General features: G+C 35.4%; 3 protein-coding genes across 5 annotated transcripts; 2 read left to right on the forward strand and 1 right to left on the reverse strand.

Moving 5' to 3' along the window:
- Positions 1-14,085: 14,085 nt before the first annotated feature.
- LOC115988963 (transcription factor bHLH162) lies at positions 14,086-19,757 on the forward strand. 3 transcript variants are annotated; one of them, XM_031112603.1, is made up of 4 exons: positions 14,086-14,365; positions 14,484-14,822; positions 14,916-15,036; positions 17,253-17,508. In XM_031112603.1, the coding sequence occupies exons 1-3, from the start codon at positions 14,246-14,248 to the stop codon at positions 14,997-14,999; spliced, it is 543 nt and encodes a 180-aa protein (XP_030968463.1). In that variant the 5' UTR covers positions 14,086-14,245; the 3' UTR covers positions 15,000-15,036; positions 17,253-17,508. The 3 variants fall into 3 exon arrangements, with proteins under 3 accessions (XP_030968463.1, XP_030968462.1, XP_030968461.1); XM_031112602.1 differs by lacking the exon at positions 17,253-17,508 and adding an exon at positions 19,369-19,757 and having other exon boundaries at positions 14,087-14,365; positions 14,475-14,822; XM_031112601.1 differs by having other exon boundaries at positions 14,088-14,365; positions 14,475-14,822.
- A 7,492-nt stretch (positions 19,758-27,249) lies between these two features.
- Positions 27,250-30,697, reverse strand: LOC115990473 (60S ribosomal protein L12-3-like). Its single transcript, XM_031114303.1, has 2 exons — positions 30,557-30,697; positions 27,250-27,642 (listed from the first exon to the last, which is right to left on the reverse strand). Exons 1-2 carry the CDS (start codon positions 30,695-30,697, stop codon positions 27,250-27,252), a joined length of 534 nt encoding a protein of 177 aa, XP_030970163.1.
- Positions 30,698-39,571: 8,874 nt separating this feature from the next.
- LOC115989734 (26S proteasome non-ATPase regulatory subunit 6) lies at positions 39,572-52,616 on the forward strand. The gene is made up of 8 exons (XM_031113567.1): positions 39,572-39,898; positions 39,987-40,101; positions 44,435-44,525; positions 44,623-44,768; positions 44,870-45,089; positions 45,237-45,345; positions 45,599-45,767; positions 52,172-52,616. The coding sequence occupies exons 1-8, from the start codon at positions 39,763-39,765 to the stop codon at positions 52,344-52,346; spliced, it is 1,161 nt and encodes a 386-aa protein (XP_030969427.1). The 5' UTR covers positions 39,572-39,762; the 3' UTR covers positions 52,347-52,616.
- The last annotated feature ends 19,473 nt before the right edge of the window (positions 52,617-72,089 follow it).

Consider the following 72,089-nt stretch of genomic DNA (forward strand, 5'->3'; position numbering starts at 1 on the left):
ACTATAAAAGGAACCCTTTGCTTCAGTCTTTAGCAGGCTTAGTAGGACTCACCTTTCACAAGGCTTAGTTTCACTACCTCAGAGTCCCAATTTTACTTTGTAATAGAAATACTTTGTAAACCAAAATGGCTCTCTTCTCCTCCCTAGTTTACACTTATACCAAAACTACATTTGTAACCTATTTATGCTTCCGCACCCAGGCTGCCCCCTCCCTAGTTTACACTTATACCAAAACTACATTTGTAACCTATTTATGCTTCCGCACCCAGGCTGCCCATAACGGCACCCTCCCTCTCCCCCCATTGCCTATATATATATATTTATTTATTTATTTATTTATTTATAAATATGAAAAATAGCGGTAAACCTGAAACGGTATACCGGTATTGATCGGTATCCGAAATATATCGTACCGCTAGCTAAACCAATACAGCCTCCGGTACGGTATTGATTCCCTTGGTACATTGACCCCCAACCGAGCTTTTATAAGGGAATAAAGAATAGAAAAATGTTTATATTTTGGTTGAATTGTAATCAATGAGTCACAATTAGAATTCATACAATCATGAATAATAAGTTTATTGTATTGAGCTTTCTGAACCCTCTGCACTATTCATATTGAAAATATATTTTATTAAATTCATTAACTTTTTAAATCATTTCAAATTTGTCCTCAATTAGTTACAGTTAAAAAAAAGAGTAACAGAACTTCACATGATGTAATTAGAACCTATCTAGACACCAAAAATCCTTTCATGGGAATTACATATAATATATTTTGACCAAAAAGTACAAAACTTAAACATTTTGATAAATAAATACAATTTCATGCCAACAATATTGCGATAGGTTTGTTTGTTTGTTTTTTCTTTTGTACTGCTAAAAATAGTGCATGGAATTCATATGATGGGTCTTTTAATGGCTAAAGAAGTATTATGTGAAATTTACTTGATTTTTTTTTTTTTAACTTTTAGCTAAGAGTGACTCTTTGTGAAGAAAATTGAAAAAAATCAATTGATTGATTTTTTTTTATATATAAGATTTAATTTGAAATTACTCCAAACTATAGAGATAATTATGTAATTTTCTCTAAATTTATTACTTTTCCATTACAAATGGATATGGTTATTTATCGATGGTGTTAAGCTGTGGTAATTAACATGATTGTGTATTATTTTACAACTTAGCAAAGAGCGCAACGCAAGCTTACAGGTACATCATGCCCCCATGATGACTTTCTCATGAATTTTTTGGTTAAGCATCTTACAATGAAATATATATTATGATCCTTCGCATTTCAATCTAGCAATGTACAAAATGTCAAATCATTTAAATAAATAATATAGTACTGGATATACATTTAGATTTATAAAATTTAATTTAAACTATATAATATATCCATTTTAAATGAAAAGTGATGATAATTTTATCTGATCATGACCATAGTAGGTTCTCACAAGGAGTGATAGCCTAAAATCTACCAAAAAATAGAGACAAAAATTTGTAATTTTATTAATTTGAAAACTATATTGCCGTGAAGACTATAATGTGTTTAAATACAAAAGTAGTCATAGGGCTACTAAAGCAGCGTTTGGATTTAGATGAAAGCAATGTGTTTTGTGTCTGCGTTTTTATTTTATTTTTTTATTTATTTATTTATTTTACTAGAAGCACATGAACATAGACTTGCCAGTGGGTCCCATGCACTGTTCACGAGACCCACTACCACTTTGAACTTCCACACGTTGCACTGGAATGACACTGTTCAGTGGGTCCCGTGCACTGTTCACGGGACCCACAAACCTCTTTTTTCAACAACTTTTTGATTAAAAATGGGTCCTACGATATTATTCACACATTTAAAAATTATTTTGCTACAGTGTTTTCAGTTTTCAATAAAATAAACTGTATCCAAACTGACCCTAAGAGATGCTTAGAAAACCCTAAGGCACTTCTAGCACAGCTTGAAAAAGTCCTAAAACCCTAATTTGACTTAAAAAGCATTAATTGCACATAAAATCAAGGAAATAATAGCCCAAAACCTAACATTATGAAAATTACATATGAAAATATCAAAATTAATAAATAACAAAAATTTAATTTCATATTTAGTCCTACATCAAACCCCCTCCACTTGGAAAAATCTTGTCCTTGAGTTAATATTCGAGATCTGAAAACTTGTCCTCAAAGTGAACAAATATTTTGTATATTTCAATCTCTTTTTTTTTCTACTTTCCAAACTTGCAAGTTATCAATCGAGAAATTTGAAATTTTTTTTCCTTGATCTTCATACAATTTACAATATTTATCAAATAAGAGTCAATGATTGCATCAAATCTTTCAACCCCAATAAAATCTATAAAATTTGATGTGTTGTCTTCCACTAAAATTATAGCATCTTGACATTGGTAGTCATTTAATTTGATTTCATCAAAATCTTGGACAATTTTCTCTACAATTTCTTCCTCATGATCTTTTGCTTAATCATAGATCTCCCAATTCATAAAACCTTCCTCCAAATCAAGAATCCAGTCAATAAAATCTAACTTATGTACACATCTATATCCATCGAAGAATCTAATTTTTTTTTTGTATTTAGGAGTGCGTCTATGAATAGATTGATTGCTGTTGTTGTGAGAGGATTTCCTATAGCTAGGCTGGTAGCGACTACTTATTATAGTTCGCATAATCCTTGTAGGGTTTCTTATTGAAGTTGAAGGATTTTGTTCGGAAGAACTTGTCCTTTAACATTTTTGTTACTGGAGTTGCTACTCAAGTTTATTAATTATAAGACTAGGGTAATAACAAGGCTTTAATACCAATTGACGTAGGCAGAAAGTTGCAAGAAGCAAAACATATTTACTTCTGAAAAAGAATCTCAAATCTATGAAAGTTTTTCAAATTCAAAAGGAAAGACGGGTTGGAATTCACCAAAAAAAAGAGACTTAAAAAACCATAAAAGCCTCCTAAGGTGGTTAGGAATACGTCATAAAACTCTAATTAAACTTATAAAGCATTATATGCAGTGAAAAATTGCATAAAATTATCAAAAATATAAATAACAAAATTCTAATTCCGTTTTCTGTCGTACATGTCACGCCCTGCCATGTTGAAAGAATAAAGCTCTAGTAAAAGTGAAGACATAATAAAGTATAGCCATGGCCTTGGTATGTAAAGGAATATGGGAAAACCCTAGAAAGTTCCTTCTCTGGCCCTCCAATATATCAAACAGATCCTTACAGAGTACAGATCCTTTTTTATATTGCCATGTTCAGGCAAGGAACGAAAGAATGACACCCACTGTGGATCTTATCCGCTAAACATGCATGTACACCTAACAAGAAACAGCATCCGACTAGATTTGGTCAGTGATGACTGATGATGTACAGCCAGAATACCTATCAGCCAGTATCCCTTTTCCTTTCATGAAAGCAACAACTAACAATGGCCAGGGTGTAAATATGAAAACCTTTTTTTACTTTTGGTGGCTAGTACTGGGTTTTATTGAAATAAAACTTGAAAAGAAGAGCGCGTGTCTAATTTTCATCCCCGTGTAAGACCTCAAATTTCAAAGTGAGGTGGCCCATCTAGTTTCTACCAAAGTTAAGACTGCTCATTTTCCTTAAAGAACACCCATTAAGTTGTGACTGTGCCAATAAGACCCAAAGCAACTTTAGAAAGACTCTTTTTCACTGTTTTTGATATAGTGCTCTTGACGTTTTCTGCAATATAATATTGTTCCTGGAAGCGACAAATAGGACCATTTTGAGTATGTGGACACAAAACTAGCTAGGATTTTACCGACTAATATGCTCTTAATTCAATCATTAACCTTTCACATGCCTAATCTTTGGAATTATGATTGAGTTTAATCTTGCGTCATCTTTGATGATGCTAGAGAATCCTCTTGGCTGACCGTCATCAACCACGTGTCACATGGGATTAGAAATAACCAATCAAAGTTCATGAGCAAGGATAAATTATATTGCTGCTGGTTGGATAAGATTTAAAGCTTATTTATATATCTAATATCTTTTTTTTTTTTTTAATTGCTTCTCTAATCTTACTGATGCTATTAATTTGGACAAAAACCCTACTGATTTAGCATCACTCTCGTAGTTTTGTAGTGCAATCATTCAATTGTTTCACACTTTAAGTTCAAGTTAATATCCAGTCCAAAAGGAAAGAAGATCAAGTAAAATATACGTGGTCCTCTATACTCCTTTTGTTAGATATTTTCAAGAGGAAGAATTGCTCCACATGCACCACTGTCTTTTCTTACTTTTTCATTCTCCTTTTTTTTCGGAAAACATGTTTTTGTTTGTTACTTCACAATATTATTATTATTATTCTTGCAAAATGAATGAAACACTTATTTATATAAATTAAATTATCTTTGGGTGGTGTTCAGGTTTGCATGGCAGACAGTTTAACTATATGGTGTGTGCTGCACCATACGGCAAACCATATTCATTCAAGCAGTTTTCCTTTATTCATTCAAGCAGTTTCAGGCTCTGTCTGGTTGACCCAGCAAATTGCTTTGATGAGTTTGAGACCTCATAGAGGTTACTATATATAGCATTTAATACATTTATTTCCCTAATATAAAACAAAGTTTTGGTTTTTAGGGTTAAATTTGATAGCAAAAATGATCGAGAAAGAGATTTGAACCTTAAACATCATTATTAAAAAAATACCAACAAGTATTAATTGAGTTACAATTATATTTGTAATGCAAAATTTGAGTAAATATCTGAATGATTCAACATTCAAATTTGAACCGCTAAACAACTCCAACTTAATCGCGTATAAATTTTGAGAACCTTTTGTTGATGCTCATTTTGGTAGAAAAGCCCAATAGCAAAAAGGAAGCCCAACAATATGGAAAAAAAAAAAAAAAAAAGAATTAGTAAATTGGGAGAAAAACCATTAAACCCGAATGGCAGGAATAAAGGATCATAAACCCAGAAAATAATAAATGAGCCTCAAAGGAAGCAGGCGGGCCTAAAGGAGCCTAAAGAAAGAAGTAGTAAACTCATAGACAATATGGAAAGCAAGAATGGGCCAAAAAAGGACCGAAGTAATGAAGTAAGTGAGTAAGGAATTGATGGAGAGCCCATGAACCCCTAAAGTAAATGATATGGTAATTGGGCCGGGGAAGCCCTAAAGATTTAGTAAAAACCCATGGGAATGCAAAATTAGAATGAGTTAAGGATGCCCAAGGAAAGGAAATGAGCCAAGGATGCCCAAGAAGGAAGAAATGGGCCAAGGAAGCCTGTAAGTAATGGAATGGGTCAAGAAAGCCCCAAGTAGCATGAATGTGAGCCCAATGACAATACTGGGTCACTGTAATTAAGTGAAAGAAAAGCATGTAGCAGGCTCAAAAGAGGCCCAGCAAGCACGGATCAAATAATACCTCAGCAAGAATAACAAAATGGCATGACAGGCATGCTAGCCAGTCTATGGAAGGGGGAAAAAGTGGGTTAAGGAGAGAAAAGCCTACAATCAAGCAAGGCACAGCCCTTGAAGGAAGCAAGCCATAAAGAATGAAGACTCAAAAACCAGTTCATGCAACAAGAGGTCAAGAATAAGTAGCAAAACACGCAGATGAGCCTTCATGCCATGGCAAACGCATAAGCAGCAAGCAAACTTTGAACACACACGAAAGTGGAGCACATACAAGGCCCATGCACTATCAACCTGTACCCAGCCAATACAGGAGTGGTGGGCCATATGGGTCAAAGGTAAGAGAGGATATAGTTTGGTAGTGGGAGAAGGGGTAAGCCTATTATGGAGTTCCCACTCAAACTATTTTGGGGGAAATGTCCTATTGGGACGACAGACCACCCAAAAAAGAGAATGATGAGTTGGAACCACTAGATGCATACCATGAGGGACAGTGAGAGAGAATGCCCACCTTGTTCCGGATGGAAATGCCACGGTGAATAGACAAAAAAAATAGAATTCTTTGTCTGGTAATGGGATGTGGCACGGCCAGCACAGGTAAGTAGTGGTGGCAGCTGACACACCCAGACAAAAGTGGTTAAAGGGTGAAATGTTAAAAAACCAGTCACGACAGGCAGTATATAGGAGCCTCCGCCGTGCACAGTAGGATCATCATCATAGCAATAATCATAATGAGAGAGTCACAATATCACAACACAACCATCACCACAACACCGCACGAGCAAGAACTAAAAAAAAAAGAAAAAAGTGGGAAAAGCAGAGTAACAAAACCTAGAAAAGGAAAACAGTGAGAAAGAAAAACAGAGAGTAGGCAAGAGTATGATAGCAGACATGCACCAATAGGCTAATCCCTTCTCTCCCTCTAAAAGCCTACCCTCTATCAAGGATTAAGGATTTCTCGGGCATAAGCCATTTAGGCCCATCTTCTCAAAGTAGGTAATTTCTATAGCAGGACCTTCCTATGAGGTTATCCATATTGAGGAAGTAGTTCCCTCTTTGGTCTTAGTTCCGTAATACAACTAAGCACGACAGACTAACATTTTCTCCTTTAATCTTATTGATTAATTATCGGTGTTACCTTTTCTTTTATTATCATTTCTTCTTATAATGCATTTTCTATTGTTGTGCTGCTTTTTTCTTTAATTGGGAATTATTTGCTTGCTTTGACTAATAGTAAGCTTTTCCTTTATTGTTGTTATATTATACTTGCTTGTCGTAACTCTTTTGTAACAATTTCATCTGCCATGGGCATGTGACCAAAGTTTCAACAAAGGGGTTTTAGTTTGCACACAAGCCGATTCAAGGTGAGTTGCAATTGGACCGGTCCTGACTCTCCTACCCAGAACCTTTAGGCCATAGTGTGGCAGGAGGTAGCCTAACCCACAATCTCAAAAAGGCTCACCACACCTTTCAGTGAAGCTTTAATAGGAAAAAAATGGTTTGAATTGAACTTACTGGAAATTTTAGCCAAAAGAAGAAAGACTACTTGATAAAATTTAAGTCAAAATGAAAATTTATTAGAGTTGAACTCACATTCATATTATAATTAATTTAGTTTGGATTTTCTTAATATAGATGGAATTTATATTTTGTCAAGAAGGGTAATAAAGGGTCACTGTTCACCAAAAAATAGGTATTAAAGTCTTATAAATTCACAATGTTACAAAAAAGTTATGACTTTGGCACAATGTCCTCTAAAATGGGGAGAGATTTCTTTTTTTTGATAAGTAACGAAAATTTTATTAAAAAACTAAAAACAGCCAACCCGAGTACATTGGGAATGTACTATGGGGGCATAAATCAAAAACCAAGATTACAACGATCAAGTAAAACAGGAAGGGAAGAACAAGAAAAATGACAAAAGACCACACTCCAATCAAGGAGAGTGTGTAGAAAAAAAGACTTAATCTCTATCATAGAGCGTTCACATCTCTCAAAGCTTCTAGCATTCCTTTCACGCCAAATACACCACAACAGGCAATGAGGCACTATTCTCCACAACTCTATATTTTTATGTCATCCAAACTTACCCTACCAAGATTCAAACAACCCAATAACCTTCTGAGGCATAACCCAATGAATTCCAAACAAACAAAACACCAACGATCACAACTCACAAGCAATGGGGCAATGAAGAAGAAGATGATCCACTAACTCCCCACAATTCTTGCACATATAACATCAATCCAGAACTAGCACACGTCGTTTGCGAAGGTTATCTGTTGTTAAAATCTTACCTAAGGAAGCAGACCATGAAAAGAAAGCTACCCTTAGAGGAACCTTCGATTTCCAAATCATCTTCCAAGGGAAGGATAAGATGGTAGGAGGGTAGAAGGAAAGATAGAAAAGATAGAATCCTCTAACCTTAAAACCTCTACTCCTTGCTGGCTTCCAACACACTCGATCCGAACCCAAACCCCGTATCGTCGAAGAGTAGACCATATCCATGAACAGATCAAAGGATTCTTGTTCCCAATCTTGTGGAGGACAACAAAATTTGGCATCCCAATGAATTCTCCCACCAGACCAACACATAACCTTCGCCACTGAAGAATCCTTTGTTCTACTAATACAATAAAGTTCCGGGAAAGCCTCTTGGAGAGTAAGATCTCCACACCACACATGCTTCCAAAACTTCACTCTAGTACCATCCCCCACATCATACAGAAGTAGTTTAGAAAAAATCATTCAACCACTCCTAATATGTCTCCACAAACTAACACCATAAGCACTAGTCACCTTTTTCGTGCACCAACCACCCCAATCATTCCCATATTTCACCTCAATAACCCTCCTCCAAAGAGCATCAGTCTCCATGCCATACCTCCATAACCATTTTCCTAACAAAGCAGAATTAAAACTCCTCAATCGTCTAATACCTAATCCTCCAACCTGTAACGGCTTACAAACCTGAGCCCAGCTGACTAGATGTAATTTAGAGTCACCATTAATACCACTCCACAGAAAATCACGTTGTAACTTCTCCATACGATTTGCCACCTTCCCAGGTAAAGGCAGCAGGGAAAGGAAGTATGTAGGTACGGAGGAAAGATTACTTTTGATAAGAGTTACCTTACCCCCCTTAAATAGATACAACCTCTTCCACCCTACTAATCTCCTTTCCATCTTCTCCAAAATAGGATTCCAAATTGATAACTCCTTATATTTAGCTCCTAACGGTAACCCCAAATATCTCAATGGAAGAGATGATTGCCTACACTCCAACATCTCCACCAGAACATCCATATTGTGCACCACCCCTATAGGAACCAACTCAGATTTCCCCAAGTTAATCCTTAAACCTGAGACCTCCTCAAATCTAGCCAGAATTGCTTTCAAACTAGCTATTTGCGTAGGATCAGCATCACAAAAAATAAGAGTGTCATCAGCAAATAAAAGATAAGACACCATCACCGAGTTATCAGCCGTATTACCTACAGAGAAGCCTAAGAACTGACTAGTAGTAGCAGCCACATCCAACATACAACTCAAACCCTCCATAAAAATATCAAATAGCAATGGAGACAAGGGGTCCCTTTGCCGAATCCCCCCTAGAACTACCAAAGAAATCAGAAGGACTACCATTGATTAGAATGGAGAATTTAATAGTAGAGATGCAACACATTATCCATTTTCTCCATTTCTCTGAAAACCCACACTGCTGAAGCATATACATTAAAAAACCCCAACTCACATGGTCATATGCCTTCTCCACATCCAACTTACACAACACTCCAAGAACACCTGACTTCAATCTACTATCAATACATTCTGAAGCAATTAGAAATGAGTCCAAAATTTGTCTCCCTTTCACAAATGCATTCTGTGAATCTGAAATAAGCCCAAGTGCCACCCTTCGAAGACGATTGGCCAACACCTTAAAAATAATCTTATAAATCCCACCAACTAAGCTAATAGGACGAAAATCCTTGATCTCCACAGCATTCACCTTTTTGGGAATAAGAGCAAGGAAAGAAGCATTAAGACTCTTCTCAAACACAGCCTGAGTATGAAAATTTTGAAACATTGCCATAATTTCAACCTTCAAATTACACCAGCAAGACTGAAAGAACGCCATAGAAAAGCCATCCGGGCCAGGAGCCTTATCACCCTTAAAATCACTAATCACCCCAAACACCTCTTCCTCATCAAATGGCCTATCTAGCCAAAGAGCATCTTCCTCCGAGATACAAGAGAACTCCACATCATCTAATAAAAGTCTATGAGCCACAGTTTCAGCATATAGTTGTCTATAAAAATGAGAAATACACCCTGCTATAGCCTTCGGATCTGAAGACAGTTCTCCATTGAGAAATACACCCTGCTATAGCCTTCGGATCTGAAGACAGTTCTCCATCCACCGTAAGCCTATCAATGGAATTAAATCTTCTGTGAGAATTAGCTATACGATGAAAGAATCTGGTATTCCTTTCTCCTTCTCTAATACAAAGGACTCTAGACTTCTGCCTCTAACAAATTTCCTTCATCAAAGTAACTTTTTCTAATTCACCTTGAACTCTCTCCAACTCCAGCCTTTCCTCCTCCAATAAAGCTCGACTATCCTCAATCTTCTCTAAATCACTAAGCTCATGCCACAATTTTCTCACCCGATCTTCAACATTTCCAAAAACCTCCACATTCCATTTCTTCAAGTCATTTTTCAAGAACTTCAACTTATTAGACAAAACAAAACTCGGAGCTCCTAGGACATTATAAGATTCCCACCTAGATCGCACCCTCTCCACAAAACCCTCATCTTTAAGCCACATATTCTCAAATCTGAACGGCCTCCTACCTCTCTGAAAGGCAGCCCCCTCAAGAACAATCGGGAAGTGATCAGATAACAGCCTAGGCAAGCGTTGTTGAGTGACAGATGGAAGCTCATCCTCCCAATCTGTAGAAAACAAAAATCTATCCAGCCTAGCCTTCGAAGCAACTTCACCAGTATTAGACCAAGTGAAAGGTCCCCCTTGAAGTGAAATATCAATGAGGCCTTGCTTAGAAATAAAATTGGAGAACTCTCGCATAGCAGCAGTAAAGGAGGTAAAACCAGAACGCTTGGAAGGAAACCTTACCACATTAAAATCACCACCCACACACCAAGGAACATTCCACCAACTGTTCAAACCAACTAATTCCTCCCATAAGAACATTCTGTCTCTCACAGAGTTAGGAACATAAATGCCAGTAAACACCCAGACAAACTGATCAGTCACATTTGTAAATCTATAAGACACCGAATATCGCCCCACAGCTTCCTCCACTTTATTCACAACCCTTGTATCCCACATCAGTAACACCCCTCCAGAGGCTGCACAAGAGCCTAGATAAGACCAATCAACATGTTGACCCCTCCACAAACTGCGAACCACAGCTCTAGTTATCAACTCCATTTTAGTTTCCTGAAAACAAATAACATCTGGCCCCCATCTCCGGACCATATTAAGAACCTAAAGCCTTTTATCCCTATCATTTAGCCCTCTAACATTCCAGGAAATAATTTTCAAATTCATTGATGAACCACCACAGCCTGCTCCTTACTTGCATTCCTTGATTTCATTGAACCAACCTCAACATTCATAGAGGTCAATAAATTTTTCAACTCTCGCTGACCTTTCTACCCCGACTTGCCATGCTTTATTTGATCATCTACTGCCTTAAGCTTTTTATTCTTTTTCCTGACCTCTATAGCTAGCAGCAATCCCGTAATCTGATCCTCAAAACCTTCCAAAGAAGTGCCCACTGATTTTCTAAAAGCCTTAATCCGATTAGTTACCCATTGTGATAAATTATTACCATCAACGGACTCCTTACACCCAACCCCCAGCTCAGAACTACACTCCAACTCCAAAGGAACTTTTGTGGCCAAAGGTACCACAACTAAAGGCTTGCCACTACAATCCCAAGTCATCGACCTCTCATCAAAATCCCACATCTCCTCCTCTTCCTCATTAACAATAGACAAAGAATCAACTACCCCATCACAGTCCTCTGCCTAGCTAACCATCTAACAGTCATTGATAAAAGAATCATTGCCTGTTACAGTCTCTAGATCAGTGACTGAGTAATCCAATACACTCTCTGGAGATCGATATAGAGATAGCGGAATCACTATTTGTCGACCATCCTGCAATTGTAGCATCCACTCCTTGGAATTACCCCATGATTTGTCCAGCTCACTGACTAATTCCCTAATAATGGGAGAAGCATTAGTTACCACCTTACAGTCAACAGCCTCATGCACCGTCGCCCTTACCTCCGTACCCAAAAATTCTTCAACCACATCTTTCGTCGCCGCCAAAGATGATGACTTCTCCACCAGCTTTTGTACTGAGTCCCCTAAAAGCAACACCTCCATCTCCGTCGGCTCCAGCAAGGGGCATATCAGAGCTAAGGGTGATGAACCCAGCTCGAAAGTGGCCTGGACCACTTCCGCTACCGGTATCGGCAAGGTGGGGGGTTAGGTAAGCCAGCTCAGGCTCACCTGGACGCAAGACCCACTCCCTCCATGAACTTTCGGTGCCGATATGGAAGAGATCAAGCCCAAGTCAACCACCGGAGCCATCGCCGTCCTCTTTGTTGGTAGAGAATCAAGCACCGAGCTCGCAGAAAGCACACAAGCACTCGTACCATAAGATATGGAGCTCGGGCTTGAGGTGTTTGACTCAACATTACCATCTTCCACAAATGGGCCCGTAGAACTTGGGCTGGGTTTATTATGGGAATGCTTGGAGCAAGCCCTTGCCTCAAAAGAAAAAGGGCTAAGCAACAGTGGGCCTGAGCAACTCTTATCAATACCCAAACAAGGTGCATGGGCTTCTGAAAGCCCATTGTCCATTTCCTTAATACCAACCTGGGCAGAAAGATCCTCACGTGCCACCCATTTTCCAGCTTGCTTATCACTCCTAAAACGTTGCCAAGACACCCGCCTCTTACGAAATTCATTTACTTCCATAATCAAACCTTTCCTTAACCAGCTAGACCTCCTAATTTGATGCTCCCTACCAGAATCACCCTCTTTGAAATTCAAATTATTCAATCTGAAATTATTTTGTTCCAGGATTTTCTCCTTAAACTTAGCATCTCCATTAATACCACGGTGACTCCCCTCCACACCACCTACGGCAATCGGTATAGCCTTATCAGTCGGAACTTCAAAAGCCACCACCTTAATCCCAGTTTCATCTCTCGGATGCGGCATAGTGTTCTCCACTACTTGAATCTTCTTTATTTCTTTAATGGAGGGCTGGTGCGAATGCTTCCTTCCCTACATAGACGCTTTTACCGTTTCAACAAATGACCGAAAAGGGTGAATCTTTGAACCCAACTTAGACTTGTACGGTAAAGTTTTTGGACCACCCAACGCATAATGAGAAGGTTCAAGCATTCTTCTTAATTCAATTCCAAAGGCCCTCCAACCTTGTTGTGCCTTGCCTGCAGGAATAATGATCGATCTTCTCATCCCGCCAACTTTTAACTCTGTTACTAACAAATATTGCCCAAATGAGTTAGAGCCCCGTTGTACTGTGTATGCGGTGTCTCCTTCCCTGAGCATGAAGAAGTGTTTGGGGTTAATCTCAATTACTATGTGTTCCAGGCTTTGCATTAACCATCGTGCTGCATTCTTACCCATAAAGACTGATTGCATGAAATACTTCCCCCGTTCAAAGATCCTAAGGGAGAAAAAGTTCCCCCCTTCCTCAACCACCAATTGAAACAACTTCGATTCAATGAAAAAACTGCGAAATCCACCCATAACAATCCAAGACAGACATAAAAAATAACCGGAAACAATATTTCTGACTAATTTGAGGTAGCTGGGCCTCTCTAATGGATCATACTAAGGATTTTCTTGACATGACTAGAGATGACTTGGGGAGAGACTTCATTCTCAAAAATAAATAAATGGGGAGAGATTTTGGATTAGTTTAAAAGAACATTTTATTTGTGGACTTTCTTTGAATATGTAAACACTTTATAATCTTTTATTGATATTAGTGAATCTATCTTCTGCAACCTTTAAACGTAGGTTTAAGGCCACCAAACTAAGTAAATTTTTGGTGTTTTTTCACTTATGTGTGATTGTTTCTTTTTTCGTTTTGTTTATGACTTCTATTTCAAGTGTATAATAATTTTCAACAATAATATTGTGTGAGTACCTCCAAAGACCTTTCGCACGAACGTTCTTGCCCAAATGATTCTAATAGTTTCCTTTTAAAACTTTATGATACCCCAGAAGAAATAATGTAATTTGTGAAGCAAAGTCAGTCAATTTCTACCAAATTTATATACATTTAATAAAAATTAAAAAAAAAATCAGAGTAGTTAAAGTTTGAAAATTTTATGACAGGTGTTAAATTAATTAATAACGACATAAGAACCATGTGATAAATTACTTTTGACAGTTTACTAAGGTTGTTAAAGCCGAAATTCATACAGTTCCATTTCATATATATATATATATATATATATATAAATATGATATATCTCAAATTTAAACGGTCAAAGATGGTCACACAGGGCTGTGAAAACTACAGCATCTAGCCCCACCACTCTCTCACACCGGCAAACCTTTTCCAGCAGCATATAATAAGAATATTATTTAATTTTCCTTTTTTTAATTATAAATAAAATGTGATTATTATTTTGCTTTCACCTTTGCCTTTGTATCAGAAAAAGCAGTTCCAACAAGTTAAATGACCAACGGCTGCTGAGGTGTTGAATTTGATATTGTGTTTTCTGCTAGTTAACTCGGTGTATCTTCTAGCTCGGCATATTGATGGAGAACAACCCTAGTTCATCAAGAACTGACCGAAAAACCATTGAGAGAAACAGGAGAAATCAGATGAAGGACCTATACTCCCAGCTTCATTCTCTTGTACCCCATCAAACCTCAAGGGTCTCTCTCTCTCTCTCTCTCTCTCACACACACACACACACAATACACTCACACGCACTATACACATATATACATATATAGCTAACAAATTAATGCTGAAATTTTGAAGGGGCTGCAGGAAGTGACATCGCTGCCGGATCAACTAGATGAAGCTGCAAACTATATAAAGAGGCTACAGACAAAGTTGGAGAGAATGAAGGAGAAGAAAAACAATCTAATGGGAATTCATGAAAAGTCAAACGCAAGCACCGATTGTGGAATGACGATGGGTTTTAAGCCACCACAAATTGAGATTCACGAAGTGGGTTCTGCTTTAGAGGTTGTTTTAATAACTGGGTTAGATTTTCAGTTCATGTTCAATGAGACTATTCGCGTGCTTCATGAAGAGGGAGCTGAGATTGTTAATGCCAGCTTCACTGTTGTTGAAGATACAGTGTTCCACACAATTCATTCTAAGGTAGCTAGGCAATTCTCTTTGTTTAAATCTTTTTAGAGACTGTCGTTTGCTCAATGAAAAATATGTAAGACTATTTTTGGCTTCAAATTGTAGGTTGGGGATTCTGCATTGGGTTATGGAGCTGCAGGCATATATGAGAGACTAAATAAGTTTGTCAGTGATGCCAGTGGAATTTGAAGTACGACTGTGTTATATTTACTCATAATATTTACATGTAAGTTTCTAACTAAGTGGATTAAGTTTTAATACTCCCTGCTGTTTGGAGATCTTTTGTTCTTATGTTTTTGCACTTTCTTTTTTGTGAATGCAAGTGAAAATTAAAAATCTTGGCTAACTGTGTGCTCGTATCCACCCACTAAACAAGCAAGCTCACATTATCTTTCCTTGGAGACTAGGTATATGGTTTAGCGAATCATATTGGATAAATTTGCTCCTGATTTTCCAGATCCATGTAATTGTTGAAAAGGGAATCAGCATGATGAGTCAGAAGATTTTCAGCCAAATTGACACAATAATATATAAGCTCATAATACTTAAACAAGAAGAGATCAAGATACATTGGTTTGAGATTTTTTGTTTGGAAGATCATATGTGTGTGTAACTTCTCTACCAATATTTGGATTTATCCTCTATATTGCATTGTCTATATTTTTTATTTGCTAAAATTGGTTTTGAAAGTTCTGAGTGATGCTACAATTGTTAACAATATAATCTATATATTGCATTGACTATATTAATTTCAATTACAAAATAATGTGTCAACTTTTAGATAAAAAAAAAAAGTAATTCAAAATTTTATTTATTATATTGTTGATGTGACATTGACATATATTGTTATATTTTCCAAATTCTTTATATATCCTTTTAAAATATTTTCACATTTTTGTATCATGTTATGAATTTCATTGAATGAATCCTTTGGGAATCTAAAATATGAAGGAATTTCTCTATTATATTATATGTTCACTAATATCAGAAGAGTTATGTGGCTTGGGGGACAATTGAATTAGTTGTTTGGTGGTTAGGACATCTTATTTTTGGAGATAATAAAGAGCATGTAATGGTCTCAATTTGGTATTAGACTATGTTGATGTTATATTATTTAATAGGTGACGATCTAGCAGGGTTCAGTGGTTGAATTTGGAAGATGAGAAAGGTTGAATTTGGAAGATGAGAAAGTGCTCATATATATACTAATAAATGAGCTTGTTTAGGTTGTACTTGTCTTAGCTAACTTATTGACATTGGAGGTTAAATTTCAGCTTTTGATATGGTTTACTGATTACATGAGGCTTTTGAAGAAAGAAAGGTAGGAGTGGTACTCAAGCCTCGATATGTCTTCTAGCATAATTTATAACTTCTTGCTTAGTTATTCTTTCTTGTGCTCATTGATATCTTCTCTTCTACACATTTATCCTTTTTCTAATATTTGTAGTGTTTACGTAGTCAGATATATGGTAGGGGTGTCAATGTTTGACATGACTCGCGAATACGACACAGATTTTCGCGGGCTAGGGTTGGACTTTAGTGAGTTTGAGTTATAAACGGGCCGACCCGAAAGTAATACGATAAGAAATGTGTCATAAGCAAGTCAACCCGTTTGACCTGTAATAGACACATTTGATACGTTAATTTATTTGTGTCAACTCGAAATGACTCGTTTAACACAATCTGTGTAACTCGTATAGCATATAAATATTTATTTTATTTTAGATTTGTCAAATACCTTTTATAACCAATCTATATTTTAAACTTAAAAAGAAAAGTAAGTAATTACAAAAACTTATAAGTGATATAATTGTAAATTGAAACTTTACAAACCCCATGAACCCTAAATCTCTAAAACTTCTTATAATTTGTTGAACTATATTATTTTGAATGTGGGTTGAAAAATTAAAGTGTATGCACTAATTTTGGGATGTAAAGAACCATATTTCTATATGGATGTTATATTTAATATTAAGCGGGTTGAAATGAGTTTTATCATATTCGTGTAAACTTAACATGACCCATTTATTAAGCATGTCAAGTGGATCAGATCGTATCAACCTGCTTCATTAATAAGTCAGGTTAGGGTTAAAGGATCATGAAACAATTATTAAATGTGATTTGGATTGAGGCATTTAGTCAAATACACAACCTTGACACGATGGAAACACAACTCATTAACCCGAATTGACATCCCTATTATAAGGTTTAATGTTGTGCTTAAACCATATGAAACCTATCATAAATTTGAGATTGATATTGGTATCGGGTGTTTGTGGGGGTGGTGTTAGAATATGATATAGGGCGTTAGAACTTAGAATATGGTCTCGAAGATAGTAGTTGTACAGACAAAAGTTTCTTAGTTAGGGACACTTCAATGCATCAAATACTTCAGTTTGAAAATTTGACAATAATTGAATTGATTTCCTCCTTTCAATGTAGAATTGGTCAAAAGTCGATCTGGACGTGAGGTCAATATGGAAAATAAGGCATCCCGTGAAAAGGTTTAAGGAAGATGAGAAGGTAAGAGTAGCAAAGACTTGATAGAGAAACACATGATCTTTCAATGTATCAAATATGACTATAGTTATTGGTCAACCTTCAGTTTTAAAGCATTGGAAATTGTTTCAAATTTCTTTTTTACTTTTTTACTTATTTTTCTTGGTATGGAATGAAAGTTTAAGTAATTGATACTCAATTTTGAAAAAAGTAATTGATACTCTTTACCAAGAAAATAATATTGTATTCAGTGTTCTCTAAAGAATAAGAGCTTAAGTGATCTTATACTATATAGAGAGAATATTGTAAAAATGTTTGGTGAGTTTAGTCCCAACGATCCAAATTTTCTATATTCACAAAGGAAAAGTAAGGTAGCAAAGACTTGATAGAGAAGTTACACACACATGATCTTTCAATATATCAAATATAACTGTGGTCATTGGTCAATCTTTAGCTTTATAGTGTTGAAAATTGTCTTAAATTTTTTTTTTTTTTTGACTTAAAAACTTGTTTCGTTTTCTTGGTATGGAATGAAAGTTTAAGCAATTGATACTCAATTTTCAAAAAAGTAATTGATACTCTTTACCAAGAAAATAATATTGTATTCAGTGTTCTCTAAAGAATAGGAGCTTAAGTGATCTTATAGTACTATATAGAGAGAATATTGTAAAAATGTTTGGTGAGTTTAGTCCCAACGATCCAAATTTTCTATATGCACAAAGGAAAAGTAAGGCGGCAAAGACTTGATAGAGAAGTTACACACACATGATCTTTCAATATATCAAATATAACTGTGGTCATTGGTCAATCTTTAGTTTTAAAGTGTTGAAAATTGTCTAAATTTTTTTTTTTTTTTGACTTAAAAACTTGTTTCGTTTTCTTGGTATGGAATGAAAGTTTATGTAATTGATATTCTTTATAAAAAAGCAATATTGTGTCTAGTATTCTCTAAAGAATAGGAGTTTAAGTCTTATACTATATAGAGAGGATATTGTAAAAAGGTTCAATGAGTTTAGTCCTAATGATCCATATTTGGTCCAAATGGCCCCTCTATATGCACAAAGGGAAAGTAAGGTAGCAAAGACTTTATAGAGAAGTTACACACGCATATAATCTTTTAATGTATCAAATATGACCATGGTCATTGGTCTACCTTCTGTTTTAAAGTGTTGAAAATTGTCTCAAATTTCTTTCTGACTTGAATAATTGTTTCGTTTTCTTGGTATGAAACGAAATTGGTATTCTTTATCAAAAAGATAATATTGTATCCAGTGTTCTATAAAGAATATGAGTTTTAAGTCTTATACCATATATATATATATATATATATGTGTGTGTGTGTGTGTTCATAAAGGAAAATATTATTAGGAGAACATGAAATAAGCTTCTGCACTGAATAGTTTAGTAGCTCTTAGTTTAGAAGAAAAACTAAATTGAAAGTATAGGGCTACTACCAGCCATTGCAACGCAATGAGGATAGCAATTTTAAATACATCTCAATCTTTTTGTGCCTTTATGTTTGAAAATATTTTACTTCAAAACAAACAGAGTGTAAGTTTATGAGAAAGATGATGATTTTGTTTAGGATCGTGTACTCTTCAAATTCTTGATCACAATTAGATTTTTACTCTTCTAAGTTCTAATGTTGCATTCAATGTCTTCCATGTCTCCCTCTCCCTTGCAACAATATCCTTCAGTTCTCTCTCTTGAAAACTTTGGCATAGAGAAAATAATAATATGCATAAGATATGTAAGATTATTAGAAATATCAATAGAGGACTAAAGAAGGGAAAAATAAAAGAGAAACACATTAATATTAAAAAAAAAAAAAGGTGGCATTATATTCATTGAAAAAAACTAATTTCTCAATAAGATATGAGAACATTATAGAGAGAGGGAAAAAAATAAGGTATGTTGGAAGAGAAAAATAAAAAGCACAAAGTGGAAAACAAACAAAAAACAACTCAAAGAAATTAAAAGAAAAATGAAACCCAAGGAAATTCATATAATGTTCGTTCTTTCCCTCTGCTCTCTTTTATTAATTCTCTCGTTTTGCAAGGTGCTTTCTAACACTTGGAGGGCTTGTTTATTTGCGAAGATGACTAAAGAACAATGTCGGTTTTGAGGGATGCATGCAAGAAATAATTTTGAAAAGACAACAAATCCAAGATTGCACTTTTCTTTTTCTTTCTATCCTTGGTCTTCTCATAATGATGTGTATGACTCATCCAAATAAGAATAGTGATTTATTTGTATGTCAACAAATAATTTAGGTCCCAATGTCATATTCAAATAAGGCAGCGTGTGTCACTGAGCTTCTTAAATCATTGACTAATTCTTTCTCAAGAAAAAAAAAAGTTTACTACTTATTTATGATCCCCCTGAGGATGGAGATGAGCCCATTATTGTATATAATCACAAGTTATGAGAGGGCTGGCTCAATGCAATGAATGCATTGTGGGGGGTATAAGACAATAACTTTAAATGTTACATATTTTTTAATAATTTAATATAACTTTTGATATCATTTTTTTCATTGGAATCCTGTTTTTCTTATTTTTTGATATGCAATTAATTAAGTTTTTATTTTCAAGTTCCACTAACATTTCATTTTCAACTAATAATATATTAATACAACTAATACACTTAATTTTTTTTAATGAGTAATGACATAATTGATCTTAAATAAAAAATTTATCAATAAATATAAGTCATCAATATCATAATAAACATCATGTTTGAGAAAATATTCAAGATGTAGACAATACATTTTCAAACTATAATTGTTTAGTGATTTTAACTTAATTTATATATATATATATATATATATATATATATATATATATATATATTTATATTTATATATATCTTTATATTTTTGAAATTGTTCAAACCTACAATGAATTGAAAAAATAGCTTGATTTATTATATATAAGAAATAATTAATTATATATTTTTTTTGACAATTTTTTTTTTAACAATTAAATATTATATACTAAGAAGATAAAAGCGTGGATGTAGACCACCTATATAGAAGTGTATATTCTTCTCAATATATATATATATATATATATATATTTATATATATGAGTGTTTATATCAATAATGAAGTATATAAAGAAATTGAAGTTGAAATTTTTTTTTTTTTTTTTAAATTAAGAGATAAGTATGGATAGCCAAAAGTCCATTGGATTACTCTTTTTATTTTATTTTTTATTTTTTCAAATAAGAACTATGCTACCTAATACCTACGTCCTCATCTCTTCCTTATCAAAATGTATGGTTCAGTGAGAGGTGTGTGTCCTATCTACCACTAACTACCAAGAATAAAACAATAAACTAAAACGAGTCAAAATGCCAAATATGGAGGCTGAAGGGAACGGCCCAACAAAGAAGGAGGTCCTAAGGTCCAAAGACGACCACAAAGAAGAATTAAAAAAATCATTGTTTTTCTTAAAATGGAAAGTGTGGCAAAATTTATCAATGGGAGAGAGAGAGAGAGAGAGAGAGAGATCTACCCTTAAAGAAAATGAACCGTTCACATCCAACAAAGAGTTTTAGTTTTTTCAGTTTTTTCTTTGATAAAAAATTATTTTTTATTTATTGGTTAATTTTTGGTGTTTAATTAATATTCCCACGGGTTAAGACATATCTCTATTAGTTAAATTTTGGCGGTGGTTAAACGATTGTCTTGCTTTCCTATATGCTTAAGCCGACACTGAGTTATGAATGCCACCCATGATTAATGAGATTTTAGATATCTTTGTTTTTATTTTTTATTTTATTCATAGAGTAGGTATCTTTTATTAGTTGGAAATTTTTATTTAAAAAAAAAAAAAAGCGTCTTATTTTAACAATGCCATGCAAAGTCATCGACCGGATCCCATTCCACATTCCACATTATAAGAGTCTTGCTGCTTACTTTGATGGACATGGGAGCGGATTGAGTTCGTGGGTCTGGTTCAACTTTGTGGTTCGTGGGTGGCTTAGTTCGTGGGTCTTTGTAGTGGTTCAGCGGGTGTGGCTAGGTTTTGGTGGGTTTGTGATTGGGTGGTGAGGGTTCTGATTTGTGGGGATTGTGTCCTGGTGGCGGTGATGGTGATAGTGGTTTTGGGTGCTTATTTTGTTTTTGGTTTGGTGGGTTGTAATTTAGAGGGATTGTGATGGTTGGGTGTTGCAGTCATGGGTGGTAGTGGCTGTGGTGGTTTCCGTGGTTGTAGTGGTGGTTGTTATGGGTGGTTGTGGTGGCGGTGGTTGTGGTTGTTGTTTATTATGTTGGATATATTATTTTATTGTATTATTAATATTATTTTAATGTGTTGTATGATAAAATAAAACCATTAATGTAGGGTGTTTTGTAAAGTGATAAGGTAAAATAGATAAAGTAAGATTTTGAATTGCTAAAAGCTAAAAATTTTAGCTCCTTTGATGTGAATGCTCTAACCCATTTATCTTTGCTAAATGAGTTGGACTTCAAGGCGTGAACAAATACAATAAATATAGATTAGCTACTCTCTCCTTCATTAAGATGGCAGAGCACGTAATCAAGTGGTAAGATCATTCAACGCAAAGTCATCAGTCTCTCAATTTTAAAATTGTTAAAGCTGATGATGCTGAAAATCGTCAGTAAGTCACACAGTCCTTACATGCTCGAGACAATACCTGCAAAACAAAAACAAAGAAGACCTTGTAGAGAGTACCGATATGGTATCGGCCAAATACCCTCCGATAGTCAAGTTCGAGAACTTTCACAACTCTAGAGTGCCAGAGCTAGGAGAAATTATGCGTACCTTGGTTTGTGAGGGTTTTGGGGTTTTTATAGTAGGTAGGGTTGACATTCGTTCCTTAGCATAGATGGCTTTTCCTTGTGGGGAAGATCTTCATTAATGCACGCATCTTACGAGATCCTTTCCTTGTAGGAATCCCTCTGATCAGGGTTAGTTGTGGAGCACAAGATGTTTCCTTATATATTCATGTGTGGGGGCCAAGCAAGGCCACGTCAGATCCGTCAAAGGTTTACCCATCCCCTTCAGCTTACTTCTGTCAGCTTTTTAGCCCGTCTATGCATCTAGGTCGTCTCATTCCAGTGTCACTGATCTCGAGGCGCACCCGTTGGCCTTAAGGTGGAACCATCGGCTTTATGGTGTTGTTTACGAGTGCACAAGGGAGGTCGTTGGGTTCATTAAGTTCGTCAGCATTGCCTTGCATTTACCAAACTTTCAGAATTACCCTTATCAACTACCCTGTACTCCATAGCTCCGTCAGCTAAAGCTGATGGGTTATGGAGTTTGATTTGTAGCCCTTTTATTATTATTATATATATAAATAAATATATATATATATATTATTTTATTTTATTTTATTATTTTTCTTGAAAAAGGAGGGGGCATTTATGGACGATTCCTCAAGCAGCCATTATTAAATGCCAGAACACGTGGCATAAGCTAGTTGGCCTTGTTTCTGGACAAGAGTTTCGCTTCGTCTTCCGTGCATTCTTCATCCTACATATATCTCACGTCCTCCTCTCATTCCTTTTGTTTCAACTTTGCTGATCTTAAGAAAGAGAGCTCATCATTTTTGACTTCCTTGCTTCTGTCAACTTACTGATCTCGTCACCTTTGTTGCCACCATATTGTTGAGGCCGTCATTTCTCAAGGAACCGTCTATTAACTTCGTAAGTACTCTTTTCTTTTATTTTGTCTCACCTTTTGTTTTCACTCTAGTTAGTTGTTAATTCTATAGAAGGACCCGTCAGTTTTAGGTTCTTAGAATACCTCCGTTGCTTGTAGGTGAATACATGTCAGGACATAGTGAAGCGACGAGTGAGCAGTCGTCAGTCCGTGAGGGAGTGGACTACGACGAAGTATTCCCATCGGGTCATAGGTCCAAGGAGGGCTTATCTTGGTTGTTAGAGAGGGAACCGTCCACCTGATCACCTTTTGATGAGGAAGAAGACTTCGATGGAGATGAAGTAGAAGAAAGAGAAGGAGATGAGGATGACGAGGGTGAAGGAGAGAATGAGGGGGAGTTTGAGGTAGAAGACTAAGATGAGGATAAGAGTGACAGGGGACCTTCTATGGAGGGAAGCTCAGGGAGCTCAAGGGACGGTCATACTCGTTCCTTCATTTTCCCCAAAATTTGGATTGTTAATGACTTTAAGCCAATGATGATGGCCAACATTTTCAAGAATTTATGGGACCGTTATCAAATCCCCGATCACATCGCAATCCGTCTTCCTGGGAAGTTTGAGAAGTGCTACTCCGAGAAGACCGCGGATGTCGGCATGTATGACGCCATGTTCGCGGCAGGGTTGAGGTTGCCACTGATGGCCCTACACCATTAGTTGGCCAATTTTTTAGGATTGTCGGTTAGTCAAATTGCTCCCAACGCCTGGAGGATATTTATTAGAGATGAGATCCTGTGGGGTCATCTTAGTGGCGGGAACTGTCAGCTAACTCTTGACGAGTTCTTTTGGTGTTATAAACAACAACACATTATCTCGTCCCAAGGGATATATCACTTTGTGGTAAGGAAGAAGGAGCTTAAGTTAGTGTCAGACATGCCTGACTCCAATAGGAATTGGAAAGGCAAATACGTTTTTGTCCAAGGGACGGACTAGGTGTGCCGTCAAGAAGAGTGGGTGACGATACCTCATGGCTTTGACAATACTTGGGGCATCGTTAAGGATTCAGGTTTAGTACCGTTTACATCTTCCCTTTTCTTTCTTTATATGTTTCAAGTTTTTAATGTCAGCTACTTTTCTCATTTTCAGCTAGTGCTCGTCCACATATTACAGGCGAGCAAGAAGCTTTCATCCATCGGGTTACAGAGATCCCTTTGGATGGGCGAAGGTGCCAGGACCTAATTACCCTCGACACTTTGCACGCTTATTGTGGAGGTCCTGAGCCAACACCAACAGCTCGCAGATTAAACACATACTCCCGTCGACATAAGTTATATTTATTTTTTTCGTTCTCTCTATTTGCGTTTGCTTATCTAACACCCGTCACTTATCCTTCATAGAGATGGAAGCAGCAAGGCAACGAGCTCTAGTAAGGGTAGACGCAGCGAGCAAGAAGAAGAAGGAGAAGGATGGGGTCTCCTCGTCAGGTCCCAAGGATTTCACTAAAGTGACGTCCAAGAGAAAGAGCGAGGGAAAGGATGACCATCCTCTTAAGAAAGGACTGGTCGTTCCAACAGGCGGCAAGCCAAAGAAATCGTCGCCTCTCAAACCTAGCCATGGAATTGGCAAAGGTTTGATGACATCGACTAGTCCCGTCACTCAAGGATCTGTCCCTCGTCTTCTTACTAAAAAGGAACATACCGTTAAAGTGATGGGCTCCATCATTAAGGACACGGACGTGGATCCTTGTGCTAAACAGACGATGGAGGAGTTGGGGGCTTCAAGCCTTTTTGACCTTTCACGAGTACATCTCTTCCCTTCTTTTCCTTTTTTCTTCTTCTTTACTGTTCAGTAGCTAACGATTTTTTTGTTTGTAGGTGTCAGTTTGTATGAAGGCACTTCAAGATAGGAGTGCCACTCAGGAAAGGGTGACCAGTCGTCTGCGCAAGCATAATGAAACCTTGACTAATAAGCAAAAGCAGTACAAGGAAGCCTTTCGTACTCTCAATAAGGAGGTGAAGGAGCTAACCGAGAAGTTGAAGGAGGAGGGTGCCAAGAGGAAAAGGGAACAACAGGCTAAGGAGGCATTGGAGAAGGAGCTGATAGCTCTTCTTGGGTAGGTTTGAGGCGGCAAGGGTTGATGCCATCACTGAATTCATGGCTTCACAGCCTTTCATTGACGCTTGCCATGTCTACTATGGTGACAGGTTTGAGGATTTCCTTAAGCAGGTCAAGTCCATCTACCCACACTTGGATTTATCCAAGGTCTTCATGGATGACCCGTTGCTGTCAACCCCTGCTGGTGACACCGTCTTTGAGGATACCGACGACTCCACTAAGTCCGAACAGGATCCAAAGAATGATGGTATTGTTCTTGCTCAGCCTATAGTGGAGAAGACCGTCATTCCTTTGATCCCGTCAACTAAGGCTTAAGATGCTAAAAATCTTTCCACTCAGAATGCTCAAGATCCTCCTTCCAAAGATGACGAGAACCCTCCAGCTCAGGATGTCAGGGACCCCTTAGCTTAGCTTTTTTGTTTGTAATGACAACTTTGTTATGTATTTCGTCCAATTTTCAGACAATGCTTAGTGCCCTTCTGTTTTTTGGGCCTTGTTTGTAAAGATTTTACTTTATTTATGGTTTGTATATTTTTATTATTTTACATCCATCGCTTTTGAGCATGTGTGTTCGATCTTTATGCGTATGTCCCTCAATTCTTGTGCCTATGTTAGGATGTATTCGTCCTTTAAAGAATTTGATAACTAACTAGGAGGAATCTGTTGGCTTGTAGACTATGTAATAACCCCGTCCACTTGTGGACTTGAGTAATTTCAAGGCATCCTTATGGGATAAGCCCATCCACTTGTGGTCTTTATAATAAACCCGTCCACTTGTAGACTTAAAGAATACGAAGGCATCCTCATGGGATGAACTCATCCACTTGTGGACATTGTAATAGATCCATCCGCTTGTGGACTTGAAAAATTTAAGGCATCCCAAAGGGATGAACTCGTCCACTTGTGGACTTTAATAATAAACTCGTCCTGTTAAGAACTTAATAATGTAATCATCGACTTAGTAATGAACTCGTCCACTTAGGGACTTGCAAAAGTAGTTTTGTAGAGATAAATATATAAGCAGGTCATATCTAAATAACTCCTCTTATTATGATAAATGCGTGCATAAGTAAAAAATTGTTCTTAAAAAGGATTAAAAAAAAATACTGCCTTTTGGAGAAAATACTGTAAGCAAAATTTAACTAAAATAAATAAACTAAAAATGAGGAGTGTCGCTTTTCCTACTATCATCTATTGGTAGTATTTCCTGAGATGCTCGGTGTTCCATGGATGATGCAGCTTCCGTTCGTCTAGCGTTTCTAGGTGGTAAGTGTCTTTCCTCTGCCATGAAGTGATTCTATAGGGTCCTTCCCAGTTAGGACTAAGCTTTCCTTGGGTGGGATCTCTAGTAGTGCCCATTACTTTCCTCAAGATGAGGTCTCCAACCTTGAAATCTCTATGTCTGACTCTAGAATTGTAGTGTTTGGTCATGAGGTCCTAGTATCACACGAGCCTTTGTTCAGCTGTTGCCCTGATTTCGTCCACTAAGTCAAGCTGTAGACGCATGGCCTCATCGTTCTTTCTTTCATCATGATTGTCCACCCTGTAGCTTATCAGTCCGACCTTAGCCAGATAACTGCCTCGTTTCCGTATGCTAGTCAAAACGGTGTCTCTCCTGTAGGTGTTCGGACTGTTGTCCTGTATGCCCATAGTACGCTTGGTAGCTTTTCCAGCCATATACACTCTGCCCCCTCGAGCTGAGTCTTGATAATTTTAAGCAAGGATCGGTTCGTGACCTCAACCTGTTCGTTGGCTTAAGGGTGGGTGAGGGAGGAGTAGAGGTTCTTGATACCCAACTGTGAGCAAAAATCCTTGAAGGAATCGTTATTGAACTATTTCCCGTTATCTGAGATCAAGACTTTAGGGATCCTATACCCAGTGGCAACACCACGTTATGGTCAGGGTGTTCCCAAGAACACACTGACCTGGAAAAAAAAATTTATATATAATAATTAAATTTTTTTATTTGTTTACCCTTAAAAATAAATTAGGAACTCCCTCAAATTATATAAAAAAAAAAAAAAATCATTTTTTTCTACTTTCAAGCAAAAAAAAAAAAATTGTAACAGAGTAAACAGCAAGCCCACAGATTCTCCAAAAAAAAAAAAAAAAAAAAAACCAAACCCCAATAAAGAGTAAATCACTAAATCAGAAGTCTCAAATCACTAAATCAGAAATCACTAAAGGCTAAAGCAAACCCTAAGCTCCCAGAATCTCCTTCACAGTCCCACTAAGATCCTTCACCATAGACCTAGGCTTCATCACCTTAGCAATCTTGATGACATCGTCGAGCGAGATGTTACCGTTGTGCTTGATGTTCTTCGTCTTCTTCCGGTCACGCTCCGACTCCTTCAGTGCCTTGATGACCAGCGCGGTGGCAATGGGAACCACAAACACCTTGGCCTGACGGTTTTGGACCGTTAGCTTGACCGTTACGCGGAGGCCCTTCCAGTCCTTGGCGGTTTCCTTGGATATGTCTTCTCCAATCTTCTTTGGGGAGAGACCCAGTGGACTGATCGTCGCTCCGACCTCACCTCCAGTGACTCGGATGTACACGTCCACCACCTGTGAGGGATCGAGCTTTGGAGGTATCTTTTAGGCCTCTGGTGGTGGAGCTTAGGGTTTGAAGAGCTTGTATGAAATAGCTATGGGGGGTGCTGTGAAAGTGAGTCAGAGAAACTGTGAGGTATTTCATTTTTCTAACTTTTCTCTCTGACTCTCTCTTAGTCTCTCTCTCTTTTTATATGAAATCATTGAAATGAAATGAATGATAGTCTCTCTCTCTTTGTTCTATAAGGGTGAGTTTAGTTCAGCTTTTTAAAGTTGAGCTTTTTGAAAAAGTTGAGTTTTCAAAAAGTGCATAATGAAAAAGTGTTTTTTTCAAAAAGTTGAGTGTTTGGTAAAAACTATTAAAAAGTGTTTTTTGAAAAAACTGAGTGTTTGGCTAGTATTTATAAAAGTGGTGGTTTGAGTGGTAAATTACCAAAAAAGACAATGTATACGTAAAGTATTGTGAAAATACTTTCTAATTTTTTTATTATAAAACTTTCTAAATTTTTTTTTAAAAAGAATTTTCAAAGTTTCTAAAAAAATTATTTTTTTTTTCACCAATATTAACTAATAATAACCTATCACTTAAGATTTATTGTGAAAATATTATAATTGCATTTCTCAATTTTAATTTCTCATTCTTTATTTTATTTTTCCCTTATTTCTTTACTTTTTTTCTCATCCATATTTCCTTCTTTTTTTTTTCTTTTCTTTCCCTCTTTTTTTCTTCTCCACACACGTACCCTTCTAATAATTTTTTTCTTTTTCTTTTTTTCCTTTTCTTTCCCCTTTTTCCCCTACCCAGACACTCCAGAACATTCCACTTTCTTTTTTTTTTTTTCTTTTTTCCTACTTTCCCTTTTTCCTTTACCACTTCTTCCTCCAGAACATTCCCCTTTCTTTCTTTTTTTCTTTTTTCCTCTTTCCCTACCACCTCCAAAACGTTCCCACTTTTTCCCCCCTTTTTCTCTACCACTTCCTCCAAAAAATTCCAGTTGCCATAGAGCTCTTTTTTTTTTTTTTTTTTTTTTTTTTTGACAGTTCGAAAGCTACAAGGAAGAGAGAAGATCCCTTAAGTCTCTGCCACCACTGGGTTTGTATTTGATTTTGATTTTGGGTTTCGGTTATGGGTTTTCAGTTGATGGTTTAATTTTGAGTTGATTTTCTGTGGATTTTGGGTTTGATTTTGAGTTGATTTTGTTTTGGGTTGATTTTGAGTTGGGTTTGGGATGGGTTTTCCAATGGGGTTTGAGTTGATTTTAAGTTGTTTTGTGTTGATTTTGAGTTATTTTTGGTTTGGTTTTGTTGATTTTGTGTTTGGATTATCAAATGTTGAAATGGGTTTTGTTGATTTTGTTGATTGTGGTGGTAGACCAGTGACAGTTGGGTGGTGCTGTATTTGTAACAACATGGTAAGGGTAGAGCAGGGAGAAGAGATGAGAGGAATGAGGAACAGGCGTGAGAACTGAGAACTGATGAAGGGTAATTTGGTAATTTCCCAACTCACCCCAACAGATATATCAAAATGCACACAGACTTTTGGCAAAATGGCGACCTGAAGAGCTCCTTTCATTTCTTGCGCGTTCTCTTCACAAATATAAAACACAACTTTTTCCAAAAAAGTTGCGTTTTATACTAACCAAATGGACTTTTTGGGCTGGCTTTTTTCAAAACGTGCTTTTTGGGCTGAAAAAGTTGAAATAAATGGGCACTAAGACTAACTTTTATCTGCGATTGGCTGAAACTTTAACTTTATTAATATTTTGCTTGGTTTTTGAGTTTTTGAATTTGGCTTTATCTTATCCGTTGGTGTTGGTATGATATTAATTGTCTCTTAGTGTGTATTGTGATTTGTGATTGTGAAATTTTCTGATTGGCAGCTGGCTCTTGTGATTGGGGATATCAAGCATGAGGCTTGTCTGTTGAGTGGGATATTTGAATTGGGGGAAGTAAATGCACATGAGATGAAATGTGTGCTAGTGCAACTAATAAACAATAATTTAATTAACTAATAATTAATTGGGAAAAGCAACTAATAAACAATAATTAATAATTTAATTAATCAATACATTATAAAAGACAAACAAATTAAATTATGTTAGGCTAAACAACAATTAATAATTTTATAATTAATGAAATAACAATATAACAAATTATAGTTTATAAAAGACAAACAAATTAATGAAACAACTAAATAATAATAATTAATAATTTTATTAATATTTCAAATGAACTTATAGTTTACTGTTTATTTTTTTGCTACCCTGGGAAAAATTCTTGGGAACTTATAGGAACACCTTGGAAAAAATTTCTAGAGTTGCCACTGCCTATACCTGCAGAAGATGTTTCTCCATACAAAGCTTCTCACGTTCTTCTTTGTGCTGGTGGCCAAGGCTTCGGCTTCTACCCATTTGGTGAAATAATCTATGTCGACTGTAAGGAACTTTAGCTGCCGCATTGCTATTGGGAATGGGCCCATGATGTCCAGTCCCTATTAAGTGAATGGCCACAGGGCTGTCATTGGGGTCAATTCTTCCGTCGGCTGTCTGATGACGTTGCTGAACTTTTGACATTTGTCGCAGACTTTGACATAAGTTTGGGTATCCTTCTACATAGTGGGCTAGTATTATCCAGCTTGAATTAGTTTGTGTACCAATGACCGCGACCTTAAGTGGTTCCCGCAGATCCCTTCGTGGACTTCTCTCATGACATAGTCCACTTCTCCGGGGCTTAAACACCTTAGGTATGGGCGAGAGAAGCCTCTCTTGTACAAGACGTCCTTTATCAGAAAGAATCGTGCTGCTTGGACCTTCAACTTCCTTGTGGCTTCCTTACTGTTTGGTAATGCGCTGTTTTTTAAGTAGGAGACTAATGGTGTGGTCCAATTGCTTTCAGAACCTATCTCCTGCACATCGATGGGATCTATTAATGGGGAAAACTGAACAAAGGAAAGTACCTTGTCGGGAATGATCATGTGTTCTGCTGATGCAGCCTTGGCAAGACGGTTAGCTTTCTCGTTCTCTCCTCTAGGGATTTGAACAATCTTGGCCTGTAGGCCGTTCACCCTTCTCTTTACTTGCTCTAGGTACTTCTTCATCCTCTCGCCCTTACATTTGTAATCACCGTTTACTTGGTTTGTGACAACTTGTGAGTCGTAATGAATAACCACACTCACGACCCCTACCGCTTTAGTAAGATCTAGTCCCGCTACTAGAGTTTCATACTTTGTTTCATTGTTGGTCGTAGGAAAGTCGAGACGAACCATGCATTCAATCTCATCCCTTTTGGAGAACGAAGAACAATGCCCGCTCCTTCAGCCTGTTTGTTGGATGATCTGTTCATGTATATACTCCACTGAGGATACTCTTCTGCCCCTTGGCCTTCCATGTTAGTGAATTTCGCAATGAAGTTAGCGACCACCTGCCCTTTAATGGCAGTATGCGGGCGGTACTGTATGTCGAACTCACTCAACTCTATTGCCCATAGTACCATTCGTCTGGCGGCTTCAGGATTGCTCATTGCTCGCTGTGAGGGCTTGTTAATCAGGATGATCACCGTGTGGGCTTGGAAGTATGGCTTAAGCTTGCGGGTTGCTGTAACTAAAGCGAAGGTGAGCTCCTCCATTGGTGGGTACCTCTCCTCTGCACCACGAAGTTCCTGGCTAGTGTAGTAAATGGGCTTTTGCACCTGGTCTTCTTCTTTGATCAAGGCAGCATTGATGGCGGCCGAGGATACAGCCAAGTAGAGGAACAATTCTTCCCCTAGTTTTAAGGGACTTAGCAACTACGGGGAAGAGAGGTAGGCCATCAGATTCTTGAATGCCTGCTGGCACTCAATCGTCCACTCAAAAGATTTCTTCAACGTGTGGAAGAAAGGTAGACACTTATTCGTCAGCCTTGACACGAACCTATTCAGTGCGGCTACTTTGTCGTTGAGGTTTTGTACTTCTTTCATGTTTTTTGGGGGTGCCATCTCTATTATGGCCCGGATCTTGTCCGGGTTGGCCTTGATACCTCTCTAAGACACCATGAACCATAAGAACTTTCTTGTTGTCACCCCGAATGCACACTTGCTTGGATTGAGCTTCATATTGTAAGAGTGAAGGGTGTCGAAGGTTTCCCTGAGATCATCCAAATGATCGTCCTCCTTTTGGCTTTTTATTAGTATGTTGTTAACGTAGACTTGGACATTCCTTCCAATCTGATGTGCAAAAATCTTGTTCATGAGCCTCTGATATGGCGCGCTCGTGTTCTTGAGGCTGAACAACATTACTTTGTAGCAAAAGAGGCCCTGGCTGGTAACGAATGAAGTCTTCTCTTAATCCATTTCGTCCATTTTGATCTGGTTATAACCTGAAAAAGCATCCATGAAGCTCAGTAATTAGTGTTGAGCCCTAGAGTCAACTAGGACGTCAACCCGCGGGTGGGGGTAGCTATCTTTGGGCATGCTTTGTTCAGGTCTATGAAGTCCACCCACATTCTTCATTTCCCGTTGGCTTTCTTGACTATCACCACATTCGCCAGCTAGTTGAGGTAGTAAACTTCCCTAATGAAGCCTTCCTCTTGTAACTTGTGGACTTCTTTTGCTATAGCTCGGTCTCGTTCTTGGGCGAACACCCACTTCTTCTAACAGATAGATGGAAAAGAGGGCAACACATTCAACTTATGTACCATGATCGAAGGGTCGATTCTTGGCATGTCCTTGTGGCTCTAGGTAAATACATCCTGGTTCTATTTGAGAAAAGTCATGAGCGCTTGGCGGATCATCGGGTTGGCAAGGGTGTTGATCCTTGTTGTTCGATCTGGCTTGGAGTTGTTGAGAAGTATCTCTTTAAGTCTTTCAACGGGCTCTGCCATCATCCGCTGCTCTTCTATGTTCATTGTCTGCACATGATTGTCCATCTCCGACATTGCTATGTAACACCTGCGTGCAGCCACTTGATCTCCACGTACTTCTCCTACTCCATACTCAGTGGGGAACTTGATCATCAGGTGGTAGGTTGAAGTTATGGCTTTTCATGAGTTGAGGGTAGGTCGTTCGAGGATGGCATTATAGGTGGACGAGTAGTCGACAACAAGGAATGTAACATCTTTAGTGATTTATTGAGGATAATCACCAACAGTAATGGGTAGTGTGATTATGCCGAGGGGGTATACTTTAGTCCCTCTGAACCCGACAAGCAGGGAGTTGGTTGGGACCAGCCGTTCTCTGTCAATCCTCATTTGTTGGAATGTTAGGTAGTAGAGGATGTTAGCAGAGCTTCCATTGTCAACTAGGACCCGGTGTGTGTTGTAGTCTCCTACCTGTATGCTAACAACGAGTGCATTGTCATGCGAGTGGTGAAGACATTGAGCATCTTCTTTTGAAAATTCGATGATGGGATTGTCGATTCGTGCCATCTTTGGGATGAAGCTCGTTAGCTGGACGTTCTGAACCATCTTGAGGTAAGTCTTACGGGCCTTTTTGGACGAGCCAGAGGCCGTAGTGCCTCCCACAATCATTCTTATATCTCTTATGGGCGGCCTAGGATGCTCGTTCTCTCGTTAGGGAACCTGTTCTTTTGGTAGGATCGTTCTTTCCTTGTTGACGAACCTTTGCAACTTTCCTTGTCTGATAAGACCTTTTATTTGTTGCTTCAAGTCGTAGCAATCCGCTGTATTATGACCGTGGTCGCAGTGGAAACAGCAATACTTATCTCTGGACCTCTTATTGGGATCTCCCTTCAGCTTACCAGGAAATGTCAAGGCTCCTTTGTCTTTGATCTACATCAAGTCAATCGGGACAGTTAGCGGGGTAAAGCTTGTGAACCTCCCCATAGGGGGCTTAGAGTGCCTGTCCTCTCGTGGTTCTTCGGTCCTAGCCATCTTCCACCCCCTATCTTGTCGTATGTCCTCCTGTCTTTTCCTCTTCTTGGGCCAGCAATGCGTCTTCTGCGTTCATGTACTTAGTAGCCCTGTAAAGCACATCCAACATGGTCTTTAGGTTGCTCTTATATAAAGAAAATAGGAACTTACCCTTTTGTAGTCCATTCGTGAATGCAGCAACGAGTATCTTGTCGTCAGCTTCATCGATTGAAAAGGGTCTCTTTGTTGAAACGGGTTATGTAAGACCTTAGCGTCTCATCCTTCCGTTGCTTAATGTTTATCAGACATGCAGTGGACTTCTTATACCTATGTCCCTTGATAAAGTGTGAGGTACATTGAGTGCTTAACTCTTTGAAGGTACTAATGGAGTTGGGCATCAACCTGCTGAACCAAATCCTTGTAGGTCCCTTCAACATAGTGGGGAAGGCCCTGCACATGATCTCGTCAGCCACTCCTTACAGGTGCATTAGGGTCTTGAAAGACTCCAAGTTGTCCAGGGGATCCTTATATCCATCGTAGGTCTCCAACTGTGGCATACAAAACTTTGGTGGAAGGGGGAACGAAGTGACAGATGTTATGAATGGCGAATCAGTTCGATGGACCAGGTCATCGAGGTTACTAGACACCCGTTCTCTAAGGGCGTTCATCATGAAATCCATCTGTTCCATCATCATTTGTATCTCTACGACTATGTGAGGTGGAGTCGTATTTGTGATGAATGGACAGCTCGTGTCCTGTCGCTCTGGTCTGCTTGGGGCGTTGCTACCTTCCGGCCCTTCTTGATCCCTTTTCTCAGCATTGGTGCCTTTTTGATCCTCCTCCTAAGTGTTAAGCCCTGCGTTCTTTTGGCGCAGTTGCTCTTCTAGATCATGATTTCACTTGGTGAGGTGCTCTACGGTAGCGGCGAGAGTTTGAACCTGTCTCTCGAGGGCGGTGGTGCGTGGTTCATCTCCTTGAACATTGTTGGTAGTTGCCATTAAGCGAGTAAGTACCGTACAACTCTCTATCTAGGAAGCAATAGTATGGCTTACAAGTTGCACGTTCCCACAAACGGCGCCAATTGATGATGCCGAAAATCGTTAGTAAGTCATACAATCTTCATGTGTTTAAGACAACACCTGCCAAAACAAAAACAAAGAAGACCTTGTAGAGAGTATCGATGTGGTACCGGCCAAATACCCTCCGAATGTCAAGTTAGAGAACTTTCACAACTCTAGAGTGCTAGAGCTAGGAGAAATTATGTGTACCATGGTTTGTGAGGGTTTTAGGGTTTTTATAGTAGGTAGGGTTGACATTCATTCTTTGGCATAGAGGGCTTTTCCTTGTGGGAAATATCTTTATTAATGTGCGCATCTTGCGGGATCCTTTCCTTGTAGGAATTCCTTTGATCAGGGTTAGTAATGGAGCACAGATGTTTCCATATATATTCATGCGTAGAGGCTAAGCAAGGCCACGTTAGATCTGTCAAAGGTTTACCCATCCCCTTCAGCTTCCTTCCATCAGCTTTTTAGCCCGTTTATGCATCTAGGTCGTCTCATTCCAGTGTAACTAATCTCGAGGTGCACTCGTCAGCCTTGAAGTGGAATCGTCGACTTTATGGTGTCGTCTACAAGTGCACAAGCGAGGTTGTTGGGTTCATTAAGTTTGTTAGCTTTGCCTCGCATTTACCAAACTTTCAGAATTACCCTTATCAAAAGCTAAGAACTTTCCAGAACAAATTCTAAGATTTCATCATTATGTGATAGATTGGCCCCTGTCTTCAATAATACTTCTGGAGAAAAGAACCAAATCAAAAATCTCTTGTCATCTTCAATAAAGCTTTTAGAGAAAATCATCAAAGCAACAAACCAATAGACAACAACCAATCTTTTTGTGGTCCAAGCCCACAAATCTCACAGCCATGACTTTCACATCTTGATTATGTATGCTTGAGTAAATGCCTAAGGTGATGAAAAACTATATCACAAAAATGGTGCATTCTCCTAAAATCATAGTTCAATATTTCTTTCTTTGAATCATATTTTTTTGATCAGTGTTACATCCCAATCATTTGTCCTTTTCTTTGTTTTATTTCCCCCCCTTTCAGTCATCAAAAATTGATTAAGCCTAATCTTCCTTCTTTTGTTGAGGAGAGAAATACCTTGGGAGACTTATTGTGTAGTTAATATAACATATAGAGACACAACTTAACCGAAAAAAATTTAAGCCCAATGTGTATGAGCTCAACTATGTTATATTAATTACTCATTCTTCTCATTAGTATCCAATGTGAGACTTCACTATTATTAACCACTCACTATTCTCATTAGTATCTAATGTGGGACTTCACTACTTGACCAAACACACTACTCACAATTAATATTCCAACAAATCTCCCTCTTCATGTGTAAGCATTTTACCAAATCACTAGAACACTTTGGTTAGTCTCCCCCTTTAGCGAAAGCCTTTTTCTTGACAATCCAAGTGTTATGCATCACCATCACCAATAGTGTGCCCTTTATTCAACCATGTTTGGGGCAGACATAGGAGTCCTTCTTGCACAACTATGGGAGTCACCAATACACAATCACTTTTACTCACCACAAATAGAAACATTACTTAACCATGGGTGGAGACATGAGAGCCTTCCTCATTCTACTCAGTAGGACCCACTAATGAACACTTACCATCAAATCTTCGGCTCTGATATCATTTATTGGGGAGAAAAACACCTTGAGGAGTGATGCGACCCCCCATCACGGTTGTGTGCTACACCTTTTTTCTGCAAGGGGCTATGGTTAGATTGAGAGAATTTCGGAAATAAAACAGTAGAGAATGAGAAATTTCTTGTTATATTTTGAGGGATGACTAGGGCTTCCTTAACAAGCAAAACTTGATATTTACTAAAATATTCTGATGATATCTTATTATTAAACGTAGGTTATAAATAGCCTTCAATCAAAGCATATCGTGGAATCCTAATTGATAAAGATAAAATAACATCAACTTGTATCTTAGTTGGACACATCCAAGCATAGTCCTATTATTCGAAAAATCAAACTAATTGGATAAAACAAAGGCAATATAACAATTAGTAACTCCTAAACAAATCCAACAATTTTAGCAAGCTATAACTAGACTTTTGAGTAGTTAATATAACATATAGATATATCACTTAACATATATGTTATATTAACTCCTCAATTGGAGTTTTCATAATATATTATCTCTCAACATTTATATATTATATTAACAACTCAAGGAGTCTCCCCAAGGTGTCCCCCCAACAAGTGTTATTAGAGTTCAAATTGTTGAAATGGCTTGAATTTCAATGACGATGGATTAATATTTCGGCTAAGCAATAAATGCTATGTTGTATGAATAGTCAAAGAAAATGGCAAGGAAACAACACCGACTTGAAGTATATTCATGCATGGCCGAAATTTTAGAACACTTGACATGCGGCCTAACATTCATGAATTGTCAAGAAGGCAAGGAAGCAAACCAAATTCATGCATTCTTTGTTCCAGCCGAAATGTACGACTTTATAGGCCATAAATGGATGCATGCCTATGTGTGAAAGTGTGGCTTGATCAACAAAGTCAACAATATACAATTCCTTTGCATGTAAGCTTGCGTGAAGAAACACAATATCCATGCATTGGAGGTTTCATGAATTGTAGCCACTATTGTTGACTTCCTTACCAATAGAAGTCTCCAGTGTGCTGTATTTGTGAGGGACTTCGGCTGGAGCTTGGCTATAAATAGAGATGGAGCAAATGAAAGCAATGAGAGTGAGCAATAGGAGAATTCCTATGTGAGAGCCACGGAGATAGCAAATAACTTCTTCTGTGTGTGTGCACCAGAGTTAGGAAGTTGTGTCTTGCAATTTATCTAAATACAATAGGGTGTTCTCTTTTTCTTGTGAGAGAACCAAGGGTGTATTTGGGGTTTGGTTTGTGTGAGAGTGTCTTCAAGTCATTGTTGTAATCTCCACAGTTATAGTGAAAATTTATTCTATCGCCTCCCGTGGACGTAGGCATATTGCCGAACCACGTAAATTCCTTGTGTCATATTATCTTCTCTCTCTCTTCTTTAATCTTGTTTAAACAGATTTATTTCACTCAATTCTCACAACACAAATATATTATATTAACCACTAATTTTTCTCATTAATATTTGATGTGAGACTTCAATATTTAACAAATCACACTCCACACACATGACATGAATATTCCAACATCTCTTCTAATAGTCTTTCTCCCTGGGATAAAACCAAATCAATCAATGTAACCAATTCTCTAAATATATTAAAAAATCATAACAAGCTCGTATCTCCATATATGCTCCCTGCCTAAGACAAAGAGAGCCTTTGGATATTTCATTCTTAGAAGCAAGCTGGCTTCTAGCAGCAGCCTCAGCTTTTTTACCAGTATAAATGGGAAGTCATCTCTGGTTTGCAAGGGGAAATCAGGCCTGGTTTTCTAAGCCACCATAATCTCAACTTTAAATCCCTTTCGATCACCCCACTTCCTTAAAGTTCTCTAATTCATCACAAAAGCATCAGCACAGAACATTTCTGATGCTTCCAGCAGCAACATTAACTGATGGCATGCACCACTCAAATTTATGTTCTCTCCCTCACTAACTCACTTACGATTCATCCTTGTAGCTAGTTTGGATTCATCTCATTTGTTTTAATTGATGTTTATATAGTCAGTATAACGCCTCGTGTTTCTGTGTAATAGATATCTATATATATATATATAGATATATATATATGCTACTATGTTAATCTCGCTTGTTTGACATTGCTGGAGATTTCTTATTTGACTAGGATAAATATTTATTTTGTTGTTGCCCAACATCTAAGCTTAGCGTTGTTGCTAAGCTCTTTATTTTATTTTGCTAAATTTGTTCAATAGCATTGCTGGACTTTTTCTGTTACTTTACTAAACATATTTACTTGAATTTATTTAAGCAGAATTGATTACAACTACTAATGCCTTTGTTCTAGCTTTACTGAAATCTTTACTTTGAAAACGTCATACAATGTCTTTAAAAAATCAAGACATATAGAGAACATATTAAATATTTTAATTTTTTCGAGCATATGATCATATTATTCATACTTATAAGTTAATTTATTTTTTCATGTTACTTTTAAGTTTTCAAATGATTCGTTTGAATGTCTTATATTTAGTTTAATCTTTTAACGACATATATTAATGACTACTTATTGATTAAATTTATTTATTTGTTTTACTTGTTTGAAATATATTTTTAGGAAAAAATTTAGCTCCAAAATGGTTTAAAGTTGTGTTTCTCCAACTCACAATGTAATGTTGATAAGACCATCATTGTATGGTTATAGACATGTTATTTATTTATTTTTAAATATGATACATGAATGGTCTTCTAAACACCTAGTGAGTTAGAAGAAATAACTTTGAGCTGGTTATTTGTCCATATATTTATTATCTAATTAATTTAAGAAGTAGTTTAAGTATAACAATTATTATACAAACTCTAACGTTGGGCTCGGAAAAATAAACTAAAACCATACCAATCACCCAAAAAAAAAAAAAAAAACTAATATTTACATTATATTTTCTATTTTATTATAATATTTTTAAAATAAATTAAGTACTTTTTTTCTTATATTAATAAGAATTTTTGAAATTAATTTAAAAAAAATATTTTATCTTAATATTGCCCCATCTAAACCAAAACCAAAATATTCACAGAGAGAGAGAGAGAGAGAGAGAGAGAGAGAGAGAGAGAGAGAGTCTAGCAATAGTTAGATAGATCATATATCGAACTCCATACAAAATATACAATATTCAAATAAGATTTACATGTATTTTTTTTTTTTTTTTGGAGTCACATGAGTTACAAGCTAGTTGTAATAAATTTGGACAATTGACTATTGGGTTCGAATTTTGCTTACACACAAAAAATAATTGGTATATTCGCTCGATGGAAAGAGTAATAATTATGGAGTACACACCATAAACTAAAAAACTATTTGTTGTTGATAAAAAGAAATTAAAAAAAAAAAGACTAGTAAAAAGATTAAAAAAAATAATAAACTACATGTAGCATTTGATATAGTTAACAATGCGACGTGTAGGATAGGAGCGATCCTTCCCAAAAGTGACAAGACTGCGCTCTCTCTGTTTTTCACAGTGCCTCCTTCCTCAAGCAAGCCAAGCGCACAAACACCCATAGTCAGAGAGAATCGAAAAAGCCAAAAAGAAAGAAAACCCATCGAACTCGTTCACGACTCAGTGAGTCAGCCAACGAGTCGACAGCCGCCATGGATAGCGAGGAGGGAACTCAGCAACCGCACCTCGTGCTCGCTCACAAGCTCTTCCTCCTGAGGCACCCGGATGTCCAGGACATCGAGAAGGTCCGCCTCAAAGATGAGGTCTTCGCCGCCGTCAAATCTGACGGTAACTCACCGCCGATTCCTCAACGATTCTCTCCGAGTCATTCCTCCAATTCCACCTCACATTACTTTTTTTTTTTGTTTCTGTGTAGATATGGCTCCGTTGTACGAAACCCTAGTGGCCGATTCGGTGTTGGAAAGTGATCAGGGGCTTCTGGACTCAATGCGTGCCAAGATCGACGAAGAGATCAAGAAGCTTGACGAAAAGTGAGCTTGTGGTTGATTTAATTTTAGATTTTATAAAATATAAAAAAAAAATTCGACGTAATTTTTGTTTGGTTGCTGTGAGAATGAAGGGAAAAGAAAGAAAATTTTGGATTTTTTGGGCTCTAAATAACTAAAATTCGACTTTGACGTAGCGAAACCGTTGTATTAGGGTTTAATTATTTATTATTATTTTTTAAATCTGAAATTGCATGTATCACTTTGAGATTGAAGTTTCTAGTGGTTCTTATTCTCGCAAAAATTTCTCAGCAACCAAACACGTTTGTTTTTTGTTCACGATTAGTACCCTCATCTTAACATGTGGGATTTTGATTTTTCTCTTGTATGTTACTGCAAGATGGTAATAGGGACATTGTGGAAATGGGAAAGGTAAAGGGATCAGTTTTCATGATGAAGTTTAGGGTATCTGTATTTAATATTGAGATTCTTAGCTGTGTTTTCCAGCTCCATTGATTGGTGGGGTTTAGGTCCTAGCCTTCTGGGTTCAATTCGTATAAGGGAAAAAGAAAAAAGTAGTGGAATGTTCATTCTAAGGAGATTTTAGTGGCTGGCCAGACTTGTAAAGGTTGGATAATTTCAAATGGGTTTACAGTTACTTAAACCTAGAAGTCTCTAGTTCGATTCCTGGCGGAGGCATTTTGTGATTTATCCAATGCCTGCTCAATGGGGGTGTGTAGGCATCTAGGGTTTATGGTTTACCCCTCAGGGGTGGTCCCACTGATCCATACCTTGAGGGGGTTCCTCGTCATCAAAAAAATAAAAAAAATGGGTTTACAGTTACATATGTGGAAAAGTAAGGGGATGTAGAAGTTATAGAATTTTGTACCAAATTGAACTGTAGACCCCCAAATTGTTGGAGCTACATAGGTCTTGTGCCAAATGTCTATGGGGATTTAGAAGCCCTTCAATCAAAGATCTTGGAGCTTTTTTTTATTTTTTTGGAGGGGTGGGGTCTGTGGGGAACAAGAGTTGGGGTTTCCGGACTGGAAAAGTCATGGTTGAAATTTTTACTAAATGCATCATATTCAGGCTGGGCCTTCTTCATCCAACTTGGGATTGTGATGGGATGGGATGGGTTTCAGTTTAATCTCCTAGTTTTCAGATGCATGATAGGGACAAGATTAAAAGCATTAATGTGAAAGTAGAAGAGTTTTATATGTTTTAGTTTTCTGAGTAGTTAAGAAATGGATTCCGGATTCCCTTTTTATTGCTCAAACTAGTTTTAATGCACTCACATGGTCTTTTAGCCTTAGATATTTTTGTTGGGTGGAAGGGACATTGGTGTTTTCGGACTAGTAAAGCTATGGTTGAATTTCTAACTAAATGCATTGTATTCAGGTTGGGCCTTTTCAACCTAATTGTAATTGGGATGGGTTGGGTTGTGACTTAACCTCCTAGTTTTGAGATTATATATTTATTTAGTTGCTGGAGGTTGTTTTGACATGCATGATTGGGACAAGATTTATGCCCTAATGAAAAGTTGGAAAAAATGCTTATTTTTTCAGTTCTTTGAGTGGTTTAAGTGATGGATTGGTCTTCATTGGTCAAACCAATCGCCTTATTATCATGCTTTCTTTAATCTTCTGCAAATTTAATGCATTCACAGGCTTTTGGCATCACAATTGTGCTTCCTTGTGTCTTTTACAGCTTGATGAGCACCACATATGCTTGTGTGCATGAATGCTCTCATTTTTTGAATTTTTTGAGTATTTGAAGCAATATATTTCTCTTTTCATTGCTAAAACCAATTGTCACACTTTTGTGCCTTCTTTAATCTTCTTCAAATTTAATGCACTAAAACATGGTTTTAGCCTCACAATTGTGCTCCCCTGTGTCTTCAATAATTTTGATGAACATGACAAGTGCATGAATATTCTTCATTTTTTGAAAATGATTTCCTTATTGGTTGTTGAGTTGAATGTCATGGAGGGACTTTGATAGAATATTGATGGAATGAAGAATAAACAATAGTTTGTAAGAATATGAACTGCAATAGTTATTATTGAACCAAGAATATGAACTGCAATAGTTATTATTGCAAGTAGTAGGATTTTATTAAGAAAGAGGAGATACGCTATGCACATAGGGTGTATCCACAAAATATCCCTAAAAATACAAGCACCAATTGTTACTTACGAAGAGAAAGCGAATCAACAAAATCTAAAATAGAATATTAACTGGGTATATGATTTGACACCTCTTGAATAACCCTCTCAAGAAGCTAGATTTCAGTTCAGTAGTAATGGACTAGTTTGTGTATTCCTGTTTACATGAGGTAGATCCTTTTTCAATAATAAATTTGTTACTAAAAAAAAAGAACTTGTCATTAAAAGTTTGGTTGTTCCTCTCCCTCCATATAGTCCACATCAAACAAGAGGACAAAATTTTATGTACAAATTCTGTAGTTGCTTTACCTTAGATTTTCAAATGAATTCATTTACACGGTTGTATTGACCACTACAACAAAGAGTGTTATATTTCCCAAGGACAATTAAATTCAACTATGTGGTTCATTGGTCAATACAACCACATGGTTGAATTTAATTGGGGAACGTAATGTATGACACCTAAGAAATTGTACCATTACCCTAAACAGGGTGGCTGATGCAGCCATGGATAGTTGATTTGTTATAACTTATTACTTTGCAAATTTGTCTATTCAAGATTTATTTTATGGGGTCAGTTTGTAAAATCCAATTGAAGTATAAATAGTGTGGTTTTAAAGTTCTAGTTATATGTGTCATATGGTTAAAATAGTGTTTTATTTTGGTTTTGATTTAATAAGTTATGGCCAATTTTGTATTTAGGGACAAAAATGTAATTTTTGCTACCCTGAAAATTAAATGTATTTGATAGTTTAGTTGAGTCCTCTATTTTCCAGGAGATCCTACGTGTATCACGTTTTTTGTTTTCAAGTCCCAAGTTGGAAATTTTATAGGTTTTTAGTTTTACTAGTCAAACTAAGAGTGTTAATACTACTAATGCTGGAAAATGTTTCTTATAAATATTTATGCTCAATTTACTCGAAGAATAGATGGGGTTAATTAATAAAAATATCGAGTTTTTTTGAGCATTGAGGAATGTTGATCTTTGTGCATTTTTTCTCTATTTCTGTCTCCTTCCTTATTATATTTCTTGTGTTACTGCTTATGGATACTGTTCATACAACCCATGAACACTATATATTTATCTCTTTTCCTTTTACTCTACAATCCTAAATCAAGCACATCCTTCTACTTATTAAAATGGACAAAACTTAGGTACAATATTTTAGGTGCTGTTCCTTAGGTTCTTCTCTTAAGATTTAGCCATGTGGTTACTTTACTAAAAAATGCACTTCTATCCCATGAGAAAAAATCCACATGGCAGAATTTTAAAAGGGGGAACTTAAGGAACAGTACCGAAGTACTGTAATTAAGTCTTGCTCTATTAAAACCCTAATGCCCCACATCTTTTATCTATCAAACAACCTTAAAAACTCATTAAACCCTAGTAAATTTGAGCCCCAATCCTTTTGCATACAATTTCTAAACCCTGTATCCACAAATCCTCCTAAACTTTAACCCACCATGAGTACACATTGAAAGATTCCCCAATTTGTCATACACCAGCAGCATTCCACGCAAATGAACTCCTATTACACAATGCATTTTTAGAGTGACAATCACTTGTGGTTTCCAATGTTTGTTCTTTTGCTTGTTGGTCTGTCTGATACATTTCCTTTTTCAAGGAGAGCACATTTGTCTCCTGATTTTAATGCATTATTCTATTGTAACAAGAATGTATTAAGGTCTAATTTACTTATTTTTAATTAGGTTGAATTGGTCGGGTTTGTTCTGAACTTTAGTGTGTGTTTGGATTGTCTTATTCGATGAAAGTGGGTAAAAATACAGTTGTACCTAGAAAAAAGTGTGGCTCTAAAAAGCTGTAAATAAGAAAATAAGCTTTTATATAGCGCCAGAATTAGGCTAAACCAAATGCACACATCTTGGTTGTTCGCTTGTGCTGACTCATCTAACTTCTGATTGCTGTGATGGTCATGTTTTTGTTTAAAAGAATTACTGTATGTCAATAAGGTTGAATTTCTTATCTACCACTTGTTTTGGATAATATACTGTTCTGTACATAGCAGCTGGTTGTGGATCTCATTGATGAAAGAATATGATAGTTTAAAATTATGTCAAATAATAGCAATCAGTGAGTCTGTTGTTTTTTGGAACCATGAGTACCTATTAGGATTCAAAGTGCTTAGGATCACTAATTAATCCATTTATTTTTTCACTTAAGTGATTCTATTTGGTTGGAATTTATTCAGGATAGCTGATGCCCAAGAAAACTTGGGTGAAAGTGAAGTCCGAGAAGCTAATTTGGCAAAATCATTGTATTTTATTCGAATTGGTGACAAGGTACATAAGTATCATAACTTATTGCTCTTGAAAGCATTGTTACCATTGTCTGCTTACAATGGATGTTGACATCTAACTTATTCCCGCATGAACCCAGGAGAAAGCATTGGAACAACTCAAGGTGACAGAAAGCAAAACTGTTGCAGTAGGGCAAAAGATGGACTTGGTGTTCTATACACTGCAGCTTGGATTTTTCTACATGGATTTTGATCTAATTTCCAAAAGCATTGATAAAGCGAAGAGGTAAGTAATGCCATGAAATTGCCAGTAACATTCTGTGGTTGTCTTTTTGAAAGTTGGGCACATGAATCATTGAATTATGACTGTTTATACAATGGTGCCAGCTTGTTTGAAGAGGGAGGAGATTGGGAAAGGAAGAACCGTTTGAAGGTATATGAAGGCTTGTACTGCATGTCCACTCGAAACTTCAAGAAGGCAGCTGATCTATTTTTGGATTCTATTTCAACCTTCACAACTTATGAACTTTTTCCTTATGACAAGTTCATATTCTACACTGTCCTTACCAGCATTATATCCTTGGATAGAGTTTCCCTGAAGCAGAAGGTATTTGGGTTTCCCAACTGAAATTTTTTTACAAGTATTCCCCACTGCATGGTTTTAATTTAAATCACTTATGTGATTTAATCTTTTTCAATTTTTGAGCAACTTCTCTGCTATTAATTTTACTAATTCTGATTAATCTTTGTTTAGGTAGTGGATGCTCCAGAGATCTTGACAGTAATTGAAAAAATCCCTTATCTTTCAGAGTTTTTGAACGCCCTATATGATTGTCAATATAAATCATTTTTCGTGGCATTTGGTAAGTTGAGACCTAATATATCCCATAATCATTCATATTGATTGAATATGTTTAGAGAAATAAGTTCTTTTGGTTTCTCTGCATGGTCTGGGTTACACTTTGAGCTCCTTAGCATTTCCTGTCTCATTTGGGCTTTATGAATATTATGTGATATGGGATCAGATCTACTCCAACCTGTACGGATTGATTTATTTATAACTTGTATGATTCTATGCATCTCAACCTTTGTGTTCTTTTTGGGGTTTATTTTCAGCTGGCTTGACAGAGCAAATAAAATTGGACCGCTATTTACAGCCACACTTCCGGTATTTTATGAGGGAGGTCAGAATTGTGGTTTATTCACAGTTTTTGGAATCCTACAAGAGTGTTACTATTGAAGCAATGGCGAAGGCATTTGGAGTTACTGTGGAGTTCATTGATCTGTAAGTATTTAAATTCCATTAATGTTCTATTTTAGATTCTAATTAGCAGTACTGCTCTACACAGATTAAATAAAAAATTTCACTAATATCATTGAAATTGAATAATAAAATAGATAGAAAAAACTGTCTTAAGTTAGGTGACAGCATGGTTTATAATAAAGTTTTTATTAAAACAAAGATATGGTAAATGATTATATATATATTTTGTTGGGAATCAATGATTTTTTTTTGATAAGTAATAAGATATATTGATAAAAAGGAACACCCAAGTGCACCGGAAGTGAACAAGGGAAAGGAAATCAAATACAAAAATTGCAAGAGTCTAGGAAAACAATAAAAGAAGGGAAAGATTTATTTTGCAAAGCAAACAACCAGTCCCTTAAAGTTCTAAAAAAGAGAAGCTTGAGGTCCGGAATAGATCTCTCAGAATCTTCAAAACATCTACTATTCCTCTCCCTTCAAAGGCACCACAATAAGCAATGAGGAATGATAGACCAAATAAAACCATTTCGATGACGACCAAAGCTGCCTTGCCAACATCGCAGCAGCCCCAAAACAGAGTGTGGCATAACCCAAGAATCTCCAAAAAGACCCAAAACCATAGACCATAGATCCGAAGCAAAAGGAAAATGAAGGAATAGATGGTCAATCGATTCACCATTTCTCTTACACATGTAGCACCAATCCAAAATCCACACCTTCCTTTTACGTAAATTATCAATCGTCAAGTATTTCCCTAAGGCAGCAGTCCAAACAAAGAAAGCAACTCTAGAGGGAATCTTCTGCTTCCAAATACTTTTCCAAGGGAACCCAAAGAAGGCGGAGCCAACTAAAATTCTATAATAATCACTAACCAAGAAACCCTTAACTTTGCTAGGAATCCAACACATTTTATCCTCACCTAGCCCCCTTATAGAAGAACCATAAATGGTTTCCAAGAAATCAGACATAGCCTCTAGATCCCGAGCATGCACACCCCTAACGAATCTCACATCCCAAAAGCGGACACCATTGGTGGACATCATAAGCTCAGCCACACTGGCATCCTTATTCCTGCAAAATCTGAACAAGTCCGGATATCTAACAGCAAGAGAAGTCTCTCCACACCACCGGTCCTGCCAAAACTTCACTCTAGACCCATCACCAATATCATATAGAATATGGCGAGAGAAGGAAGGCCATCCCTGATGGATATTTTTCCATAAACCAACACCATAAGGGCCAATCACAGCTCTGGTACACCAGCCCCCCCACATACATCCATATTTTATCTCTATCACTTGCCTCCAAAGGGCATCTTCCTCAATCCCAAATCTCCAAAGCCACTTCCCAAGCAAAGCTTCATTGAAGAGTCTTATCTTCCTTATCCCTAAGCCACCCGAAGAAATAGGAGAACAAACAGTAGCCCATTTAACCAAATGAATTTTAGGATCATCTCCAAAACTGCCCCATAAGAAATTCCGCTGGAGCCTCTCAATTCGGTTAGCCACACTAGCAGGAATAGGAAATAAGGATAGAAAATAAGTGGGTAAATTAGAAAGGGTGCTTTTGATTAGGGTGACTCTACCTCCCTTGGATAAGTATAAGCGTTTCCAACCCGCCAATCTCCTCTCCATTTTCTCCAGAATTGGATTCCAAATAGTCTTATCCTTGAATTTAGCACCCAAAGGAAGACCAAGATATTTCATTGGGAGAGAGCCCTGCTTGCAGCCAAGAACAACCAAGAAAAGGTCTATATGATTGACTACCCCAACTGGAACCAATTCTGACTTGCCTAGGTTAATCTTTAGACCTGACACCGCCTCAAACCAGATAAGAATCATACGAAGAATCAAAATCTGATCTAAATCAGCCTCACAAAAGATTAGAGTGTCATCCGCAAAAAGGAGATGAGACACCGCCTTGGATCTTCCCTCCAAGTTACCCACACTGAAACCCGACATGCGACCTTCATGAACAGCTTTATCCAACATTCTTCCAAGAGCTTCCATCACCAAGACAAACAACAAAGGAGACAACGGATCACCTTGCCTCAAGCCTCTAGTGCTACCAAAGAATCCACAAGGAGAGCCATTAATCAAGATGGAGAAACGGACAGTGGATAGACAAAAGAGGATCCATTGTCTCCATTTGGTAGAGAATCCACTTCTTTCTAACATCTGCAGCAGAAAATTCCAGTTTACATGGTCAAAGGCCTTCTCAACATCCAACTTACAAATCAGCCCCGGCATCCCAGACTTCAATCTACTGTCAAGACATTCATTAGCAATAAGAACAGGGTCAAGGATCTGTCTGTCCCTCACAAAAGCATTCTGAGAAGCTGAGATTAAATCCCCCATCACCGAGCGGAGACGATTAGCCAAGACTTTAGCAATAATTTTATAAACCCCTCCAACCAAACTAATGGGCCGAAAATCTCCAATCTCATTAGCCGCATGTTTTTTAGGAATGAGAGTAATAAAAGTTGCATTTAAACTTTTCTCAAACTGACCAATGGCAGAAAAATGATGAAAAACAGCCATGAGATCAGGCTTAACAATCCCCCAGCAAGCTTGGAAAAAAGCCATAGGGAAGCCATCTGGACCAGGGGATTTATCACCATGAAAACTTTGAATGACATAAAAAATTTCTGCCTCTTCAAAAGGCCTCTCTAACCAATCCGCATTCTCACCAGATATCATTGGAAAAACCAACGAATCCGGAAACGGCCGCTCAACCTGCTGCTCAGAGTATAGTTTAAAATAAATAATGAAACTTCCTATAAATTTCTTTGGAACTTTTGATAAATTTAAATTGAGAAATATTTTTAAACTTTTTTTAATAGAGTTTTATCTGGAACAACCTGTTTAAATGATTAGGCCATGTTTGATACACCATTTTAAACACATGTTTTCAGTTTTTAAACAACATTATACACATTTCCACACAATTTTTTACCCACACGTATTTCCAAAAAAACTGAAAATTGTTGTTTAAACACACGTACCAAATGGACCCTTAGTAGCCCACATGATAAGAGCGCATCGTATGACATGTAACATTTACATTGAGTCACATGAAGCAAGCACAGTGTGATGCATGCAAAAATTATGGTAGATGAATAAATATTCTAAAATAATATGTGGAATTTCATTAATTTGTTAAAACTCTTGGCAAACAAAATTTTAATTTTAGTATTTTAAAATTTTAGCAATAGAATTTTACCTGTAGCAAACTATCTAAATAATTTTAATATAATTATGGTTAATCCACATGGCAAAAGCATGATGTACGCCTGTCTGGATTTTTTTTTTTTTATATATATATAAGTAACACAAGGCAGTCAAATAGTACAAGAAAGAGAAAAAAAAATCAGAAAGTATATATGGGAGATGAGAGAATCTGTAAACATTAAGGGAATCATCACATCAAGAGAATCACTAGACATAAGTCTCACGCCTGAGACCAATCAAACATAAAGCCAATAAATGAAGCAAGTACCTGATCACCGAACTTTCCACATCCTCAAATGTGTGTTTATTGTGCTCCTTCAACACACACCACATTAAACACAACGGTACCAAATTCCAAATGTCTGACAAGTGCTTTCCCAACCAATTCCTTCAACCAAAAAGTTCTAGCACTGATTTTGCTACTTGTTAAAATCCAAGAGATCCCAAAAGATCTAAAGACAAAACACCACAACTGATAAGCCTTCTCGCACAAAATCACTTAATGATTCACCATCTCCCCATTACATAGGCACATACAACACCAATTGACAATAGCAAAACCTCTTCTCAAATTATCACTGGTAAGTGAGTAAATTTCCCCATGTCACAATCCAAATAAATAAAGAAACTTGCCTAGGTGCCTTAACCTTTGAAAGGATATGAAAGTCCCCATTCTTCTTCAACTTCCTCCTCACATGGTCGCCTAAGGAGAGTGCATCAACTTGTTACTACGGCATATAAGACATAATTTTTATTATATATAGTATATTATTTAAGGATAAAGTTTAACTACAAAATTGGTTGTAGGCTACAACCTCACTCAATAAAATAAAAAATTACTATATATTTTGAAAATATTTTTATTTATTTATTTATTTTTATTTTTATAATAGGTAATAAGACTTTTATTGAAAAAAATTGAACATCATGTTCACGATTGTGAACACGTTGAACAAGAATCAAATACAATCTAATCAAGAACTAAAGGAAATAGAGACTAAGAATTCAGATAAAGAAATACAATTCATGCACCCCCAAATACGAGCCCAATGAAATAGAGTACCAAAGAGGAGAGATTTTAGGTGATCTAATATTCTCTCCTTGTCTTAAAAATGCGGGTATTGCGTTCTTGCCAAACTAACTACATTAAACATGCTAGGTCCATCTTCCAAATGGTTGAAAGATGTTTTCCAAACCAGTTTCTCCAGATAAAGAAAAAAGAGCTAACTGACCTCGGCATTACCCACTAGATCCCAAACACTGCAAAAGCTTCACACCATAAGGCGTGGGAAAATTTACAATGAAGAAGAAGGTGATCCACTGATTCCCCATTGCAGCAGCATAAACAGTACCTATTAACCAATGACTGACCTCTCTTAACAAGATTATCAATGGTGAGTATCCCATCATTAGTTGTTGTCCATAAGAAGAAAGACACCTGTTTAGGCACCTTTGCACACCAAATGCACTCCCAAGGAAATTCATCAGTGTTAGGACCAAACAACAGCTTATAAAAAGAGCGCACATCAAATACCCCAGACGTAGTCATTCTCTAAATCAGGTGATCATCTCCCTCACCCCTCGGCATAGAGGAATAAATAAGCTCAAAAAGGGAATAAACAGTTTCTGCCTCTCAATCCTGAGGACCATGTTGGAAAAGTAAATTCCAGCTCCTACTACCTCCTTTTGAAGCAGATACTACCAAGTTAGAGACCTATGCTTCTTTGGATAGAGAGCAAGCAAACATGGTAGGAAAGAGTTCCTTCAAAGGAATAGGCCCACTCCATGGATCATGCCAAAAACATTATACAGAATTTGACTAAAGAACTTCTCTGTTCCTTTCTTAATACTCCTCCACATCCCACACTCATGTGAACCTCTTACCCCTCTAGTACACCAGCCTCCTCTCGCCTCACCATATTTGGCTGCTACAACCTGACGCCATAATCAGTTACTTTCTTTCCCAAAACACCACAGCCACTTCCCAAGCAAGGCCTTGTTAAACAACCCAATCCTCCGAATTCCTAAACCACTACACTCAACTAGCAAACAGACCTTATCCCAAGCATCTAAAGGATATTTAAAAACATCCTCTGAGGTCCCCCAAAGGAAATTCCTCTGAATCCTTTCTATTCTAGATGCCACAGCCTGAGGGATAGTAAACAAAGATAAAAAGTAGGTGGGAAGGCTTGAGAAAGTACTTTTTAACAAAGTAAGCCTGCCACCTTTTGACAAATAAAGTTGTTTCTAACCAGACAACCTTTTCTCCATCTTTTCTATAATAGGATTCCATATTGACGAATCCTTATAATGGGCCTCAAGAGGCACGCCCAGATATCTCATAGGCACCTTGCAACAAAGGGTACAAGCCAAAGCATTCAAATTCCCAACATCACCAACAGGAACAATCTCACTCTTTCTTACATTAACTTTTAGGCTCGTAATAGCTTCAAAGAAGATCAGCACCATCAGAATGTATAATAACTGATCTCTAGAAACATCACAGAACAATATAGTTTCGTTAGCAAAAAGAAGATGAGAGATATGCACACCCCCTTGTCTATGGGATCCCGCTTGAAAACCGCAAAGAAAATTACCATTTTTTGTTCTCTTCAACAACCTACACAACACTTCCACAACCAATAGGAATAAAAGTGGAAACAAAGGATCCCCTTGGCGAATACCATGAGAAGTACCAAAAAAACCCGTAGGAGACCCATTGACCAAAATTGAAAATTTAACTATAGAAATACATGCCTTAATCCAACTACTTCACCTCGTCTTGCATGTTCTCTACGCTCTTAATACACATGTCAAATTTTGTGTTAATTGAATATTAATTACTATATGATCTATAAGCTTATATTTTATACATAATTTTAAACTACAAAAACTTGTAATTTAAACAATTTATTGATAACATAATTTTGATCTTTAATTTTCTAGAAATTTTGCAAGTATAGAGGATATAAGAAAAAGATCTAATCTAATGATAGATTTGTCAAAATTCACCTTCGATAAAAAGATATTGAGTAAAATTGTAGCTTTAAGGTGTACAACCAATTTTGTAGTTAAATTTTGTCCTTTGTCATTTGTCCATTATTTAATAGAGTTTGAGATATTCTTTTGCGATAGTGATGTGTATTCAGTTTTTAATCCATCTCTCTCTCTCTCTCTCTCTCTCTTTTATAGGGAGCTCTCGCGTTTTATTGCAGCTGGGAAGCTTCATTGCAAGATTGATAAAGTTGCAGGAGTTCTTGAGACTAATCGTCCAGATGCAAAGAATGCTCTTTACCAAGCAACTATCAAGCAAGGGGACTTCCTATTGAACCGGATCCAGAAGCTGTCTCGTGTGATTGATCTGTGAAGCATTTTTTATTTCTGTTTTGGAAACGGTGCCAAAATTTGCTGTCACTTCCCAGGGATAGAAAAAATGCTCATAGTTAGTTATTAAACTCATTAGGATTATTTTAGCAATATTTAGTCCACTATTTGTATCTGAATGCTATATCAGAAGTGTTCAGATGTGAATTTTTGTAGCTTTGTATTGGAGATGTGTTAACTATGAGTGTACCTTGCACAACAGATTTACTTGCTTTCTATTTGTTAATCACTTTGTGGGTGAGATTAGAACTTTTGTTTTTTGTTTTTGAGAGATAATTAAAATATGTTGTTAACCCACAGCTCGAATCCTTTTCCCTTAGTCCCCCCAAGTACTTTGTGCACGGGGAGGTGTCAATTCAACTACAAGGCTTTTGGCGGGTGAGATTAGAATTAAGTTGTTACTTTGAATACTTAAATTAGAACTAAGTAATTATCCTAGTTTTATAGGTAATAAATCCATGTTAAAATTCATTTTTATTATAGCTATAATTTTTTCAATGTATAGAAAATGAGAATGATAGAAGTAACTGAAGGTAAGCAAAAAAAGAAAGAGGAAACAAAAGAGGAGGAAAAAATATTAGTGATATGCTCATTAGTCAAAGCGGATTCAGTTGGGATGCAACAAGAAAGATGACTTTATTTATTTATTTATTTTTGCTAATTAGAAAGGTGATTACTATTAATGATTATAATGCTTGGTAATAATATATAAGGTACAGGGAATAATGGTTTCAACTTTCATGCTTGATAGTTACTATTCGTATGAATATAATTATGGTTTGTTTTTTAACTTGTTAAAAGGTTGTTCTCATGCTTGATAGTCCCATGAAGATGTTAAGAATTTTTGTTAGAAACTAATTGCAAATTGGGATGATATAGTAGATTCATATATGCTGCATGGATATGGCAACTGCAGAGGGTATTGAAATTTGAAATGGGTTTAGAAGCCGATTAGATCATGATTCTTGTTGATGAACAAATGATATTTGATTTGGATTGACGAACTAGAGATCTAGAAGAATTAACATTATTGATGATAATATCTCACCAAACTCAGTAGTCAAAGAAAAAAAAACAGGTCAAGTATTAAGTGCTATTATTGTTCCTGCAAAGAAAAGATTCGGATTAAGATAAATGTATTGCACCTGATGTAATTATTATCAATGATTGAGATTAATAGTTGCAAAAAATAGCTTTCATTCTCAATTATTGATTAAAAAAAGTTAAGAAAAGTAAAAAGTAAAAGTTTAAAAAGTGAAATGTGAAAAGTTTTTGTGAGAGAGAGGATGGTGAATTGCATCCGGTGTAATACCCTAGGTGCTGCATCAGATCCTAACCCATTGGTAACGATACTCTTTTTGCTTTGTTCATTGGCTAAAATTAGTTTGAAGAATTCGCCTATGTTATTGCCAATGGGCTTTAGTTCAAATGGGATGGGACATTCTCTGCTAAAATTACTTCATCATTTGTAGAATTCATCTGCGTTTTTGTCAACGAGCTTTAGTTTAGAATGCGTTTAATTTGATGTTACATTTAACATATATTACATGCATGTATGAAAATTATTGCATGGATTCATTTACTTTATATAAAATTATCTTTAAAATAAAATAGAAAAAAAATACCATTTTATTCATATATTTTAAGGTCATTGTCAATTTGGTCCCTATATTTTAATAATAGTAAACTTGGTTCATGCTATTTTCAACTTGCAGTTAATTTCCATTAGTGAGTTGATGGTAGGGATCAAATTAACTGCAAATTGAAAATTGAAAATAATAGAGACCAAATTAAATGTTACAAAAATAAAAGAATCAAATTGATAAAACCTCCAAAATGTAGGGATGAAAATGATATTTTTGATGATAAAAATCTACCTACACTGTTTTGCTCGTTCTTGGCATATTGAAGTGGGGACTTTTTTTTTTTATTCTTTATTTTTAAGTTTTTCTCTTGAGATGTGGACAAGTGGCCAAATAGCAAATATTTTGTTATAATGTATTTAATGTCCATAAATTTTACTTTTCCCTAGAAATAGACTTATGATAGCAAACTTGCTTTTTGCTGGTAAGGATGATATTTTTAGTTCAGTTTGAATCGAACGTATGATCCAATGATGATATTTTAAGAATATCATTTTGATAAAAAAAAAAAAAAAAAATGCGGAGCAATATTAATATAGAGTCGCATTATGTTTAATGGGGAGTGTTAATCATGTTTATGGGCCATCACCTCGCCCAATTAGTTTTGGGCCATGTTTGGGAAGAAAGTTCAGGCCGTTGGGGTTGGTTCCCAAAAAGTTCAATTAATTTTCTCTGCATGACAATGCATGAAAGAGAGTAAGAGACCACAAAATACCAACCTGGACCGTCTCGTAAGCCAATCAAAGTCTTCACCAAACATATACATTTGTATACATGAACTTGTATTTAAACTTTAAAGAATGCATTACCATCGTTGATTCAGATGATACCTCCCCATGTCTTAAGTGCATGGGAGAATGCGTGAGACTTGATTTGGAGCCCCAGAAGAAAGGATGGATATTTATGTATTAAATTTTCCAACTAGTTTTTTTTTTTTTTTTTTTTAAAAGCATCTTTAATAAGAATTAATAAAAGCATTTGGCTAGTCTTGCAGAATCCCTTTAGTCAGTTTTGTGTGAATTTCACTCTCTCTCAGTGCCTTGAAATTGTTAAATATAAGATGTAATTTGTAATTCATAGCTGTCAACAAATCAAGTGTAAGCTAGCTTGGTACGTAGTTGTCAACATTAATTCAAACATGAACTAGAGGTGGCACCAAAATGAAGTAAAAGAAGTTGGGTGTCAATATTCTCATATCCTAGATCTCTAGAATTATCTATATTGTAATTCTATAGCATATGTGAATCCTGTAACCGACCAACACACACTTCTAAAAATAGATGTAATGTAGAGATTTAAAAGTAACAGCAATATAGTGCAATGAAATGAAATAAAAACAGGGCAATACTCTGTTAGTGTTGCTGTGCTCTTAATTTATACCAAATACAAATCTTCCTTAAGCCTCTTAGTTTCAATATCCTGACTATACCTGTGCCTCTCACTAACCAAAATAACAAATTCTCTCTCTTTTAGCCACTCATATTCGTAATTTTGCAGCCAAAAGAAGTAAACTTTCTCCAGTTTTACACGTTAAAATACTTTGATTCTAGCTCCCACCTATCATCTATGTGTCTGTCCAGGAAAAGAGATTTTATTTATAAAAAAAAAAAACTAGTTGCATTTGAAATTAGGAAGTTGAATACTTGAAACTTGAAAATGACTAGTGATTGTTGATCCAGACTCTTTGCGGCATTATAATGACACTTGTTTAATGTTGGTTTTAGACTTTAGTTCGTTGTCTTCTATATCTCTTTCAAAAGTATTAAAGAAAAAATGCTGACTTGCACCATAGTCTGCGGACCAATAAGATCCCTATTATATGTAAATACATGTTAGTGTGAAAGTTTGGAGTTATTATCAGTTATCACTGACTAAATAAACACAATTTGCATGAGAGTTGCTAATGGAGTGCACAAACTTCGGGAGAAGACTATGGAAGTTGTAACTCTTTTACAGTATACTATCTTAAAGAATTCCAATTAATTAATGAGGGGCGACATTGACATTGAGGATTAAAGTATGATCATAAGATTAATATCAAAACAGAATTTTAAGCGTCAACGACTCGGGCAATGCAATGCAGCAATGCTAGTAAAGAATTGAGAGAGACGAGAACATGGGGATTAGTTTCTCAAAAAAAAAAAAAAAAAAAAAAAAAAAAAAAAAAAACATGGGGATTAGATTTCATGGTTTTCTTTCTCAAAAAAAAGCTTTCATGGTTTTCAATGTTAATTAAATTCGCAGAATCCATGGCTTAATGATCAAGAGCCTCGTTAGTTACCCAAAAAACTAATAATAATATCATTAAAAAATAAGAAGTATTCAAGCTCCATTTGGTTTGGGTTAACTTTAATGCTCTGTTTGTTTTAATGAAAAATCTTATATGGAGATAATTTTCCGTGTTTTCTGAGATGTTTGTTAGCATAAAAAAAAAAGTTAAAGAAAAATTATCTTTGGTCAACATAAAGATATAGCTTTTTTTTAGAAATTATTTTTCACAAATTTTTTGGAAAACAATTTTATCTCATGACAAGTTTTTTTATTTTTTTGGACACAAAGATAGAATTTTTACTTTAGTCTAATATAAGTGTATATGTATGTGAACCTCCCTTCTGGAGACTTGAACTCCGGTCCTTGCCCCCCATACCCCACAAATATTTATATTTGTGGAGTGACCACCGTACCAAGGGTGCGTGGTGGTATCTCTTGACAAGTTAAATAAGAGAAGTTAAATATCTTTTTCAACACATTTAAGGTAGCTACCAAATATAAAAAAATGAGATAGTTTTATAGAAAATACTTTTTGAAAAATGACTCATTCTTTTATAAAACTTTATTGTCAAAACAAACAGAGCGTAAAAAGATAAAGAAGACAATCCCTAAAACAGTAGTATCCATGGTTTGTCGGAGTGATTGATATGTCATATGTAGTAGAACAGTGATATTTATCAATAAAATTGTTGTTCAATGCTAAATATTTTAGAAGAGTTGATGCTAGTACTCTTAAGGATTCTTACTAAGCGGGTTTTGTACAAAAGTGTACTAAATTTAATAATGTAGTTTTTTGATACGTCAAATGCTAAATATTTTAGAAGAGTTGATGCTAGTACTCTTAAGGATTCTTACTAAGCGGGTTTCCAAGCAAGACTGAAGTTTTTTTTTTTTTTTAATTTTTTAATTTTTTAATTCGAGCATGTAAGATTAAAATAACCAATTCATCAAAAAAATAACCTATTCATTAAAAAGAAGAAGATTAAAATAACCTACTTCCTAGGCTTCAGAAGAAGATATTAGTTTTAAGGATAAAATGCTATTAAAAAGTTTTTTTTTTTTTTATTCTTAAACTTTATAAAAAGTTTTTTTTTTTCTTCAATAATTTAGAGACAAAAATATAGACGAAAAAAGAAAATTTTCATTAGTTTATGGATGAAAAAAGATATATGTCTATATATATATATATATATATATATAAGTTTAGGGACAAAAAATGAAATATTTTTAATAGTTTAGGGATGAAAGATGATTTTTTTTGTAGTTAGGGATGAAAAAAAAAAAAAAAAAACTTTTAGTAAAATTTAGGAACCAAAATAATATTTTACCCTAATTTTAATATTTCTAAAATATATATGAACCTATGAAAAGATTCCTTAAGTATGCATTTCTCTTTTAAAATTTATGGAAGTAGAGAGATAATTCTTTGGTGGGATTGATGACCAATTTCACATGAATTCAACAATAGTTCATCCCCTTATATCTGAATTCACTGCAATAAGCAATTTACGTGTAAAAGAATACTGAAAGCGGTTAAAGCGGTTCTGTGAAGAAACCACCAGAGGTTTTTTTTTTTTTTTTTTTTTTCTTATTTTATTTTATTTTATTTTTTTTGTGTGTATTTCCATTCTATTTTGTTTTGAAGTTTATTAAAAAAAAGAAGTACATAGTTTTATTATTATGCAACCCCAATTGTTTATGTTGCATTATTATCTCTAGCTGTGACTTAGTACACACTACTCTATATGGATCTTAGCTTTATACAACATATACTCATCCATTCCATCTATATATTCTAAGGTATCTCATAAATAAGGATCACGATTAACTACAAAATTGGTTGTAGCTTAAAAATATAACCTTACTCAATAATATAAATATTATTACATATTTTGAAAAATTAACCATTGAATTACATGTTTATTACACTCTTAATATAAATGTCAAAATTTTTGTCAATTAGATATTATTTACTATATGATCTATAAACTTATATTTTATGCATAATATTATACTACTTAAACTTGCAATTTAAACAATATATTGATGACATAGCTATTGACCTTTAATTTTCTACAAATTTTGCAAGCATGGAGGATATAAGAAGAAGATGTAATTTAATGGTGGATTTGTCAAAATTCACCTCCAGAAAAAAATATTGAGTAAGGTTACTTTGTTTCATAAAGAATTCCATTTCTTTTCTTAATTTAATATCTTGTTTAAATTTGCAAATGAGTGAATGTTGAGGTCTACTGCTCCTAGAAATTGCAACAAGATGGTTTTGGGATTTTTTTTTTTTCCAAACCCAAACCATATAATATTGCATATACTAAATGCTATTAAATTTTAGAAATTTAATCGTAAATAAATCCCCCATTTATATGGGAAAAACCCAAACACATCCCAAACTAGCATGTTTGTTTATCTAACTATAGGCCATGTCAAATGGATAATATGAAGTTGTGTTAACCTTAAATTTTGAACATCTGAAATAGTATTTACTTGATTAAGTATTAGTAAATGAAAAATGCTAAAGTTAGTAACTGTACACCCTGACCCTAATATTTGTTTTTTTAATCTTAGCTTAAATAAGCTTGAATATGATCATTTTAGTGTTACCATTACAATATTTTCACAACAATTTCACGGTAAAAGTTAAGTGGCAAGTTGTAACTGGTTTTATTTGGAATCACAATTGACATCACTTTTTTTACCTACCATTAACTACTTGTCACCTAAATTTTATTGTGAAATTTTTGTAGAAGTGTTTTGTTAGTAACACTACTATTAAAATATTTAATTTTATAAGAATGAAAAAAAAAGTTTCAAATTTTTCTCCTTTGTTAAAAAAGAAAAAGAAAAAAAAAACCTTCTCTCAGAACTCTAGCTTACTTTAGCGTTGACGGTGGAATGAAGTTGCGTTCCTTATGCTTTTCTTCTTTATCAGCAAAAAATTACATCACCTATACAACCAACATTCTCTCTATCTCTTTTTCTCCCTTCTACATTTTCTTAGTTTTTCTCTCTATCTCATCAAGTAGTTTGATAAGTGCTCTTACAGATTTCCAAATCTAAGAAGTCTTTTACTGCTTGCTCCAATTTCAAGAGACCATTTGTATGGTTAAAAAAGCATACACTTCAAAAGCAAAAGCTTATATCAATTACTATACTTTTTCTTTGTTTCACGTTTAATCACAATCCAACTCCTAAGTTTGTTACTCTTCTTCTTTATTATAAAATTTTATTTAATCGATATTACATATAAATATAATATGTTATTATTAGTTTGACAAAAATGTATAATTGGTTAGTTAATTCTATTTGTTCATGTATTCAATGGTTATTGTCTTAATGACCTTTAAACTATTAATAATTTTTTTTTTAGACTATTGTACAATATGATTGTCCTGTATACTAAATTGTATTTTTTTTTTTTTTTTTGAGAATCATACTAAATTGTATTTAGAATACTATTTTAGAATATTGTATATATATAATATGGAAGTTGTATAGACAACAAAATTAATTAATAATAATAATAAAAAATTTTTTTACTCACCTCAACCCATGACAAATTCCCAGCTCCACCACTACTGACCTCTCTAAAAAAAAAAAAAAAAAATCTAGAACCACCACTGATATTATTTCCCTTAATATTCCATTCTTTCAAAATTTGCTCCTCATAGATGACAAGGGAAAGGCTTATTCAGGCTGATGTTAGCTGGTGTGGATGGGTAAGAGCACAACAAACTAGAGGCAACCAAAGTAGGGATTAGAGCTACCACTTAAAGAAAGGTTTTTCTCTATATAAATTTGAACACTCTCGCACAATTAACTCCAAACCAAATTGTTTGACCCAGATGCTTCTTCAAGCAGCAAGAATACATGTGTCTGACCAAATGGCAATTACGTACGAGGAAAATCGTGGGATCTGTGCAGAAAACATTTAATTATGTTGAAATAATTTGCAAAGAAGTCTATAAAAGAGCATTAGCATTGGAAAATTGCAATGCTATTCTATTTTACAATTCTAAAAACCACTTTATCATTTATTCCATCTTATTTTACAATACCTCCACATCCCAAACTTCTATTTTTATTAAAATATTATTTTTTAATCTTTCTTTATTATTTTTTTTCTAACCAAAACTTTTGTTTTCCTAGGCTTTCCAACAGTTTTTTTTTTCCTCTCTTTCTCCCTCAACACCGGTTCAACACACAAAGCCTTCCTCTCTTTCTCCACACACAAAGCCACACACACAGACCCATCGAAGCAAAAACCCAGAAAAACCCAAGCCACCACTGCCCACTGCTCACCAAAATCCCACCGGAACAAAAACCCATATTTAAAAAAAAAAAAAAAAAAAAAAAAAAAAAAAAAAACCCATCGGAAACCCAGAATAACTAGCCACTTTAGCCACAACCCAACCACAACAAAGCCACACACACACAAACACAAACCATCAATAGAGCCACACACACACAATCCATCAAACCAGTTGGAGCCAACAACGGCCACCACACCCACCACCCAAGCCACCGATCAGCAAACCCAAGCCACCGATCAACAAACCCATGCCGCCGATTTGAAACCCAGGCTGTCGAAAATACCCAAAAATCATCACCGGAGCCACCATCGGAGCTACCGATGATCAACCTAAACGATCCACCCACCGATCAACGAATCCACCATTTCAAACCCACCGATCAACCAATCCAAACCCACCATCAACCAATCCCAGTCCAACGATCCAAACCCAGCTCGCCGATCCACGCTGATCCAACCTCCAACTTCAAAAATCCAAAACCCAGCACCGGTGCAATGAGAGAGAAGCCGTGCGATGAGAGATGAGAGAGAGGCCGTGCGAAGAGAGATGAGAGAGTGGCCGTGTGAGATGGGTGAGAAATTTCGGAGATGGGTGAGAAATTTTGGCTATGAAGCTTCAGAGAGGAGAGAGCAAATGGAGAAAGAGAAGGAAGAGTGAGAAGAGCACAAAAAAAATGAGAGGGATGAGAGAGAAATTTCGGGGGAAATAGGAGAGTAAAATATTTTTTTTTTTTTTTTTGCAATTCTGTGAACAGTACAATTCTAAACAATTCTGTGAATAGTACAATTCTATGTTTAGAATTGTACTGTAGCAGTATTGCAAAAAAATTTGCAATACTACTGTTTACCATTCTCTGATGCAGGAGGTTTTTAGGTTTAAAATGTCAAATTTTTCTTAGATATGGCATTAGCATTCCCCAATGCTAATGCTCATTATTGTAATTAATAGTACTTATTCGTTCACATGGGATTAATTAATCAATCCTAACTCCTAAGCGTGTTGATGATTAGAGAAATATCGGTTAATTTTATCCTAGATTCCAGTTATTTGAGTTTTTATAATTCTCACGCCCATCACATTTTGAAGTTTAATAACATTTTATATTAAAATATTTTAGGAAAGTTTTTATGAGAAAAAAAAATAAAAAAAGATAATTAATGTTTTGAAATTTTTTTCTATTTCTTATAAAAATTATGTTAAAGTTTTCTTAAAATAGTTTGCTAACTATTACTCTAAAGGCACCCTACGGATCCAATTTTTTTCCTATTCAAAGATCTGCTCTTTGTCTTTGTGTTTTCACATCTAGAATTCTTTGCAGATGAAGAGATGCTTACAAGATTTATAGATGATCAAAGATCAATAACTATGTCATCAATCAATTGTTTAAATTCAAGTTTTTGTAATTTAAAATAATACATAAAAGACGAGTTTATAAATCGAATGGTAAATTACATTCGATTGGCATGAAAATTGGCATGCATTTTAAGAACATATAGAACATGTAATTCAACGGTTAGATTTTCAAAATATGAATTTAATAACAAGTTATTGGAGACTTTTAGTGACAAAAACAGTTTTGTCACCTAAAATTTCTTGATTTTAGTTGATTTTTTAGTGACGACTGTGTTTCGTTGCTATTGGGGACTTTTAGCGACAAGATTTGTTTTGTCAGCAATAATGTCCCAACAAAACTTGCAGCATTGAAATATTTTTGTTGCCAAAAACTTAAAGTTTCAGCAACGAAATAGTTTGTCACCGTAGACAAATTAAATTTGTGCCCAATTTTTCCCTTTGGTGCCCTATCAATAAATAGTGACGAAATTCAACTTTCGTCACTAAATATATGTTTTTAGTGATGACAAATTTTTCCTCACTAAAATTTGTCGCTAAAAATATATTTTGTTGTAGTGATATTAAATGTATTTTCACACATTTTTTCACCCACATGTATTTCCAAAGAATACAAACAACGTTACTAAAAATCCCTTACCAAATGGGTCCTAAACCTTTCTCAAGTTATGTCTCATCAACTAGGTTATGTCTCATCAACTAGGGAAGGTTGTTTCACCTTCAGTAATCAAATTTATCATGCGCTGACTACATAAACTAATTTGTCACTTTCCATTAAAAAAAAAAAAAAAAACTAATTTGTCACTGTCTTTTAATCTTATGCACAACTGGACAAATATTATATGGTATCCACTATTAGTCAAAGAACCTTGATATATGTTCATAAAAAAAAAAAGAACCTTGATATATATACCTGCCCCAGATGCACCAAGTTGACTTGGATTTTAATTCGGCCATAATTAGTTTAAGTTGACAATTTTAAAATCTTCAAGAAGGTTTTACTTAGCTGCTTCTTAATTTAATGTTTCTTCTCTTCGATGTATAAATAAACAACAAGTGTATAAACCTGTGCAAATATATAAGTTTTTTTAAAAACAATCACAGTTATTCACATATATGAGTTTAAATTATACCTAGAGTCATAGTTTTCATAACTGAACTGGACCGGGAGGTCGGACCGTGAAAACCGGGAACCAGGATGAAAACCGGTTTTTTAAGTATAAAGAATTGGATTTTTTGTTAATTCCGTGAACCGTTAAAATCGGGGTTAGACTGCACGAACCAGTGAGAACCGTGCGGTCCAACCCCTTAGCAATTTAAAAAAAAAAAAAACAACAACAACAACTTAACACAATTTTATTCTACTTAATTAAATTATCCATCTCTTATAAGGAATAAAAAAAAACTATAATTAAAATCCTTTAAAGATATTCAACTTTACTTCAAAAATTAATCATAAATTTTAATGTTTTCATGGTTATTATTTTATTTTATTAACTTTCTTATTTAATTATTAAATATATGCTTGAAAATCATTAAATTTCCCTCACATATATAGATATATTGTCAATTTTGCTAGTTTTATAAATTTAATATATATATATATATTTAGGCTTTAATTAATTATTAAATTAATTATGATGTTATCACGGTTCGACCCCTGTTCAATCTCGGTTCGACCTCAAAAACCTTGAATCTCTCCCTTTTATGGTTCAATTAATGGTCCGGGTCTGAAAACCTTGCCTAGAGTAAGAGTTACAACTTACACATTTTTTAAATTATAGATTCTAAATTATATATATCAAACTAGAGGAAGGAAAGCGCTATACCTACCCACGGAAGAAGCGAGGATGAGAATCTTGTACTAATTAAGTGGTAAGACTGGTCCATTTCATTAAAGGAAGAAGGGGATTCGAATGAGGCAGGAAAAGATCAATAAACAGAAGGCATGGGAAAGGAGACTTTAGTACGATTTCTCATTTGGAAGGTTCTTAGACGAATAGTTTTAGAACGAGTAGGATTGCTTCTAGTATTATATGATTTATATTTTATATTATCTCTTCCCGGTTCTCAAATATAATATATTGGTCCAAAACAAACGTGAAAACAGCTAGCTGAATTTACGATGACTTTAACATTTCTAAGCTTTAATATATCGCAAGTAGGGGGTGAATTTGTGAGATAGTGATATTTGTCATCGATCGCAATTTTCATATTAAATCGAAAATCCTATCTTACGTACTATAAGTCAAGGAACATGTTAAACTTTTTTTTGAGGGAACATGCAAAACTTGGAATTTCCCATTACAGTTTTGGGTAAAAGAAAATAGATTTATGAACAGGACACAGTCACAAAAGTTGTTTATTTAAAGCATCAGTATATATTTGCAAAAGTTTATATAAGACAGATAGTTTTAGACAATAGAAGATAGACTTGTATTAACTGTTTAAACATCGTATGATATATTATAATTGAAGAATTTGATTTTCTTTTTTCATTCCACTAATATTTTAGATCACTCAATCTAAGTTACGATTAGTGTAATTTTTATTGTTGATTAAAATATTATTTTTGTCCTTAAATTTTACCAAAATTTTATTTTTCTTTTTAAATTTGCAAAATGTTCTACTTTATATATATATTATATCCAACCTGACCTAATTGTGTGGTTCTTTTTTTTTTTTTTTTGAGAGATAACCTAATAGAGTTTTGATGTTGTATTTGACTAGAAGTAAATCATTTTATATAAAAAATTATGGGCACGTGACACAAATATTTTGCCACATATAATAAAAAATTTTCAAAAGGAAGAAATTAAACTATATAAATAAGTAGAAACCATAATCTCTGTCTTAGGCATACATAAGGAATTTCATAGTAATTCTCATATTGGCATCCGCAAAACACTATTTGGAACTTTCTGGCCCTGCCACGTCAAGTGAGGGTAACACGGCTAAGTGCTCCATGGATGGGTTTGAGAGAGAGAGAGAGAGAGGAAAAAAACAAGAATTAATTTAAAAATAATAATTATATGGGTTAATAAACAATATGTTGATGTGTCTTTAATAAGGTTCCGAACAAAAAGAACATCGTTTTGATCTCTTAGGTAGCATTTAACATCCATCTCATCAACAAGTATTAATGGAATGGCTAAAATCAAAACCCAATATAACGTTAGGCATCAAAAAATAAAATTAAAAATATGGGGGCAAAATAAAATTAGCTTAAACATAGAGTGTACAACTTGTATTTTTTTGTTGTTGAGAATAATGCAATATACAATTTTAATTTAGATGAATTTTAATATATATATATATATATATATGATTTTTTTTTTCTATAAACTTTGACGTGCATCGTATGAGTTAGTGGCTAGTGTATAAGAATTCAATCTTACATCAATGCATGTCAAGTGGCTCAATGTAAGATTGCAATTTTGGTCTAGGTGAAATCCTAATATTAAGGTTCATGTACCACTTCAATTATACTTCTAGCTATTACCAAAAATTTATATTAAAAAATTGATCAAAATTCATTTTTTACCTTAATCATTTTAATTAATTAGAATATATATTTTTTGGATTGGATCTTCTAGGTTGTACTTGCACTATATATGTAACTTAACTTAGGTATTACACGTTGAGTTTGCAATATGACTCACTAATTAGTAATATATAGTTTGCTTTAGGTGAAACTTTATTATTAAAATTTTTAAATTTTTAATATTTAACTCTTGAAAATTTCACTAAAAAAAGTTTCAATAATTTTAAAATATAATTTTATGATTTATTTAAAAATTATTTTAATCATTTACCTTTTTTTATATATATAAATTCCATGATATTAGTGATTTTACAATTTTATATGTAATATAATTTAATATATATATATATATATATATATATAATAAGTATAATTTAATCTATACAGTATACACCACATCAAGTCATCATCCTTCTATTTTAATATGTTAATGATATTTCTATCGTATTCAATAAATAAAAAAATGACAATAATCATGTCACTAAATAAATAATTTTGTAATATAAATATATATATATATATATATTAAATTCCTTTTACCTCATATATATCCTCAAATTGGATTATATTTTCCTTCTAATTATTAATTGGGTTAAATGAGTATTAACTCAATTAACATTAATGTTTATTGGGTTTTAACCTGATACCCTGAGTCAAAAAAAAAAAAAAAAAAAAAACCTGATACCCAATTAGACTCAATTATGATCCAAGTATCATTTCTACAAATCACCAAACTCTAAAATACCCCAAAACCACTAAAAATTACCAAAATACCCCCTAAATCTAAAAAATGACTGAAATACCTCATAAACCAAAAAATAACCAACGTACCCCTGAAACCTAAAAAAAAAGTACCAAAATACACCCTAAACATAAAAAAGAACAAAATACCACCCAAACCTTGTATGTGCAAATTAGATTTGAACTTATATGAGAGAGTAGATAAGCTATCTAACAATACATCTTGATGAAAAATCTCATGAGTGACAAAAATGCAAGCTTTCACATCACAATGTCTAGAGAAAAAAGAAAGTGTTTGCAAGAATATAAAGTATGCAATGGATGTATGTGGAAAACCCTAAGAAAGGGATGAAAAACCACGGTTTGAGTAAGAGAGAATCACTCTTGCTCTGTTAAGCTTGTATTATGTGGGAAAAAGGGGTATCTCTTGTACAATAAGGGTGTTCTTTCTAAAAAAGAGAGACCTTGTTTTCTACCTTACTTCATTATCAACTTTCTACTCTTTTCTCAAAAGATCTACTTAGGTTCTTTCCCAAATAGTCTAGCTGCATGTTCCTCTTATAGTCTAAGGAATATGGTTGAGTACAATGACAAGTGTCAAGTCATCATTTCCTTATTTTGGACCTTACTGCAACTAAGGTACTATTTGGCGGCTGGAGGAGAGAGAACACCAACATCAGGATTGTGGCATGGAGGTAGGTGACTTTGCCATTGCATGGGGAACAATTCTTAACCAATGAAAGACACATTAGAGGTTTTGAAGATGATACACATGTCCCTGAAGTGGTCTAACATACACTCAGCCAATAAGGAGTGTTTCTATAGTACCTGACCTTAGGAGGTCACTATCTCCCTTTTTGTGAGTGCTTGAGTACCCACGTCAGATGCATATCTTACTTTCTTCCCAAGGTAGTCACGCCTTTGGCACGGGCCAAGGATAATATCTTGCAACTAATGTTTCCTCTCCCTTGCTCACAGCCACTCCCAGTGTAAGGTCCAGATCCAACCACATCGACACTCTCTCATACCTTGGCTGGTGGACTGTACAAATCTAAAAAATGATCAAAATACCCCAAAAACCTAAAAAAATGACCAAAATACCCCTCGGAACCTAAAAATTACCAAAATACCCCCCTAAACGTAGAAAATGACCGAAATATCCCTAAAACCTAAAAAATGATCGAAATACCCACTAGACCTAAAAAATGACTGAAATAGCCGTAAAACCTAAAAATGATTGAAATACTCTTGAAACCTAAAAATTGACTATAATACCCCTTAAATCTAAAAAATGACCAAAATACTCTCGAAACCTAAAAATTACTAAAATACCCCATAAACCTAAAAAATGATCGAAATACCCCCAAAACTTAAAAATGACCAAAATACACCCTAAACCTAAAAAATGACCGAAATACCACCTAAATTTAAAAAATGACCAAAATAACCCCTAAACCTAAAAATGACCAAAATAACCTTCCCCCTAAAACTAAAAAATGACCAGAATACCCCCCCAAAACCTAAAAAAATGACCAAAATAACCCCTAACCCAAAAATATTACCAAAATATCCTTGAAACCTAAAAACTGACCAAAATACCCCAAAACCTATAAAATGACAAAAATGCCCCTTAAACTTATAAAACGATAGAAATACACCATAAACCTAAAAAATGACCAAAATCACACCTAAAACTAAAAAACGACCAAAATCCCCCTAAACCTAAGAAAATGACTAAAATACCCCCTGAATTCTAAAAAATGACTTAAATATCCCCAAAACCTAAAAAACGACTAAAAGACCTCTAAAACCTGAAAAATTAGTGACATTCCCTTGAAACCTACAAAATGACTGAAATAGTTTTAGAACCTTTAATTTGACAAAAATATCCTTGAAACATCCAAAATACCCCAAACCACTATTTTGGTAATTTTAGAGGCTTCGGGTGTATTTTGTTCATTTTATAGGATCAGTGGTCTTTTTGTCATTTTAGATATTTTGAGGGGGTAATTTGTTTGTTTTAGAGGTTTTAGGGTATTTTTGGTCATTTTAGAGGTTTTAGGGTATTTTTGGTAATTTTAGAGGTTTTGGGTTATTTTTTGTCATTTTAGAGTTTTTGGGTGTATTTGGGTCATTTTAAAGGTTTATGGGTATTTTGGTCATTTTTTAGGTTTAAGGCGGTATTTTGGTTATTTTTTTAGATTTAGGTGGTATTTCGGTCAATTTTTAGATTTAGGTGGTATTTCAGTCAATTTTTAGATTTAGGTGGTATTTCGGTCAATTTTTAGATTTTAGGCATATTTTGGTCATTTTTAGGCTTAGAGGGGGTATTTTGGTCATTTTTAGGTTTCGAGAGTATTTTGATCATTTTTTAGGTTTCGGGGGTATTTCGATCATTTTTAGGTTTCAGGGGTATTTTGATCATTTTTAAGGTTTAGGGGGTATTTTGGTCATTTTTAGATTTAGGGGGTATTTTGGTCAATTTTTAAGTTTTGGGAGTATTTTGGTAATGTTTTAAGTTTAGGGGTATTTTGGTTATTTTTTAGGTGTAGGGGATATTACGGTAACTTTTAGGTTTCAAGAGTATTTTGGTCATTTTTTAGGTTTCTGGGGTATTTTAGTGGTTTTTGATCATATTTGGTCTTTTTTTTTAGGTTTAGGGAGGTATTTTGGTCATTTTTAGGTTTAGGAGATATTTTGGTCAAATTTTAGGTTTTGGGGGTATTTTAGTCATTTTATAGGTTTAGGATGTATTTTGATATATATATATATATATATATATTTTATATTTTAGGGATATTTTGGTCATTTTTTTAATTTCTAGGGGTATTTCGGTCATTTTTTAGGTTTATAGGGTATTTTGGCAATTTTTTAGGTTTAGGGGGTATTTTGGTAATTTTAAAGGATTTTAAGATTACTTTGGTCATTTTCAAGTTTTAGGGCCATTTTGGTAATTTTGATGGGTAATTGGGTGGGTTGGGGTTTATCCTAGACGTGGCAAAACGGGTTAGAATTTTTTGACCCGACTTAACTCGAAAAACACTTAACCAGAATCTGATTTTTTTTACTCGAACTAAAAACGGGTTGACTCGTGACCTGACCTGTGTTTTTTGTGGGTCAACCCAAATCAACCTGACCTGCGACCCAACTTAAACTGGAACCATTTTTTAGAGCTTTTTTTTTTTGGTAAAAAAAATAAAATAAAATAAAGACAATATTGATTTAATTGTTTGTTGTAAGCTTTAAGGAAACAATTGAGACATTTACATAACTGCATACAAATTAATTAAAAGATGAATGATTGAGCATTCTGTAATGAGTAACGATTTTTAGATATCAAATAGCAAAGTACATGTCAAGATAATTTGGTTACAGTACTGTTAAAAACATAGATTTAAAATTGTAGACATGTGTGAGAAACATTCACAGACATGTGTGAGAAACATTCACAAGTCATTTGTAATTTTGTTTTATATTTTAGGATGTTGATATTGTGCAGAAGTAAAAATTGTGTACTTATTTTACTTATCTTTGTGTTATTTTGTTTTAGATAGAAATGTTAGAATTTGTATAATTTTAAAATTATTGAATAAGTATTAATAAGTGTAGTTCATTGTTGATATAAGTGGTGAATTCAAAGTAATGCATTTTACATCAAGTAAATTTTTTTTGGAAGCAGTTTTGGAACATGTCCAAACACTGATTTGTTCCACTGAGAGAGGTCAATAGCACATTGTCTAAGCCCATTTGCAATCCCACTTAGCGTACTGAGATCCCCACATCCTATCCAAGCAACCTTAATAACCTCTTTACAATCTTCTTTTTTAGTCCACATTGCCTCAAAATGGAATCTTCTCTTTCTAGGTGGCTGTTGAGGCATAGAGTTAGTGATTAACAAGGCACAATGATCTGATGTAGAGTCCACCAGGTGGTGCACCCTTGTTTCACTGTAGTGCTCTATCCAATTAGCTGTGGCTAAGGCCCTATCTAGTCTTAAATATACTCTATCATCCCATTCTTGCATGTTACACCATGTATAATCAGGACCACAATACCCCAGGTCTCTAAAACCATATTGATGAATAGCATTTCGAAAATCTTCCATCTGCCTTTGTGACCTCATAGCCCCACCTTTCTTTTCTTCCATGGATACAATTTCATTGAAGTCTTCAAAGCACGTCTATGGCATTTTGTATCTGCTATTCAAATCTCTAAGTAAATTCCATGACTCTTTTCTACAATGGGTTTCTGGGTGCCCATAGAATCCAGTAATTCGCCATTTAAAATCGGTGGCTGGATCGGTGACAATTACGTCGATATAGTTGTCAGAGTAACCTTGGACCTCCACCAATATATCTTTTTTCCAAGACAATGCAAGAGCTCCACTTCTACCTGAGCTGGGTATGACTAGACCATTGTTAAAATCTGCCTTTTCTTTCTCCTTTTCCATCATTTTCTTTTTTAGCTTAGTCTCCGTTAAGAAGACTGTTTTGGGATCCCATCATTGCACAAATTTGTGCAACACTCTAACCATCTGAGGGTTCTCAAGCCCTCGATAGTTCCATCCTAAGGCAATCATTGTTCTCGACGGTGCTGCATTGCAGCCACTGTTGTTTCATCAGGTAAAAATTCATTCTCCCTCACATTCCTTTCATAAATACATTTTTGAGCCTTTCTTTCTGTTACAGACAGAGTTTCTATATTATTAAGCCTTTTTTTACTAACCTTAGCTGGGAGAATATCGACTTCATCATCTTGGGCTTTTCCAACCTCCCTGGAAATTTTTTTCAACTTAATAGCACCCTTCTTTCTATTAATTGGGCTGGCCCTATCATATTTTGTTGCTTCATTATCTGTACCCTCGTGATTGTTCTTCTTTGGGCTAGAGGCTTCTTGCTCTTCACTTTTGGGCCCATCTACCCGGCCCACGCTTGATTGAACATCTTGGTTCCCTTTGGACAATTCCCTGACTATATCAACTCTAGTTACATTTTGCTTGTTATGTACCTCAAAGTCTGACAGCTTTTCTATCTCCATCACGCTAGTGTTGTCCCATCTGCTCAGTTGGTGCAGCTCATTTGGTTCTGTCATACCAGTATCCTTTCCTTCTCCCGAGGTGTGTTCTTAGCTCAAGCTCCAACTACCATCGCTCCTTACATCCTTTGTTTGCATCCATGGCCTCAAACTTTTCAATTTCAAAGGTGATTTGGACCTTGTTTCCTCACTTCTCATTTTTTTCCCCCATTCCTATTACTCGTCGCACCTATATATTCACCTCCAGATTTGGTACTTCCTCCAACTTTTAGCCACTCTTTGTATTGCCTTCTTTGTTGATGCTCCTTTAGAGTTTCCCCACAATGTTTATCATCGTGCCCTAGCTTTCCACAAAGACAGAAAGTTGGAAGTCGTTCATACTTAAAGGTTGTGAGAGTGCCTTTTTCGGGATACTCAAGCCCAAGGATCTCGGGCCTGAATGAAAAGGAAGGATTTGGTGGACCGGGCCTTGATTCACCGCAGCTAACGAGCTGTTTAAGAATCAAGTGAATGCAGAGAATACTCCTGACAATATACAGAAAGACAACAAACAAGGATATCGAAGAGTACCAAAATTAACAACGTAAGTTCAGAAGGAAACAAAGCAGGATTAGCAAAAAAAGAAAAAAAAGAAATAGTGCTGTGGGGATCCTGGGAATTATTAAGCAGTGTTTCATTAATAAGTTATCTGTTTTGATTACAGAAAGCTCACTAGGACGTGATACAAGGTCCAATCAAGCTCAAAAATTGCAGTCTTGAATGGCTATTTCAGCCTTCAAAACTTGCAAAGTTTGATTCTCGTTGAATCCGAGTAT

The sequence above is a fragment of the Quercus lobata genome, chromosome 5, assembly GCF_001633185.2.
Source record: "Quercus lobata isolate SW786 chromosome 5, ValleyOak3.0 Primary Assembly, whole genome shotgun sequence".
NCBI classification, from domain to species: Eukaryota; Viridiplantae; Streptophyta; class Magnoliopsida; order Fagales; family Fagaceae; genus Quercus; species Quercus lobata.

Coding starts and splice junctions, on each gene's coding strand:
- LOC115988963 (XM_031112602.1), top strand. CDS start 14,246: ATGGAGAACAACCCTAGTTCATCAAGAACTGACCGAAAAACCATTGAG. Junction 14,366..14,474: donor TACCCCATCAAACCTCAAGG/GTCTCTCTCTCT, acceptor GAAATTTTGAAG/GGGCTGCAGGAAGTGACATC. Junction 14,823..14,915: donor TCCACACAATTCATTCTAAG/GTAGCTAGGCAA, acceptor TTCAAATTGTAG/GTTGGGGATTCTGCATTGGG.
- LOC115989734 (XM_031113567.1), top strand. CDS start 39,763: ATGGATAGCGAGGAGGGAACTCAGCAACCGCACCTCGTGCTCGCTCAC. Junction 44,526..44,622: donor TTATTCGAATTGGTGACAAG/GTACATAAGTAT, acceptor GCATGAACCCAG/GAGAAAGCATTGGAACAACT. Junction 45,768..52,171: donor ACTGTGGAGTTCATTGATCT/GTAAGTATTTAA, acceptor TCTCTTTTATAG/GGAGCTCTCGCGTTTTATTG.
- LOC115990473 (XM_031114303.1), bottom strand. CDS start 30,697: ATGAAGAAGTACCTAGAGCAAGTAAAGAGAAGGGTGAACGGCCTACAG. Junction 27,643..30,556: donor ACATGATCATTCCCGACAAG/GTACTTTCCTTT, acceptor GAGGCCTAAAAG/ATACCTCCAAAGCTCGATCC.